The sequence below is a fragment of the Canis lupus genome, chromosome 24, assembly GCF_011100685.1.
Source record: "Canis lupus familiaris isolate Mischka breed German Shepherd chromosome 24, alternate assembly UU_Cfam_GSD_1.0, whole genome shotgun sequence".
NCBI classification, from domain to species: domain Eukaryota; kingdom Metazoa; phylum Chordata; class Mammalia; order Carnivora; family Canidae; genus Canis; species Canis lupus.
In genome coordinates this window covers 40,272,908-40,344,719 of record NC_049245.1, presented here as the reverse complement: position 1 = coordinate 40,344,719, position 71,812 = coordinate 40,272,908, and the positions used below count along the sequence as shown (strand labels likewise).

Genomic DNA, 71,812 nt, shown 5'->3' with positions numbered 1-71,812 from the left:
TTTATTTGTTTATTCATGAGAGACACAGAGAGAGAGAGAGAGAGACAGAGAGAGAGAGAGAGGCAGAGACACAGGCAGAGGGAGAAGCAGCGTCCATGCAGGGAGCCCGATGTGAGACTCGATCCCGGGTCTCCAGGATCAGGCCCTGGGCTGAAGGCAGCACTAAACCGCTGAGCCACCTGGGCTCCCCATGTCTTACCTGCTTTTTAAACCTTAAACAAATAGGAATTAGTTGGCTCATAGAACTTAAAGAGCTAGGATCGATAGCATCAGGCATGGCTTGATCCAGACTGTGGGTTCCAAGCCACATATCCACCGAGGTGGTCTCTTTTCCTGCTTTCTTCTCTGTTGGCTTCACTTTGGGTAGGTTCTCTTTCTGTAGCAGTCCTTGGTGACTTCACTTTTACATTCTCTCACTTTCAAGCCCCAGCAGAACTAAAACACTTCTTTGCCATTGATTCCAGTAAAAGTCTCAGCTCAAGTCTCATCAGACCAACTTAGACCTTTTGTGAATCCATCAGTTTGCCAAGCTTAGAAACCAGTGGCCATTTCCGAAGTCAAGCTTTGGGGTCAGCCCCCAAAACCACATGAGCTGTAAGTGGGGATGGTAGTTTAGCCAAAGGAAAGCCAGGGAGCTTGTCACCTATAGAAGAGAAAGTGGGTGAAATCTGTGAATGTCTGTGACATAGGGAGGTGCCCAACATACTTTAGCTATTTAAAGGAGCCCTTGACCAAAAGTTCAAGCCTGAAAAAAAAAAAAAAGTTCAAGTCTGGGGGTCCCTGAAGCTCTGGAATCATACGTTGAAGCTGGTAGTTTTTCACCTTGACAGGATGATAAAAATGCCTACAGATCTTTAAACATTCTTCTATCCCTTCCCCTGACCTTTGTAGATTCTGATTCAGTTGATCTAGGGCAGGGTCGGAGCAGCAGTGGGTTGCTAAAAGCACCCAGGAGAATTTAATGTACTGCCAGGGCTGGAAACCACTGCTCCAAACTAATGCATATGCTTGACTGGCACCCACAAACATCCTAACCATAGCACCAAATCCTCTAAGGCCCAGAGAATTAAGAAAGAATAATTATATGTGAAGCCTTAATTCAGAATTTAAAAAATGTGCTAACCCAGAACTTTGTTGGTCTGCTGAGAAAAATTGCAAAGTGGGAACTTAGTTGAGGTGTGTGTGTGTGTGCATGCATGTGTATGTGTGTTTGCATGTGTGTGCATGCGTGTGCTCACCCTTGTGATTATACAAAATCTTGCTCTGGGTGGTTCAACCAGCAACACCGATAACTCAGGATCCTAACTAATGCTGAGTCATAAGCCTCCTTTTTCAACTTTCTTCTTCCCTCCCACTCCATGTCGCTTACAAACATCAGATAAAAGACTGGGGGCTATTCAACATCACCGGTGACAGACAGAGAGACATCGTGTGCCTCTGGAGGTGATAAAGTAAGAAGCAGACGACATCCATTATGCCCCACATTGCAGCCAAGAATGCACAGCCTATACCTAATCACGAGGAACCATTAGACAAACACAAAATGAGGAACATTCTGTTATAATGGGGCAAGGGACAGAGGAGGGGCCCTATTCTTCAAAAATGCTAATATCACAAGAGACAAAGAAAAGCTGTGGAAATGTTCCCAGTTAAAGAAGGCTAAAAAAAAATAAAATAAAATAGAAAATAAAAGCAAATCCTGCCTCTGAATGTACCTATACTGGAGGGGACGAAACCATTAAAAATAGCATAAGGTTAATAGATGAAATTGGAATATGGATGATAAATGCAATCAAAGATCAATTATACATCAGAATAAATGTATGAAGTTAATTGTCCTGGGGTGGGGAAGAGCCTATCTCCTTTCTTAGCAAATAGGAACTGGAAGTACTTGGGAGTCAAGGACTACAATGCATATAACAACCACAGTGGTTCAGAAAGATAATTATTCATGTGTGCGTGCATGTGCGTGTGTGTGTGTGTGTGTGTGGAGACAGACAATCCAGCAAATGGGGTAAAAAATTAATAGACAAATCTGACGAAGGGTATGCAAATATTTGTTATATGGTTCTATATTGCAAATTTGGGGGCAAATTTGAAATTATTTTCAAATAAAAAATGCTTCAAAAGCTGGGGATGGAGAAAGACTGGAAACAGTAAACAGGAACCAAATGTGGAAATATGCTTCATGACTCATCAAGATTAATAATTCCAAGCACACACACACACATACACGCCACATAGCAAAATGCACTCCTCATTCTAACAAAATGAGGAGCTCCTGTAGGCACCCAAGACCATTCAGCAGTCGAAATGTGAAGTACATCTATTCTTGAATTTTCATCAACTCTCCCAGATGAGGGGGTTTCCAGGAAGCTGCCAGATGGCACAGCCACACCCCGGCGGGTTCCCAGGACTTGAAAAATGTACGAGACACAGGCCACCAAGTTTCACCGAAGCACACACAACCTTTTACAAGCAGAAATCAGTCTGGTCACTCCCCTCCTTAATGCTTCCCCATGGTGTCCAACCTTCTTTAGAACAGAATCCAAACTTTTACCCTGTAGGCACCGAGCTCTGTCTATCTGATGGCCTGCATCTGGAAGACTCACTCCTATGAGTGTGCTTTCTGGTTCCTGGACACGCCAAACCCTTTCTTAGTTTTAGGGCTTTGAACTTGCTCTTCTCTCTCCTGGAAAGCTCTTGTCCTGTGCTTTGAGTAACTGCTGGCACCTCCTCGTTTAAATCTCAACTCCACTGTCATCCAGCTCATTTCTATTTGTTCTGCTCACAGAAATGACCACAAAGTGGATTTTTTTTAAAAACTTAGATTGTTTCAGGGCACCTGGGAGGCTCAGTCGGTTAAGTGTCTGCCTTTGGCTCAGGTCATGATCTCAGGGTCCTGGGATAGAGACTCACATCAGGCTCCCTGGTCAGCGGGGGACCTGCTTCCCCCTCTCCCTCTCCCTGCTTTTGCTCTCTCTCTCTCTCTCTCTCTCTCATTCTCTCTCTCTCTCTCTCTCTCTCATTCTCTCTCTCTGCCAAATAAAGAAATAAAATCTTTAAAAAAATTAAAAACTTAGATTGTTCCTTCTATACAAATAGAGTGCAGAAACCTGTGTGACTATTTCCCACTCTGTCCGGGCTCTGGACACTTCTTTACTCTTCTGCCCTGAGGAGCATGTGTCGTGTGGTGCAAGATTCTGCTTCTGTGGAGTTATGTTCAGCTCTTGTCCTCAGAGAGCCTCTCCCTCGCTGTTCCCCTCGTTCCTTTGCTTTGCCAAGTGTTCATGGCACTTGTTATTGTCTAATCGCATGCACACACACACATACTATGTATCTGACTTATATATATATATATATATATATATGTATGAATATGTGAATTTGACAAATGAAATGTATATATATTTCTGATTATCATTCCAACTTCCCCACCTTCAACCCCAATGGACTGTAAACTCCTTGAGAGCAAGGAATTTATATATTTTTATCACCACTGTGCCCCAGCACCTAAAGCCAAGCTTGGCGCATAACAAATGCTCTAGAAATATTTGTGGAATGAATCAGTGAATAAATGAGCATGACTGGACACGTAGCTGGCACTCTATAAGTGAATGTTGGAAAAAAAAAAAAAAACAAAAGTGGAAGACTTCAGCTGCCAGAGTTCAAGACTACCTACAGAGCTATATTAACCAGGATAGTGTGTATTGCTGTCAGGATCAATATATAGATCAATGGAACATCCAGAAATATCCTCACACAAATATGATCAGTTGATTTTATAAACAGCCACCAAGTTAATTTAATGGGAAAATGGTAGTCTTTTTCCACAAATGATCTGGAACAACTGGATATCCATATGCAAAAATAATAAACCTTGGCCATTTCCTTACAACATACCTAAAATATTCATTTGAAATGGGCCATAGAGCTAACAGACCTAGAGGTAAGAGATAAACCTGTAAAACTCCCAGAGGAACATAGGCAAAAACTCTTGGCGACTTTGGGTTAGGCAAATATTTCTTAAGATACAAGATCATCCACATAAAAGAAAAAAAATGGATAAATGAGTTCTCATAAAATTAAAAACTTTTGATTTTTAAAAGACACTATTAAGAAATTGAAGAAAATGAACAAGCAAGTAAAAAATGGGGGAAATATTTGCAAAGCATGTATCTGATAAAAAAAAAAAAAAAAACTTGTGTCCAGAATATATAAAGAGCTCCTTACAACTCAATAAGAAGAAGACAAACATTTTTTTTAAGTGGGCAAAATATTTAAATAAACCAGTTCACAAAGAAGATATAAGAATATTACATAAGATGGGCAGCCTGGGTGGCTCAGCAGTTTAGCGCCGCCTTCAGCCCAGGGCATGATACTGGAGACCCGGAATCGAGTCCCACATCGGGCTCCCTGCATGGAGCCTGCTTCTCCCTCTGCCTGTGTCTTGGCCTCTCTCTGTCTCTCTCTGTGTCTCTCATGAATAAATAATTAAAATCTTTGAAAAAAAAAAAAGAATATCACATAGGTGCTCAGTATCGTCAGCCACTGGGGAAATGCCCATTAAAACCACGATAAAAAAAAAAAAAAAAAAAAAAAAAGATGAGATATTACCATACACCCACTAGGATGGCATTGATAAGACCAGCTGTTGGCAAGGATCTGGAGCAATTGGAACTTTCTTACGATGCTGGTGGAAACACAAAATGGTGCAGCCACTTTGTCAAACAATTCCATGTCTCTTACCAAGTGACACACGTAGCGTACAACCTAGCAATCGCACTCAGAGGGGTTACCCAGGAGAATTAAAACACAAGTCTACACCAAAAACTTGTGCTCAATCATTCATGGCAGCTGTATTCATAAAAGCCCAAAACTAGAAGTAACTCGCGTGTTTATCAACTGGTAAATGAATAAACAAATTGCGGTGCATCCCAACGATGGCATATTACTCAGCGCTATTAGGAAAGGGATTACTAAGACGCTCAAGAACGTGGGTGAATCTCAAAACCATGGTCAGCAAAAGAAGTGTGCAATTCCGTTCATGCGAAATTCTGGGAAAAGTAGAACTAAAGGGAGAGAAAGCGAATCAGTAACGGTCATGGTTGTAGTAGCCAAGCTTGGTGCATAATAAATGCTCTAGAAATATTTCTTAAGTGAATCAGTGAATAAATGAGCAGGACTGGATACATAGTTGGCACTCCATAAGTGCGTGGCTGCGTGTATTTGTCGGAATTCAAAACAAGACACCATTGGCCAGTTGTGCGTAAATACGCTTCAATCAAATACACTGCATGTTGGGTGAACCAAATGTACTTTTGTCAGAGATGGTATTTCCTCTCTTTCCACCACCAAAAAAGTGCCAGGTTCAGTAACTGTTGCCTGTTGTGGCCGACATTCCTATTATGCTGCTGGGTCACCCTAACCTTCTCTGGTCTTGCCAAGGGACAAATAACGATGAATAACGTTCATGCCTTGGCTTGATGCCTTATCTCAGCCTCCTCCTCCATCAAATAGGATCACAAGAGCTCCTGCCTCCTAGGCTTGTCTGGAGGAGGTGAGAGGAAGGAACACAGAGTAAGCACGACTTGGTTGGTGCTCAGGAAATCTTAGCAAGTGCTGTGCTAATTAGCAGGTAGGCATTTAGTAATGTGGCCGGTTCTGTGCCGAGCTTTTCGGAGGCATGATTCCATTTCACTCCCCAGGGCAGAGCTTCTTACTCTCCCTGCCCTGCCCTTATGGAAGAGTAGGCTAAAGATCACCCTGGTGGGAGGACAGAAGGTCACCACCGGTAAATGGCTGGAGTCAGGATTCCAACCCAGACCTGCCTGACAGAGCGCTTGGAAGGGCTACACCAGTTCTGATCATCAATGCTCTCTCCTTCCTCTTCTCTCCCTTCTCTTCTTGACCGGCCAGGGAGTCATTTCCTGTTTCCACTGGGTCCTTTGATCGCCCTCCTGCCCACTGAGCCCTCCACCCACCTCTGTGCGTATCCCATAGTGGTGTCCGGAGGGGCCTTCCCTGACCTCTCTCTCTCTCTCTCTCCTTTCATTTCTCTCTTGTTCTTCAGAGCTTTCACCCTGGCATTGTGTAGTTGTCCTTTTTGCAGATCGTCAACACAAACACACACACATACACACACACACACACGCGCTTCCCACATCCCTATCCCCATCCACCATCCCAACCCCACATGTATGTAAACTCCCTTTAAGCAGGGACTTAGATGTGGGTGGAGTAGATTTTGCTTTTTTCCTGCCCCTACCACTATATATTGCTAGGACCTAGACCGTTCACTTGGAACTGGTATAATCATGAAGTTTCAGAAGGAACTTGCAAGGTCATCCTCCAACACTTGCATTTTTATAGATGGGGAAATCCAGAGAGGTTAAGTGACTTCCCCAAGGTCATACAGCTGGTTCAGGCAAAGCCACAGAGCAAGCATTGAATTCTTTTGGGTCCCCGTCAAGTAATGGTTCTGCTATCCCACAGGGCCCTTCACTCCCAGGTCTAAGGAGACAGGAGACACAAGACACTGAATCATTTTTAAATTAATTTTAATGTCATGTACTAGGGCTGGGCTAGGGCTGGGAGTGAGGAGTCCAGAGGGCAGTTGGCCTCGTGTTGGCATTCTGTTGCCATCTCTAAGAAGATTGTGGGCCTTTAGAGGAAGCAGTTCCCTACATAGATCATGCTGCCTGTAGCTCATTTTAAGGAAATATGCCTTATAAATCTCATAATCCTGTAAAAAAGCATGATCATTACAGTGACTAGCAGTTTATGTGTATGTTCATGGTCTTATTTCATTCAGTGTAAATGCTGAAAAAAATCCCATAATTTTTGGTAACCCTTGTTTTGGCAATTCTTTTTTTTATTTCTTTAAAGAAAAATTCTTTTAAAATCTATTTGAGAGAGAGAGAGAGAGCACAAGCAGCAGGAGCTACAGGCAGAGCTACTGAGCAGGGAGCCTGATGTGGGGCTCAATCCCAGGACCTGAGATCATGACCTGATCCAAATGCAGACACTCAAACGACTGAGCCACCCACGTGCCTTTCATTTTTATTTCTTGAGATGCCAGGAGCCTCATCGACTTGGCACGACCTGGGCCTCTCCCAGCTTCTGTGTGGCCCTGGACCTTGTCCCTGTTTTGTGTGCACATTCTTCGGGCTAGATCCCCATCATACTCACTCCCTGGGGGTGCACAGCTCTCTGGAAAACTGAGAGAGGGAGACAGTCTTGTCAGGCACAAGCTCTAGCAGGAGGAAAGGGTTATGCAACCAGCTTACAAAAGTTTCCTTTTGCATCTCTAGGCAGCTCAGCCCTGTCCCTGGTTGCATGCTGTTCTGTGGATGACTTGGCATGAAGCATTATCTCTACAAGAAAAACAAGTCAAAGGCTTACGGCCCTGATGGTGAAATCCCCACTCACTCAGTGGGCAGCCATGGGAAATGGGTACCTGGTGATACCCAAGCCCCGGGATTCCGGCGCGACAGCCCACATGCCAGAGCATTACAGAGGCCCATTAAGGACAGATATCTGGGAATAAGTGCTTGTCAAAAACTTAAAATGTAAGTGAGTAACCATCTCAGAGGGAGGGGGGAAGAGCTATTATCCAACCAGTGACTCAGAGGGTGAGTTTACACTTCTGTATAAAAACTAATTATTACAGAAATGCTGTGAACTCATCACAGATACCAACACTGGATAGCATTGCCTGATCCCGGGTTATGCCATAAATGCCTATTCAGTAGCAATTAGAGCCACTTTTTGTATCCCCATGGAAAAGTCGTCTGTAATGGAAGCAGATCAATTCCTCAATATCAAAGTCTGACCTTGAACATAGATGAGAGTGGTCACGTGATTCTTGGGTTAGTGGATTTTCTCTCTTGCAAAGTTTGGTCATGAACCAAGAGGAGTATTTACCTACCTATTTAGAGTTCACATCAGAAGAAGGATAATGACATGCCCAAGGTCACTTTAGTTGCAAGTGACCCAACCTAACTCAATCTGGTTTAACAATCAAAAGGAAATGATCATCTTATGTAACTGAAGCATCCAAATTTACTGTTGACTTCAGGCATAACTGGATCCAGGTTGTAAATGCAGTTAGCAGGAACATGTCATTCTCTATTTCTTAGCTTCTTTTTCCTTTATGTTGGCATCATTTTCAGGTACACTCTCTCCATGTGGCTGCGGCAAAGCGATCATGTGTAGCTTCAGGCTGAGACGATCCTCATGAATTTTGAGTCGAAAGGAAACACACACACAGAGTTTTCCCAATAGCCCTAACAAAAGTCCCAGGGAGGAACCCCACTGACTATATATACTAGGGGTATATACCCAACCCAGTTCTCTCTTAGCTGGCCATTTTGTGTGCACTCCATTGTTTCAGTAGGATACAACTCTTACATACCAGGCTGCCATGACAATTCTCCATGTTTCCCTAGGCATTCATGTCAGGTTACTCTGGAATGCAGAAAAGACTATTACTTTGAATATCAGGTGCAATAGTTGGTTCAAGGTAAAAAAAAAAAAAAAATGAATTTGTAAACCCTGTTTCCACACTAAGGAGCAAGAGGGTTCTCCCTCCATGAGGAAGGCATAGGCATGTCCTCCCAGCTCGAGCTCTTTGGAGAATTAGCAGGCACCAACCATTGCCAGCATCATGAACATCACTGTTTCTCTCTCTCTCTCCTGTTACTACCTCTGCCCAAGCTTCGGACTGCAGAGTTGGGGGGTCATGTGAATTCAATGTGCACAATGATGCACTGGTGAGAAAAATGTGAGAGGAGAAGCAAAAAAGAGAAAAGACTTGAGTGAGCTCCAAAGTCCCCCTGTCACTGGGCTTCATTTGGCGGAAGGAAGGAATCCACATTCTGAGGCCCCACCCGCACCCCACCCCACCCCGCCCAGCCCATGGAAGGGAGACCTTCCCTGAGTTGCATGGAGCGTGTCAACTGATAGAGACCTCAGCCAGGAACAGAGAGTCAAAATGACCTTTACTCTCTGCCTCGTTCTTCCTTTAGTAGGAAATCTTCCCTGACATGGGTGCTCCATCTTCATAAATCATAGGCCAGGAGTTCAGGCCTTGAAAAAAATCTTAACACTGGCTAACATGACCAGCAATAACAAAATTTCTTGGAACCTAAAAAAAAAGTTTATTTATGGCTTCTCATTTTTATTCCTGTCCCCCTTCCCTATTAGCCTTAAATGAATTTTTGTTAAGTGATAACAAATCAAACTTAAAAAAAAAAACAAAAAACAAAAAACAAAAAAAACAGGGAATGAAGCATTTCTCGAGATCCTGCCCAGTCTTTTTTGTTTTTGTTTTTGTTTTTTTGTTTTTTTGTTTAAGTCTATAAGAGTCAGACTAGTATTTCAGAGTTAGGATATTCATCCAAACCGAATCCCACATCTTTTCATCCTGAGTCAGATGCAGGCTGGACACCTGCCCTCATTCTAGTTACGGGCTTTCTGACCCAACTCAAGACATGGGATTAAAAATTGCTGTGGAATTTGAACTCACAGACATTCGTCCTGACTCAGCCACTCTGGACTCTGCTCTGCCATAAGGACCTGGGCATTTCCTTCTCTCATTTCCCCAGAATCTGCCCGGGAGTGTCCAGGGGAAGGTTATCATGAACAGACTTGCAATAAAAGTAATTGAATAAATAGAGAGCATGTCTATTTCTGGAATTAGATTTTTGTGATCGTAAAGAAATCAAATGGGATAAAGGGCAAGGAGAAGGCGGGTGAATCCAATATTACCATGTCCACCTACTTAAATTTCACTCCTCCGGGACCCATCGTTGCTAACAATGGCCCTTTTAGCTATGGAACACCGAATGACTAACCTTTTTCTAGCCTGTCAGTGAGAACTACCACCATAGATTGGTAAGTATTTCCGTACCAAATCCACTTGGAAAGGATATTGTTTCAAGCCTGGACAAAGCTCATATTGTCGTGTTCCAGTTCCAGTTATTTTAGGCAAGGAAGGGGGATTTCCACGGCTCCCTGTAATCAATCGTGAGCACTCGGCTCTGAGTAACCACTTCCTTGTAATCTGTCAGAGCCCAAGATATTTAAAAGGAAAAAAAAAATCCCCTGATATTATGCATAAAATTCCTAGCCGAACACACCACTATAAGAACACATCAATGAGCTCATGCGGGAGCAAAGATGTGACCTCATTCAGTGGAGGGAATGCCAAAGAGTTGATTCTAAAAGGAAGGAATGAAATGGGTCAATGCAAGTTCTCAGCTAGAACACAGAACTAGCAGCCATCCAGCATCAGTGGCAAAGTGATAATAGGTCTCATTTACAGCAAACTTGCCATATGCCGGGCACTAGTTCACCTGAACCATTATTGCACTGCTCTTATTTGCAAGTCTATAGCATTTAAAGGGGTTTTCATAGAGTCAATTAATGTATATGAAATACATAATAGTCCAGGAGGTAGCAGATATGGCAAAAATCCCCACTGAGAGGCACCACACCAGACCATACTGCTTCTCAAAAAAACCAAAAACAAACAAAACCCAATAAACCAGAAATGAAAACAAAACAAACAAAACACACCACCACAGTAAAGTGAAAAAGGAAAAAAAATTACCACGAGTTAAACATTAATTAGAAGCCCGACACTGCGCTAAGTATTTTATAAACATTAACTCTAAACCTCACACAAACCCTACGAATTAGGAGGAAATATTGTCATTTTATAGATGGGGAAACTAAAGGTTAGTGATGCTAAGTAATTGGCTCAGGGTCGCATGGCTCAAGGGGCAGAGCTAGAACTTGACCCCACTCTCACTAGATGCCAAAACCGCCGGCAGGTGTCAACTGTGACGTCAGCGCCACCGTGCCAAGCACAGTGTTGGATCATCTGCATGATGCCACTCACTCCTCCAGGCAAAGGAAATGCCACGGGTCCCTGGGAAGGAAGCCATTTCCTGTTCCTGCAGAACGAGAACATCACCATGAAGGTCCTCACCACTCCTGGGTTCAGCCTCTAAGCTAAACAATTTATCTCTGGAGTGACAGATGATGACTTAGTCACCCTGGCTCTGCCCTCCTCTCTTTTTTCTAGAAGCCAGTGATGTTTCATGGGTGGCTTAGAGCATGACCTCAGAACACATAGGTTTTTACGTAACCTGCGACAATAGTGCACAGCATGGAAGGCTGTCAGCATCCCTCCCAGATCCCCCTTCTGGGCAAAACACTTTTTGGGGCTGTTTTGTCTCTGCAGCTAACAGCTCCCAGCCAAGTTCACTCTCAGAGTTGCCCTCAGCACCCCAGGAGCCATTCCTCTGGGAGATTGTTCCTCACCCTTAAGGTGGGCAGGCCACAGCCAGGGACCAGCCGTCCCAGAGTGCCAGAGGCCAGGCCCATTGTCTCCAGGTGAGGCTAATGCTGTGGTGCAGTACACCTCCCAGGCTCCCTGTGGGGTCAGGCTGAAGCTGGACTCTACTGGAGAAAAAAAATCTCTGCTTAGCTTCTCCCCTGCCCTATCCTGCTTCCCTCACTCTCCATCTCCTGGCTGCCTTCCCTTGGCTAAACCATGGGCACCCGATCCTCATCCCCACTCCTGCTCTTAGAGAACCTCCGAGACAGTCACCTACTAGGTGCTAAGGCACAGGCCCTGGGATCCTACAAGACAAGTCACCCGCCACGTGCATAGGACACGTAATAAATAAGATGAACCTCAGGAGATCGCGCTTGGGGAGGAAACATTTACACAATCTTAAACACCAATGGGATAAAGACTTTAACAAAACCTGCATTCTTTTTTCTTCCCCTGCTCTCATCCCAACACTTCTGTGTGCTGAGCCCTATGCTAAACATTATCTAGACGTTGTTCTGTTTGATTCTGAGACCAAATTCATAAGGTAGATACTCCAATGAACCGTTTTTTAGGGTCAGGAAAAGTAATGTTCAAAAAAATCAGTTAACTTGCCTGGGATTCCACTGCCTGTAGGGGGTAGAAACAGCATTTGAATCTCCATCTCCCGATTTTTTTTCACTGCCTCTTGCCAGTTTCTCTAGCTCAGGGGTCCGCAAGCCACACTCCCTGAGCACTGTCTGTGTCTGTGAATAAAGTTTTATTGAAACACAGTCGTGCGTTTTGTGTACAGCTGCTTTGAGCCAACTGAGGCGGAGGTCAGCAGCTGACACAGAGCCTGGAGGGCCACACTGCCAAAAACATTTATGATCCATCTCTTTACAGAAAAAATTATGAGCTTTTTGTTGGTCCTGGTGCTTGTATTCAGCCTCAGATAAAATGTGAATTCTCTCCCCTTCAAATCAAAGTTTTCCCACAACTTGGATTTATAGCAGATGCTGTGTACATTGGTTCACCTCCTGAGGAAAGGAGAATCTTACCCCTTCTACTAAGTTCTCATGCAACACCCTCTGGAGAACAAAAATCCCGTTATCTGATTGGCCTGCATAGCTGGTTTACCTACTAACTCTTTTGAAGGAACTCTATCATTTCCTTGCCGGATTATTCTTATAGAGAATCACAGGGAAGTTTCCTCTTGAGATTTCTCTCTGGAATTCTCATTGTTCAAGTAGATCCCATTACCTTGTGAACCCCTGCCCCTCACCAGAAAGAAGTTCCTCTCCTCCTTTTTTAGTTCCTGAATTTCCATGCTTGGAAATGGTGATCACCTCCTTCCAGGGGTTTCTACAGCCTGGCTTTTGGACTTTGAGTTCTTTTCACCTTTTCCCATAAGCCAGGCACTTCTTAATTGTTTTGCAGCCCAGTCTTTGAACTGTATCCAATGTGTTTGCATTCTGGGATGTTTAAAATACAATGAGATCTGTGGGACCGATTGAGAGGAAATACATTCAATCCATTCAGGTTCAAATGGCAAGTAGAATTTGAACCCAACATGCTATATTCCCCTCTTTTGAAAGGCCTCTTCCAGTTACCAGAATTTTCTAGATGTGTTATTGCTAGCTTGAACTAGCTCTGTTTGTTATTTAAAATCATAAGACTCCTGATTTTTAAATGTAAGCTCTTACACCAAGTAAAATTGGAACAGGGCAGCCCAAGTGGCTCAGCAGTTTAGCGCTGCCTTCAGCCCAGGGCCTGATCCTGGAGTCCCGGGATCCAGTCCCACGTCAGGCTCCCTGCATGGAGCCTGCTTCTCCCTCTGCCTGTGTCTCTGCCTCTCTCTCTCTCTCTCTCTCTGTGTGTGTGTGTCTCTCATGAATAAATAAATAAAATTTTTTTAAAAAGTACAAAACAATTCCATCATGTACACTGAGGATGATTTTTAAGTGTATACCCTGTGGCTCAATCTCCTTGCCTCTAGAATGAACCTCAGGCCTTAGAATTTAATGGAATAATCAGAGATGCAGTTGTAAGGATATCCATCATGGCATTTTTTTTTAAATAACAGGGAAAAAATGGAGGAAAATCCATTTTAATATAAAGGAATGACTAAAAAATTTTTACGTCTTTCTGAAGAAATGTATTATGGGCATAAAAATCATGAGTTTGAAGAATTTTTGATAATATTGTAAAATGTTTATGAAGCCATGTTAAGTAAAAAACTATATGTTAAATAATAACAATATTTTAAAACACATATATCTGTGTGTATATATATATTACATGTATTTTATAAATGCAAAGCAAACATTGATTTTTTTATTGTTTTGTTTATTGCTATATGCCCAGAATCTAGACCAAGGTTTCTCAATTGTGGCCCTATTGACATTTGGGGCTGGATCATTCTCTGTTGCAGGGTTGTCCTGTGCATTGGAGGATGCACAACAGCATCCCTGACCTCTCCTCATTAGATGCCAGTGGTACCTCCCCACTGTGATAACAAAAATGTCTCCAAATATTGCCAAATGTCCTGTGGGTGACAAAATCACCTTTGATTGAGAACTATTAGCCTGGAGCATCTAACAGGTGTTTGATAATATTGTTGAATAATTCAATGAATTAGAGAAGATACGTGGAGAAGATACATGAAGATAGTGTGGACATGGGCCCTGGCTGTCTCAGTAGGTTGAGCATCACACTCTTGATTTCAGTTCAAGTCATGATCTTAGGGTTTTGAGATCCAGGCATGGTCAGGCTCTGTGCTCAGCAGGGAGTCTGCTTCTCTTCCCTCTGCCTTTTCTTCCACCCCTACCCCCACACTCACTTGCACTCTCTCTCTCTTTCTAAAATAAATCAGTAAATTAAAAAAAAAAAAAAGAAAGATACATGGAAATTTCAGTAGTTATATCTTACAAATATAAATATGATCATTTTCTGTTTAGTACTTCATGTGTTTTTCTAAATTTTCTGTTCTAACATGTGCAGGTCCCGTTCATAATCCCTCACTCATGATTCCAAAATGCACAAAGCTTATTTGATGGCAAATCTGGACTCTTCTGAGTGTGAGGACTTTTGATGATCTCAGGTGGTGTGAATATTCCATTTCTCTGAAGAAGTATTAAGCTGTTAATTTGATATTCAATATCAATAAAACACTTCTAAAATCTGAAAAAAATCTGGCTCACAAAATGCATCTGGCCCTTACTTCTTGAGACGTGGGATCATGGGCCTATGTTAGTTTGACAATCAGCTAACAAACAAACAGAAACACAAACACAATCATGATAGTCTTCTATTCCACTGAATGAAACGGATTAAGATATTATTAAGTAAACCCTTACACACAAAAAAAATTCTCTCCAAAAAGTAAATTACGGGAGGAAAAAGTTATAGGTAGTTGTACTCATCTTATTTTACAGATGAGGAAACAGGTGAGCGGAAGATTTTAAACTGAAAGTCCCACGGCTGGAGCACACTGGTGCTGGACCTAGGTCTCCGACCTGTGACAGCAGTTCTCTGATCTGAGCATCACACACGACTGCCTTCTTCTTTCTGGACTCATGGCCCAGCTCCTGGCAGAGAGTGGGCATCTACGATGCATCTATAATGCCGGCTGGTTAGAGGACCGAATGAATGAGCACCTTCCTAGCATGAGGTTCATTTCATAGAAGGCCACGGTCATCTGAATTCCATCTTAAACAGGAAGTAAAGCAAGGTGTGGCTTGGCAGGGGCTAGATAAGACCTGGGGCCAACTGATAAATATTCAGTTGCAGCGTGGAAACTGTCACAGGTGGTGACATAAACCACCAGGCGATCTGCACGATGCCTTTATTGGTTGTGTGGACATGGGCCCTGGAGCCAGACCTGTTGAGTTCCATTTTTCTTTTTATTTTATTTATTTATTCATGAGAGACACAGGGAGAGAGGCAGAGACACAGGCAGAGAGAGAAGCAGGCTCCATGCAGGAAGCCCAATGTGGGACTCAATCCCCAGACCCCAGATCACAACCTGAGTCAAAGGCAGACACTCAACCGCTGAGCCATCCAGGCGCCCTGACCTGTTGGGTTGCAGTTCAGGTTGACCATGTACGAGTTGCAAGTTCATTAAAGGTTCTGGGCCTCAACATTCTTATTTGTAAAATGGGAATCATAAGATCTCCACTGAAGGTCAGCTATGAAGACGAGATGAATTGATACAGCAAAATAGGACACCTGGGTGGTTCAGTGGTTGAACATCAACCACTGGGATCCTGGGATCAAGTCTCACATTGGGGTCCCCACAGGGAGCCTGCTTCTCCCTCTGCCTGTCTCTGCCTCTCTCTCTCTCTGTGTCTCTCATGAATAAATAAATAAAATCCTAAAAAGAAATACAGCAAGATATTTAGAAGGGTGTCTGGTCCATGCTAAGTGCCCATTAGATATCCTCCCCTCCTTTCCCCCAGTGCATTTTCTTAAGAATTTGCTACTTTGATTGTTCTCGGCCCATGTGAGGCAGTGCTGAGCCCCAGGCAAGGGTCTGTATTCCGATGGGCTCAGGCTCACATTCCTGCTCTTCCAGGCAGGAGCCGTGAGACTGGGCAAAGTCACTCCCCCTCTCACAGTTACAACCTCAATAACAACCCGTCATTATGGGGACTTTGTGGGAAAGGGATGAGCAGCTGGGTGTACCCTGCTCATCTCAGGCATTGCTCAATAATGGTGACTATTTGTATGAACATCCCATTTCAGTGGCAGGAACCTGAGAAGCAGAAAGTTTAGGCATGAGGTATCTAAAGGTGCAGAATCATCCATTCCTTCCATGAGAATGGTGTCTCCCAAGGTCTATAATGCCAACCACAGGAGGGATACAGAAAAACATGAAGAGCTGGATGGACAAAGTATGTATGACTTTTTATAGCCAAGGTATTCATTTTCAGTTTCTTTCTATCCCTGGCAAGCAAATCAGGCTCCCATTCATACAGTGACATAAAGTTTCCTTTTTTACATAAATGTAGTCAAGTATGAGTAGTGGATTGATTTAAAGAGAAGTATTAACTGAATACTAGACAAGCCGGGGCCAGATACGGTGCAAATCATAAAGTTCATGTGTCCACAGCTGTGTGGGAGACGTGCTCTGCTCGACCACATCTGGTGACTAAAATAGCCCAGCAAGACGGTCAAGGGCCCCTTCAAGGACTCCAGGCAGCGATGGGCTGTGTGATTCATCCTGCGTTCTCTATTAGTGAGCCCTTCCTCTCTCTGAGTACACGCTGACCTCGTCCTTCACAGATTTCCCAAAGATGAATTAGACCATGTTATCCTGGAGTCTCAGACTCCAGTTTGTGGTCCTGCCTAATTTCCTATTTTACATCATTAACTGGGGTGTATGTACGTATGTGTGAGAGAGAGAGAGAGAAAGAGAGAGAGAGAGATCCTTGTGAACAAGGGTCATACTTTCCCCACTCACACTACCAGCTTCAGTAATGGACACATGGGAGGGGCTCCTTCGTGATAGTTTAACATGTCTCGTGTGCATGCAGGATTGTTGAACGCTCCCAACAGCTTGGTACAGTAGGTAAAATTCCATGCCAATTTTTATCAATAGAAAGGAATTTGAGGCTTATAGAGGTGACATGGGACACGTGTAAGCAGCTAAAATTACAGGTTGAACCCAGGTAGCCTGAATGTCAAGTCTAGATCTTAACTATTACACCATGTTGTATCCTCTTTAAAAGATACCTTGGATGGGTGGGTGGGTGGGTGGATGGATGGATGGATAGATGGATAGGTGGGTGGATGGATGGATGGATGGATGGATGGATGGATGGATGGATAGGTGGATGGATGGATGGATGGATGGATGGATGGATGGATGGATGGCAGAAGGAAGGAAGGAAAGAACAGGAGAGCCATAAAGAGACAATAAGACTATCTTTGAGCTACCTATGAAGTTCCATAGTCAGAGTTCTATTATGGGCTCTGCCTTGGACAGATGTTATCTTTAATCCTTACATAAAATTTCTGCTCAGAAAAAAAAAATGATCTGCAGACATAATAGAGATTTGCTCTGAAGGCATTTGCTGTTTAGACCAAAGACTGTAAAGGCAGACCAACTGGGGTTCCAACCTTGGATCTGCCATTAAAAGCTGAGCAATCTTGGGCTGCTAATTTATACAGTCTAGGCCTCAGTTTCCCCATCTATAATGGGGATGATGATATCTACTCCCTGGGGTCCTAGAAGGATCGAATGAGACCCTGTGTCTCCTGTGCCACATTCTCCATGTGTGGTCAGCGTCCTTATCGCTTTGCTGTGTAGGTGCTCTCACCACCGTACAACTTGTACATCTCAGAACCAAACTACCAACCCAAGTCCATTTTAAGAGAATGAGGAGGCTGTGAGTTAACATTGGGCTAGAACATCAAGGAGAGTAGATGGCAGAAAAATGACTCCCCGGGAAAGTCCATCTCCTAACCCGAGAGCCTGGGAATCAGGGACCTTGAATAGCCACCAGTTCGAGCTTGAGGATGGAACTAAGCTTGTTTGCCCCTCGATTTTAAAGCAGGGAGATGATCCTGGATTATCCAGGTGGCCTCAAGGTCATCATGAGGGTCTTAGAATTGGGAGGGAGGGCAGGAGAGCAGGCAGGGGAGCCGGCCTTAGAAGACAGGCCCAGAAAGCTCCGAGGCCACCTGCTTGGAAGATGGGGAAGGGGCCACGAGCCAATGAACGGAAGCAGCCTCCACAACCAGAGATGGATTCTCCCCTAGAACTTCCAGAAAGAAGACAACCCTCGACACCTTGATTTTGGCCCCGACATGGCCTGTGCCGGACGCCCGACCTCCAGAACTGCAAGATCAGCTTTTGTTGTTCCAGGCACTCATTTTGAGATAATGTGTTGCAGCAGCACAAGGAAACTCCAGCAGCGAGGAAAGGTTCTGACTCTGGTCTTGGATTCAGCAGGAAGTCAAGGGTCTTCACAGTCTGCCTCAGGGAGGCAGCTGGGCCTCACTTGCCCTCTACAGAGAATAAAACCAGAGACACCTCTGCCTCTGCTTCTCCACATGTCCCTGGTGTGGGAAGCTGTGTGCTCACTCGGGGGGGTCTACAGGTTGGTCACAAAGGCTGGGTGGTGGGCCCTTGAGTGCAGGGCGCCATCATTTTGCGCAGCCAGGAAACGGCTTTCTAGACTCCAAGTTTCAGGGCTCAGAGGAGGAGTGATTGCTGTTATTTCCTTCAGGGGAGAGCTCTGGTTAAAACAGGAAATGAGTCGTCGGGCCATTTGCAGCCCACAGACATCGGGGCACCAGGTTTCTCCTTTTCCCTTGCAAGTGGGCCTGGGCTCCTGGAGGCCAGGGGAGGCCGACACTCAGAGGCCATCCATCTGTGAAGGGGCCTTTTCCCACCTTGCAAAGTCCACTCTTCCATTCTCACTGTTTATTTTTTATTTTTAAAGATTTTTATTTATTCGTAATAGACAGACAGAGAGGCAGAGACACAGGCAGAGGGAGAAGCAGGCTCCATGCAGAGACCCCGACGCGGGACTCGATCCTGGGTCTCCAGGATCACACCCTGGGCTGAAGGCGGCGCTAAACCACTGAGCCACCCGGGCTGCCCCCAGTCTCACTGTTTAAATGGGCAGCATAACCCACATTCAGTACAACGATCTTAAGTGTTGAGTTCCGAGTTCTGGCAATTAGATGCACCCCGGCAATTACCATCCACCCAAAACAAATCACGGAATATTTCCATTATCCCAGAAAGCTCCCCCTGCCCTGATCCTAGGCAATCCCAGGCACCACCACCAGCCCCTGAGGCAACTACTGATCCTGTCGTTATAGATTCGATTCATTTTTTTCCTAGAACTTCATCTCCACGGCCCCATACAGCGTGTACTCCTTTGGGCCTGCTGTCTTCCACTCTGCATAATTCTGAGATTCACCCACGTTGGGTCCATCAGTAGTTCATTTCGTTTTATTCCTGAATGGTATTCCATCGTATGGATTTACCTCATTACCAAAAAAAAAAAAAAAAAAAATCTGGTTTTGTTGTTAATGGCATTTGGGTTGTTTCCAGTGCGTGGCTGTTATGAATAAAGGTGCTGTATACGTTCATGTGTAAGTCTTTGTATGGACATTTGTTTTCATTTCTCCCAGGGAATACCTGGGGTAAAATTCTCCCCTTTGGGACTTAACATAACAGAACCAAGGTAAAGGCTTGAGTTGTCCTCCCCTACCCCTCGCCCACAACAACATTGGCAGCCTTTTTTCTTTTTCTTTTTGTCTATTCCAATGTGTGTGAAATTGTTTTTTGTGGTTTTACATTGCGTTTCCCTGTTGACTAGTGATGTCAAACACCTTTTCATGTCCTCATGGGCCATCCCTACATCTTGTGTGAACTGAATCTTTTGCCTATGTTTTTCTTAAATCTGTGTGTTTGTGTTTTTTTTTTTATTATTTGAGGGGTTCTTCGTATATTCTACATACAACCCCTTCATCACATCAATGGATGGCAAAAGTTTTTCCCAATCTGTGGTTTGTCCATTTTCTTAATAGTATCTCCAGATGAGCAGAACTTTAAAATGTTAGTGCGACCCAATTTACTTATCTTATGATCGGTACTTTTTGTGCCCTGAGAAATCTTTGTCTAACCTGAGTTTACGAAGACAGTCCTCCATGTTTTCTAGAAGATTTCTTGTTCTGGCTTTTCCAGTCAGTTCTCTGAGCCATCTCAAATTTGGTTTTGTGTCTGGAGTTAATGTGGGAGAATGGACCAACACATCCCAGGGCCAGTGTTGTAGAGACAACAGGATGAGTGTTCCTAAGCTCAGGATCTGGTGTGGGATTTGGCAAATCTTTTCTTCACATAGGAACGGGCCAGATAGTGAATATTTTCAGCTTTACCAGCTATATAGTCCCTGATGTAACTTCTTAACTTTGCCTTTATGGTGCAAAAGCAGCCACAGACAATATGTAAACACAAGGGCATGGCTGTGCGCCAACGGAAGTATTCATGCACGGTGCAACTTGAATTTCAGAGAGTTTTTACATGTCGCGGAATAGTATTCTTTTTTTAAATTTTTTAAACCGGTTAAAAACGTAAGACTCATTTTTAGCTTGTGGGCTATACAAAAACAGCCAGCTGCCAGATTTGACCTACAGCCTCGAGCCACAGTTTGCCAAATCCTGGGCCACTCAGCAAGGCAAACATTCAACAAACAGAAGGACACGCTGTGATAACAGCATGAAAATAAAGATCGGTGTTCTGTGGGAGAGAGAATGATAGGCAGTGGATAATCTACTTTGGATGAGATCAAAAGGAATTATAGCTAAACCACAATGGAATACCACTTCACACCCATTAGGATGGCTATTATTAAAAAAAAAAAAAAAAGGAAGAAGAAGAAGAAGAAAAGAAAGAAAGAAAAGGAAATAACAAGTGTTGGTGAAGATGTTGAGAAATTGAAAGGTCTGTGCATTGCTGGTACAAATGTAAGATGGTGCAGCCAGCGTGGGAAAGAGTAAAAAATTGGACATAAAATTAACATATGATTCGGCAATTCCTCCCTAGGTATAGACTCAAGGAATTGAAAAGAGGGACTTAAACAGATGCTGGTACACAAATGCCCGTAGCAGCACTATTCTCAAAAGCCCAAAGGTAGAAGCAAACCAAATGTCCATCAACAGATGAATATTCGTACATGGAATATTATTCAGGCATAAAAGGGGGGGGAATGAAATCTGATTTCATTCGTACAATGGAATATTATTCAGGCATAAAAGGGGGGGAAATGAAATCTGATTCATACGACGTGGATGAACCTTGAAAACATTATGCTAAGTGAAATAGGCCAGATATGAAAGGACAAATACTGTATGATTCCACTTATAGGAAGTACCTAGAATGGGCAAATTCACAGAGACAGTATAAGAGAGGTTACCAGAGGCTCAGAGGATGAAAGAATGGGGAGTTTTCTAAAGGATACAGGTATTTGGGATGATAAAGTTTTGGAAACAATTGATAGTCCCAATGGACACCATTGGAAATGTACTGAATGCCACTGAATGGTACACTTCATACTGGTTTAAACAGTAACTTTTATATTATTTTACCAAAATAAAAATATCTTTTTTATTTTTTTTAAGATTTTATTTATTTATTCATGAGAGGCAGAGAGAGAGAGAGAGAGAGGCAGAGACATAGGCAGAGGGAGAAGCAGGCTCCGTGCAGGAAGCCTGACGTAGGACTCGATCCCAGGACCCCAGGATCAGGCACTGGGCTGAAGGCGGTGCTAAACCACTGAGCCACCCGGGCTGCCCCAAAATATCTTTTTTAAAAGCTTAGAAAGGAATTTTAACTAAAGGTCTCACTACGAGTCTGTGGGGCACTGGACTCAGGGTATCACATACTAATTCATTTAATCTTTATAACACTGCGAGGTAGGTTTTGTTATTATCATCATACCCATATTATAGATGAGAAAACCGAGGCCCTAAGTTTTGACAACTTGCCCAAAGTCACCAGGATCCAAACCCCAGCAGCCTGGCTGTAGGGTCTGTACGTGGAGCCACCGAGCTACACCACCTCAAAAAAGCAGTGATTCTCAACGTTGGCTGAACACTGGCGTTTCCTGGGGAGGGTTTTTGAATCCCCACGACCAGAACCCCTGAGGACAAGACATCAGTAGCTGTAAGAGCTGCCCAACTGCTCCCACCATGCAGCCAAGGGGGAGAAGAACTGTTTTATTAAAGAGCAGGCTTCTCTCAGGAGATATTCCAGCCAGAATGAGCAGGAGTAGCCATGGAGGGGGGTGGGCAGAAGGAACGTTTCAGGCCATATATTTTACTAGTCACGTATTTTTATCGAACCATGTTGGTCTTTTTCCTCTGTAAGGACGATGACAATACACCCTAAGAGGAATCACAGCTAATATTTATTGAGCAATTATGCCTCCAAGCATGACACTAAACGCTTCTCGTACATCATCTCCATCAACGTTCATGACAATCATAGGAAATAAGCCCCATCATCCCCATTTCACAGATGAGGCAAAATGAAGACCTGACAAGAATTAGTTGCTTGCCCAAGTTCTCACTAACCAAGTGGCAGTAGGTGGCACTAAGTGGCAGTTTGGCAGTGTCCAGACACACATTGTTCACGCTCGGTGCCGCAGGCTCCTTCACCATGAAGCTTTCCAAGGGTGTTCCAGACAGAGACAGTGAGAGAGGACACAGCCTAGTCACTTGTGGCTGGTCTTGTTTCATTTTCTGCACAAATCTACCCGTGGCAAGTCCCCTCTGTCATTACCGCCCCATAGTAGGTGCAGACCCGTGACGCTCCTCTGACACCACCATCGTCTGGACAGAGCTCCGAGAAAGGGACTTGCGAATGCCTCTGCATAATCTCACACTAGGGTGAAGAGGAAGCCTGAGGCCAGGAGGATTGTGTTGGAGAAATTCAATGTATTATCAGCTAGAATCCAACAGGTAGATTTACAAGGCCCACAGTCTAGGGAGAAAGTGTGTGTGTGTGTGTGTGTGTGTGTGTGCGCGCGCGCCTAGGTGTGGATTGTGTGGATTATTCTACAACCAAGAGCAGACCCGAATGGGAAGAGCAGGTGTCCTGGGCAAACACAATACAGAGAAGAGAGTCCCATGACTTTTCCCCCATTCCTGAAAGCCCGAGACCATGTTTTGCTGACTCATCACTCTAACTCTAGAGATGTGTCTGGCAGACAGGGACGTTGCCCATTAAAATTTGTGAAGCAAATAGATACGTGCAGTGGGGTCGGGGGTGCCTCCCTGCAAGGGCAGCAGATGAACCGAGATCCCTGGCTGGACTTGTTAATAGACGAAGGGAAGAAGGAAGGAATGTTTCAAGAAGAAGGAAAAGAAAAATTCACATTCCAAGTTCAAATTAAGCTTTTTTTTTCTTTTTTTTTTTTAGATTTTACTTATTTATTCATGAGAGACACAGAGAGGTAGAGACTCAGGCAGAGGGAGAAGCAGACTCCATGCAGGGAGCCCGATGCAGGACTCGATCCCAGGACCCTGGGATCACGCCCTGGGCCAAAGGCAGATGCTCAACCTCTGAGCCACCCAGGTGTCCCTCAAATTAAGCTTTTCTATCATTCTTTATCACCCATAACTGAGAGGGAAACTGAGGTTCAAAGGTTAGTGATTTTTATCAATTATGCAGCTAGAAAGTACCTGAACCTGGATTTGAACTTGGGTCTCCAGTCTTCTCTCCCAGGGCTCTTTCTCCCACCCGTGAGCAAACAGACAACCGGGGCAAGAGATAGATCTCTGCTTCACTGCAGCACAAGGACCCTAACCATCACCACCAACGACAAAAAAATCATAATAAGGACGTTAAGGAACATTTATTAAGAGCCTGCTATGTGCCAGGTACTGATCTGTACATTTGAAATGCATTATCTGAAGAGCTCTTCACCAAGAAACCTATGGAATGGAATCTGTTATCATACTTATTCTATAGTTGCAGAAACAAGGTCCAGAAGCATGAACAAGCCTCAGTTTCCACAGCCACTAAGGTGCAGAGCAGAGAAGTTCAACCTCAGCAGTATTGGACTCCATGGTGGAGCCACTGTTCCTCTGGCCTGGTGGTCAGTTTGGTCCCAGCATCAGGCAACTGGCTTTTGACTATCACCAGGTCGATGATAATAGTAATTATGACCCTTTGAGGACTTTTAACATTTCTATTTTAAGATAACTTTCAGAGTCTTTATTTTTTTTTAAGATTTAATTCATTTATTCTGACAGAGACAGAGAACACAGCAGGGGCAGCAGCCAGCAAAGGGAGAGAGAGAGAAGCAGACTCCCCGCTGAGCAGAAAGCCTGATGTGGGGCTCGATCCCGGGACCCTGAGATCATGACCTGAGCCGAAGGCAGCCGCTTAATCGACGGACCCACCCAGGTACCCCGAACTTTCATAGTCTTTTGACAAAATTTTCTCTTTTTCAAAACCAGGTGTCCTGATGTTAGGTCTCTGCGTGGGGAGAGCTCAGCTCCTGAAACTCCTCGCCATTCTCTGCCCTTTATCCTTTCCACGCCAGGGGAAGAGGAGGATTTGGGAAGAACAGAGCTGTCCTCTGCTCCTTATGGAGGACAGAGTTGTCCTTGAAGCTCACGTTCTCCGGCGCTGGGACTATAGGGTCCATTAATCCTGGGATCAGTGTTGGGAAGCCCCTGGCCTCTGTATGGCTGGACCTGGTAACAATAAAAGTGACATCTGAGTTCCCATCTGAGCTATTGACTATATCCTCCCCCACCCCAAATTCATATGTTGAAGCCTAGCCCCATTCTGATGTATTAGGAGGTGGGGCCTTTGGGAAGTAATGAAGTCACAAAGATGGAATTAAGGTCCTTATGAAAGGGACCCAAAGAGCTCCCCTGCCACCCCCCATGCACCCACCAGGTGAGTGAGGACACTCTGAGAAGTCAGCAGCCCTCTCCTAACAGTACTGGCACCCGATCTCCCACTACCAGTCTCCAGAACCTAGTGAAGGAAATTTCTGTGGTTATAAGCCACTTAGTCTACAGGGTTTTTGTTAGAGCAGCCCCAACGAACTAAGACAACTTGCTTATCCTTTTGCCTTATTTCTCAATTGGTTGAGAACTCTGGCAGGGAAGGGGCCATCTTTTGGACCTTCCCAAAAAGCCCAACACAGGGAGGCTTCTTTGAACAAGGTATAATGTCCGGTTAATAAGCGAGAGCAATAATTCAGCACTGGGGACGTGTTTTCTCTCTTCCATTCACTTATTCATCCCACATTGACGTGTTAAGCACCCACTACATGCCTGGCACTTCGCTAGGTACCCATCAAGTAAGGATGAGCCATTGACAGTGGGAGCAAAGGGCCTGATCAAAACTGAACGGAGTTCTCACGTCCGACCTTCCTCCAGGAGACTGAACAAGAAGGAGGCAGAGTAAGTGTCAACTGTTTTTGGAGAGCTTGACAGCCATCTCCCATTGCTTGGGTGGCAGCACCCTGGTTTTCCTCTAGGGGATGAGCTGCTTCATTGTAAGCCACTCTGGTGGGACCGTCGGTCAAGGCACCTGCCCTCCCCTGGCTGAGGGACAAGTCCATGGTCAAGGTTATCATCAAACTCTAGATGCGGGGATGGGGAATCTTCCCCAGAGCGGTGTGGGGCAAAAAACACGCCACAGCTCCCCCATTCCAGAAGAAAGTCCTTGAAGAAGTCTTGCTCCCTAGACACATGGGACTGCTCGAGTTCTTCCTCCTTCTCTCCCTCTCTGCTTCTCTCTTCCACACAGAGTTCCCGATCCCCCAGCCGTGCTCAACATCAGCCCGTTGCATGTTTTTCAACAAAAATCAGCCAGAGTTGGTTGCCTTTGCGAGAGAAAATACCATCACGACTGGCAACACATGGACTGTAAGAATCAGAACTTTGTGTTCAGGGTCGTGGGGAAATTGAGGTTAGGAGGAGACTTTCAAATTTTGGGTCAGGGAGGCTTGGAGGCCTGCTGATGAAGAGCACGGGTTCTTGAGTCAACCTGTCCTGGATATAAAACCTGGCTCTGGGTTTGTTAGTTATGGACTGATGTGGGACACCTAACCTAACATCCCGAGCCTCAGGTCCTCAGGTCCTCAGGTCCTCAGTTGGGAACAGAGGATAACACCAGCACCTAGCTCCCAGGGCTGGTAGCACGGTGAAGTGCACAATAACCTTTGGCTGTTATTTTAGTGATCGTTTTCCAAGATTTCTTCTCAGAAGTCGTACAAAGCAGGAATGTACATTGCAAAAAAGATGCTGAGCAGGAAGGCCCTAAAGAAAGCCTTTCTCCAAAGAGGATGTTTATTTCAGAGACACACAGGGGGACACTCAACCAGCTGTCTTCCAGGAAATCGTCCACAACCCAGGGCGAGTTCTAAATTTTAAGTGACCAGCCAATGTCAAAGGGTTGGAAAGAGAAGAAAACAAACAAGGATGATGTAAAAATCCAACCACAAACTACATAAACTCTTAAGGTCTCCAAGATTTCATGAGAATCCTGACTTTGGAGGTGTTTCCCATCTCCATTAGAAGAAGAATCAAAATTATCATCCAGCTTCTATCGGCAGCAGACTGTGAACTTAATAGGAAATATCAGAAACCAAATCCTGAGGCTCTCTGGGATCTTGGAAACCGTAAGATATAAATGATTAATTCACACTCAGGGTCTCAAGGCCTTTGCACTGAAAGTTTTTTCTGTTGCAAATGTTCCCCCCACCCACCCCGCAGCACCCCTGTCTCCCCTTGCTCCCTGTTCACCTCCACCTTATTTCAGGTCAAATGTCACCTCCTCCGGGAAGCCTTCCCCATTCTCTCTAATGGAGCTGGACACTCTGAGTGTTCTCTGTGTTTCCTTCCCACCACGTTTGTGATGAGATGTCTCTGTGATCGTTGGATGGGTGGCTTTTCCCAAGCAGACCCCAGGTTCCAGGTGGGCAGAGGTCTTGTCTGTTCACGTCTGAAGGTCAGGGTAGAGTGGTTCCAGACCCCCAACAGAAACTCTATCTTTTTCCATTTAATGACTTTAGTAAATTTCTGTTAATTATTATTCACTCAACAAGGACTTAAATCCTTAGCACGTGCTATTGAATGATGACCATCATCACTGGTTCATTCAATCAGTTATTGATTAATTAATAATCTATAAATGGTTACAATTATTTTCAAAATATCCCGCTCTGGAGACTAAATGGAAGAGGGCACGGGGCCATGTGGGGGGCTCAGGCTGGGCCATGGCAGAGAAAGGATGAGTCACTTCAATCTACAGGCACGGCCACCAGAAGATGCTGGTGGCTTTAATGTGGAACGTGAGGGAGAAAGAGGGCGCCAGGGGTGACTGCAGCAGTTTTGGCCTGAGCTACCGAAGGTACGGGGTCACCCTGAGCAGAGGAGGGAAGACTATGACAAAGCAGGTTGTCCCCAGCACCCCTTCCCCCCTTTCCCCATAAGCCTCAACCTTCTTACTTCAACTCGAATGTCACCTCCTCCGTGAAGCCTTCCAGGTTCCCTGCAATTAGCCTTCAAATCTCCTTCCCATGCTCATCCCCTCTCAAGTCCTCTCACCCATGTAGCAATCCCTGCATAGCTGCCAGTCACGTACCTCTTCCCCCAGCCCCCCTGGGTGGGGTGCCGGGCAGGGGGAAGTTCGGGAACCGAGCTTTGGACATGGGCCCTCTGAAGTGTTTCTATACATCTAAGGAGAGATGTTGACAAGACAGACACAGTTCTTGACGCCTGTGTCCCGGGTAGGGAGAAACCAGCGAGCTAACAACGCAGAGGGATGACGTGACGTATCAAAGAGTCGCAGGTGCCAGGAAGGTAAAGGGATGGTGAGCGGCACCTGGTCATAGGTGGGATCCCGGGGGGCCTTTGTGAGAAGATGATATGAGACCCACGGGGGCAGCAAAGCCAAGTCCCCGAGGAAGGAATGGGCTTAGACAGTTTGGGGAACAGAAAGAAGACCAGGGTGGCTGGGGCTTTACCTGTGGGGCTCCAGTGGGGCTCCAGAAGGCATCTGGAGGAGGAATCACCACCCGCGTCTCACTCTACCTGCATGTCGGCACCTGATTTCCATTTTTAAAAGAGTAACTTTGACGAGCAGATTGGCCAGAGAGAGAGAGAGACAGGTGTAGAAGCAGGAAAGCCAGTTGTCCAGACAAACTGTAGCTTTAGCTTGGAAAGTTCGGTGGAAGGGGAGCAAATCCGAGAGACCTGGGACGTGTCGTGGCTGTGGAGTCAACAAGGTGTGCAGACTGGGCGAGGGGCTCAGAGCAAGGAGAATCCAGGATGACGCCCCCGTGGGCGCCAGTAGCTGGCCTGAGGTCACGACGGCTCAGGATGGGAGGGAAGGAGGCCAGAGAAGAGTCCAAGGCCTCTTGGGTCCCTTGGAGTATGAAATTACTAAGCAAGTAGCAACAGGGACACACATACTGGCTTTAGGTTTAAATGCACGTAAAATATTACATACATGCAAAACAGCAGGCCCAGGGGAAGTATCCAGCCTGATGGATTTCCCCTAGTGATGGGTGATCGGCACCCCGAAGTCACCATTCCCTCCCACGGTAACCAGGGTCCTAGCCTCGTGCGATGGATGCGCTTTATTGATATTTTTAAAAACTTGTGATTAAGAGATAATCATCAGAGCCACGCGTGGGGCACTGGCTCATGGATTGCTCAGAAAAACTTCTCATCGGTTTTTTTCTTTTCGACTGAATAAGACTTTTTTTGTCTCGTTTTGCTTCCTCTAGTTGTTTGTGATTTTGAGGTTTGCTTGTTTGTCTTTCTCTCCCTCTTCCCAGGGTGAGGGGCTAATGTGGAGTGTGGGTGACGTCGCGGCGGCCTGCAGTCACCTCTCGCCCGGACCGTCCTTACCTCTGCGAGTCAGGCCCACAAACCACAGCACAGGGTCCGGATGCAAACCCCACTCCCTTCCACCCAGCCCCATCGCCATCCCCCGTGGGGTTCATTTTCCCCATCCAACCCGGCAGGTGGGTCTTCCCAAGGCATCGCTGTCACTGTATATTCTTTGCAGTGTTCATTTTCATGTTTTCAGGAAAATATAGCCAACTTCATTCAAATTTTCTCTCTCTCTGTCTCTCTCCATCTCACTATTCCAGTGATTATTTCTTTTGGAAATAATTCCCCTGCCGCTCTGCCTCCGCAGACCTCCAAATCCTGGCAGAAGGAACGAGGCTCCCGAGGAGTGCACAGCCTGGACAGACGAACCAGGGCTGCAGAGTCACCTCTGGCAAGACACGGTCACACCTGCAGAGCAAAAGCCTCGTCTTTCTCATCTATTTTTACTTCTCAGGAGACCCTGGTCCCTCGAGAACTGTTTTCACCTCCTCGGCTCTGCATACGTGTTTTGCACATGATATTAAATAGTAACCTTTTGAGTTTCCCACATCCTGATATGCTCTGGACCCACTGGCCACATTTTTACACACACACACACACACCCCACACCCCAGTCTATGCTAGCTGACTGGCTGGCAAAAGATAATAACGTTTAGTGGAGCTCTCTCTCCTTTTTTTTTTTTTTCCAAACAGCTTAATTAAGATATAATTTACACGCCCTAAAACTCACCGGTTTGAAGTATGCCACTCAATGGCTCTCAGTTTATTTACTGAGTTGGGCTTTAACTGTTTTTCCTTGAAAAATAGGACACGGCTGGGTGGCCTTTTGACTCCACATGCTCCCTCCCCACTTTGAAAGGTGACAACATCTAAGTAGCAGGGAGCAGATGCTGTCCACAACCCCCCCCCAACACACCCACCAAAGTTGTTTTATTCATGGTGCCATTTACAGCCTGCTTCCTGTGCTGAGTCTGAGCGGCTCAGGCCTGCTTCGTAGGAGCCCTGGTGGCGGGTTTCTGCCCTATGGAGGAGTTTCTTTCCTGTTGGAGGGTTTTTCTGTTTGTTTTTTGTTGTTGTTGTTATTATTCAGCGTCTTCTGCTCTTTATATATTTTTTTAAGATTTTATTTATTTATCCATGAGAGTCACAGAAAGAGAGAGAGAGGCAGAGACACAGGCAGAGGGAGAAGCAGGCTCCATGCTGGGAGCCTGATGTGGGTGGGACTCGATCCCGGGACTCCAGGATCACACCCTGGGCCAAAGGCTGACGCTAAACCGCTGAGCCACCCAGGGATCCCCTCTTCTGCTCCTTCCCTTATCTGCTGGGCTAAAGAGACCTGAACAAAGGGGATCCGCGCGGCCTGGCGAACTATGCAGAAAGATGTGGTATTTAGAGCCAAACGCAAATGTTCATAGCATCCTGACTTTGGGGATGGGTCCAAAGGAAGCCAGTTAGGAAGATGAATAGAGAACAGAGGCCTTAAATTTGCTCCTGGTATCAAAATGTTAATCTGTAGTTTGGCTCTGACCTCTCTGACTCTCTGTTTCCTCATTTGAAGAATGCGAATTCAAATAACCACTTCAGAGAGGAAAAAATAAAACAAGACGAAAGCAGAGAGGGAGAGAAACCATATGAGATGCTTTATTTTTTTTTTAAAGATTTTATTTATGAGAGAGAGAGAGAGAGAGAAGTAGACTCCTCGCCAAGTGGGGAGCCCCACCTGGGGCTCGATCCTGGGACTTGAAATCATGACCTGAGCTGAAGGCAAATGCTTAACCAACTGAGCCACCCAGGCACCCCAAGATACTCTTAATCATAGGAAACAAACTGAGGGTCCCTGGAGGGAAGGGAGTAGGGGGATGGGGTAAGTGGGGTATGGGCATTAAGGAGGGCATGTGATGTAATGAGCACCGGATATTATAGAAGACTGATGAGGGGTGCCTGGGTGGCTCAGTTGGTTAAGCATCTGCCTTCAATGAAGTCAGGATCAGGATCCTGGGATCGAGCCCCACATTGGGCTCCCTGCTCAGCGGGGAGTCTGCTTCTCCCTCTCCCTCCTCCCCTCCCCACCCACTTGTGCTGTCTCTCTCTTTCTCTCTCTCTGAAATACATAAATAAAATCTTTAAAAATAAAAAAGACTGATGAATCACTGAACTCTACCTCTGAAACTAATAATACATCATATGTTAATTAATTGATTTTAAATTAAAAAAATAAAGAGGTAAAACAAAATTAAATTAGAATTAAAAAATAAAATAACCACTTCAGGAGATTTGCCTGAGGGTCGCATGAGATCATTTATGTGGAACACAATCAATTCTTTTTTAAAAAAATCTATAAATATTCATTGAATATGCATCTTAAAGAGCTTTACTAATGGTATAAGAATTCTGCTTCTGTCAAAGTACATTAATAAAAATGCAGTGGCTGCTGTCAGAAAAGTGTGTCCCAGTTCAACCATTCAGGCAGCGAATAAGTACTGAGGCCTGCTGGGTGCCAGGCATTGGGGATTGTAATGGTGGACGGGCAGTGGAGTCAGATGGAAGAGAGACAGATGCTCAACATATAGCCAAACAAGTGAATATCTAAGTACAAACTGTACCAGGGCTGTCGGAGAAATTCCGCTAGTGTGTGTGTACTTGTATGTGTTCAAAAAAATTTTAAAGGAATGTATATTTTGCTAGCAAATTAATGCCTACAGGTATGGAAAAATTTTCTGGAACAACCCATGAGAAATAGGTTACAAGTGTTTCTTTTGAGGACGCCTGGGTTGCTCAGTGGTTGAGCGTCTGCCTTCAGCTCAGGGCATGATCTCAGGTTCAAGGATCAAGTCCTGCATCAGGCTCCCTGCAGGGAGCCTGCTTCTCCCTCTGCCTGTGTCTCTGTCTCTCTCTCTGTGTCTCTCCTGAATAAATAAATAAATAAAATCTTAAAAAAAAACAAAAAAATAAAAAAACAAGTATTTCTTTTTGTGGTAGGAACCAGAAAAGTAGATTGAGGAATATCATCTACTTTTTAATCTATACATGTCTATAAAAGTTGAAGTCTCTCACTATACGCATGTATTTTTATATTTATTTGCCTGTCTAACTGCCAGTGGGCCTTCTCTTATCAATAGACTGAGAGTCCATTTTTATTTTCTTCATTAGACTTTTCTCCATTCAAAAATGAAACCTGTTATTTAAAATGAACAAATGATTAACTGCTTAGAATATTTCACTGGCCGTGCCAAAGCAATTAAATATTAAATATAATATTACCATATTATATTATATTACCATACTTAAAAAGACAAAGGTCATTTACAAGAGTGCAAGAAATCGTCAACCCGCACAAGTTGTTACCAGCCCACTCACACCCACAAAGCTTGCCCAGACAATAGCACTTTTATTCAGCAGATATTTATTGAGCACCTACTGGGTACCCGGTATTGTTCTGGGCACTAGACAAAACAAAGCACTCCAAACAAGGGAGTCACAGGCCTGCCTTCCAGTTGGAGGAAACAGATAAGAAATAAGCAAATTAAGTATTTAATATAATATATATAGGAGTGTTCTAAAAAAAAAAAAAAAAAGTAAAGCAGGGCTGGGTGGCAAGGGACCAAGGGAGATGGACAGTGCTTTCTGATTTTTATGTAGAATACATTTTGTGGTTGTATCCACCACAGAGGAGGGCCAGGAGGCATGTTGGAGGGGATGCCCTGTCAGCAGTGACCTGAATGAGATGAAGGAGGGACGAGCCACACAGGCCAAGGAGGGAAGAATGTTCTCTGCCCGGGCGGGTCAGTAAAAGCCCTAAATAGGAGTCCTGGAGACCAGGGACATTTAGCAGCGAGCACACAACACGTATATTATCCTGTCCGCTTGTCTATATTGTCGCAAACATTTCATAATTTAAAACTTATTTTTGGGGTCGCCTGGGTGGCTCAGTCGGTTAAGCATCTGCCTTCGGCTCAGCTCATGATCCCCAGGTCCTGACATTGAGCCCCGTGTGTCCAGCTCCTTGCTCAGCGGGGAGTCTGCTTCTTCTCCCTCTGCTCTGTCCCCTGCTTGTGTGCTCTCTCTCGCTCTCTCTCGCTCTGTCAAAGAAATAAATAAAAATTTAAAAAATAATAAACTCTGATAGCTTCAAGTTATCTTTGTTTATATAGAACTCAATATGCCATTCTGGGCATTGCTTTTCTTTTTGAGATGTTTCATAAAAAGGATCAATATGAAGTGTAAATACCAGAGAAACAGAGATATATCTCTTTTTTAAATATATCTTTATATTTCAAGGAGATCCCTGGTGGGGTTAGTCAGAAGAACATGCAGGCTCTTGATCTCGGGGTCATGAATTCGAGCCCTGTGTCGGATGCAGTGATCACCTGAAAATATGATAGTAAAATCTTAAAATAAAATCTTAAGGGATCCCTGGGTGGCTCAGCAGTTTAGCACCTGCCTTCTGCCCAGGGTGTGATCCTGGAGACCCGGGATCAAGTCCCATGTTGGGCTCCCTGCGTGGAGCCTGCTTCTCCCTCTGCCTGTGTCCATGCCTCTCTCTCTGTGTCTCTCATGAATAAATAAATAAAATCTTATAAATAAATAAATAAATAAATAAATAAATAAATAAATAAATAAATAAAATCTTAATAAAATCTTAAAAATAAAATCTTTAAAACGTAATAAAAATAAATACAGATATATCTTTATATTTCAATACATTTTAAAACTTCCTATAGCCATATCCGTTCACAGTTATAATACATTTTTTTAATCTATTGTCTTAACAGTATCTCATGAAATTCACATGTGTTTTATGGTACATGTCCATGTTTATCCACTGAAATTAAATGAATAACTGTTACTCCCGGGCCATAAAGACACGGATCCTGAGACAGGCTGTTGGCAGGTTGCTCTAAGATGTTTGCTCGTAGGAGGGGACCTGAAACCAGGTACTAAAAGTAAAATAACAAAACGTAATAATAGTGAGGCTGGCCGTGACAAGCCTCATCTGATGGAGCACCTTGGGATGCTCTTCCCACTTGGTCCTCACCTGTCAGATGAGGGGCTGGCTATTAAATTCTGAGTCATTTGATTTATTCTCTTTCCCCTTTCTTGCTCAGATTTCCAGTTCCAACTCTGTGAATTCTGATGAAAATAACCGCTCTGTAACCAGTCATTGTTACTATAACAGGCTGAGCATGAAGTTAATCTCTTTCTTCAAACAGGGTTTCTGCGGGTAGACTGTTCTAGAACACTGGTTCTCAACCACTGGTGAGAACCACCCACCCCCCTTCCAGGGGGCACTTGGTGGCATGGGGAGACACTTGTCACTTGTCGTGACGGTGCTGCTGGCATCTAGCAAGTGGAGCCCAGGGATGCTGGTAAACACCCTGCAGGGCCCAGGGCAGCTCCCTCGCGACAAAGAACAACGCAGCCCCCAAATGTCAATGGTGCTGAAGATGAGAACCTTGGATCTCCAGAAATTGGAAAAAACGAAGAAGCAGGACAGTGAACGAAGAGGGGGCGGGGTGGGGGGACCCTGCTGCCTTTCTATGCCTCTGTGGCATTTCCCATTTCCCACCTAAGAAAGGAAACAGCAACTTTTATCATAGCTGATGCAGAACCTCTACCATTGATGGATTATTCTCGAGAATCCCTGAAGACCTGGGTATGGGACTCAACCCCACGTGAGAGCCAAGCACAGGACGACAAAGTGAAAAGTGGAGGCAAATTCAAACATGTACCATAACTACTAGGGGACTCTTTCTGCTCTAAGCCTCTCGGAAAGTCTTCAGATCCTGGGTTTCATTCAATCGACAATGCGTTCATCTGCATATGGCATTCAGCAGCAAAGTAAACTTTTTTTTCTGAGTCTTTTGTTTCCAAATCAAAGGGCAACAAAGAATATCCCAGCTCCATTCAAGCACTTTCAATGACTCTCAAATAAACGTGGGAGCAATAGTGGAGCCATTTAAAATGTACAGTGATGAGAAAGCATACTTATTAACCTTGTAAACATTCTATAAAAGTACAAGGGAAACTTCCCAAAGAATATCCAAGTGTCCTTTGAATATAATAGCCCTTTGTGAGTTGAAATGTTCATGTGTCTACCAAGTGGGATGGAGCACAGCAGACTGGAAGAAGGCAATCTTCGAGTCTTCTAGAAAGGGTGCCATGAACACATTATCGTGCAGCATCTTAAAGCTCAGAAGATTAAGGTTTCTCGCCCCCAGATCAGCTCCACTTACAAAAAAGCACTTTGGACTCATATTTAACCAACCATCAGAGGAGCTCCCAAAGCAGGCTAATTGAACACGGGGTTTTTGACACTCTATAATGATAACCTGGGATTTTTTTCTTGAAAACACCAACAGTGGCAAGCTTGGCAGGAAGCAGGAATTAGACGAGAGAATTGGTTGAAACCTGCCCTCCAAATTGGAAAACAAAACAAAACAAAACAAAACCAAAAAATCAAAATTTTTTGGTTTTCCAAAAGTTTGAAATCACTGCATGCTCCATCCTCATTCACATCGCCTCCAGCCTCAGGGCAGGGCATCTTCGGGGGCTTCGGAGCCACCACCTTCTTCACCAAGGCCTGCGCTTTGCTGAGAAGGGTCCCCCTTTGGGAAAAAAGGGGACCCACCCTCTCTGTTCCTCCTGTCCCCCTAGTCTGTGTCAGGCCTGTGTCCTGGTTCCATCTGCATGTTTTGCAGTCGCCTTCACGGCTCCAGAGGCCAACGAAGTCCGTCTCCAGGACGGGTACCCAGCCAAAAGCGGTCACCACTGAACCGTCCTTTTTATCCCTTTCTTAGCCTTTTACCCGCTGGCTTCAAACTTCTCCATGACGGGCCAGCTGTGGCCGACCTCAACCGAATATAAAGTCCTGAAGGGGCAGGCTGGAGAGCCCCACTGGGGGGAGCCCATGGGGAGCCCCGGGGGATGGTCTCTGCCTAAATCACTGGGCCCCACTCCAGCCTCCCAAGGCAAGTGGCAGGAAATTAGCAGCCAGAATCAAATGAGCTCAGCCAGCCTTGAGCCTTTTTTTTTTTTTTTTTTTTTTTTTTTTTTGTGATTGAGGGCAATCCAGGCATTCCGCCCAGGATAACCTAGAGAGAGAGAGAGAGAGAGAGAGAGAAAGAGAGAGAACTCTTTCTTCAAATCTCTGCAGTTCGTTGCCAGTGAGTCAGTACATACCTGACCCCAAAAAAAAGAAAAAAGAAAAAGAAAAAAGTTGTCTAACTGGTTGGGCTGTTTCAGCCAGCTACTACTGGGAGAAGTAAACAGAACCTGACCGTTTCAGTTGCATCTGACTCGCACATTATTTTCCAGTAAATATTTGTCATTTCAGGCCTGGTCCTTTCGCGGGCCCTGCCTGGGGGAGGCGGCCGCGGGGTGTCCACCAGGAGGGGTTGGGGGAAGACCTGGGTGACACGGAGCCAGGACTTCGCAGTGCTCCCGTGGGGCTGCAGCGGAATTGAGAAACCCTTCTTCCTTGGCCCTCGGGGGCTCCTCCAGGCAGCCGGCCGGGATTTCTGCCGGTCGCAGCACAATGGAGTGAACGCGACACACGCGGGCGTGCCCTCTGTCTTCATTCAGGAAGTGGCCAGCCAAGCCCGAGACTCTTTCTGCTCCGATGATATAAACAAATTGCAGAGGAAGTCAAGTCAAACTTTCCCTTGCTGCTTTTGTTCTCGGGCTAGCAATTCAGAAAGCAGAGCCAACTTTTTCTTTTCTGGATGCCTTTGAGACATTGCTCTTAACTGGCAAGGCATAAACCCTCATGGGTTTTGTTTTGTTTTTGTTTTAAACAAAGATCCCCCTAAACTTATTTTGTCAAAAAAAAAAAAAAAAATCAGAGATTTCCTAGAAGTTTCTTTTAAGGCTGGGTTGTTTTTTGTTGTTTTTTTCTTCTCTCTTTTTTTTTTTTTTTTGTTTTTGAGCCTTTCCAACCCAGTTGCTCCCTTAACATGACACGGCTCCCTAATTATTCTTCCCTTCAAATTTCAACCAGGAGAGCAATAATGAGCTTTGCGTGGACAATGGCTAAACCTGAATGAGGCTTCTGGTGCCCTAATTCAGGGCCAAGGAGAGCTAACAGTCATGATTCAATAAAGGTGCCAGGCCAAGGCACTCAGCAGACAGAAAGGAGACATCTTATCTGTCAAATCTACAGATACTGCTTGAAAAATCACACATAATTAATCCCTTCTCTTAGTGGAGGCTATTTGAAGCTTTATCACCAGCTTGGAAGATTTCATCTCTGGGTTTCACTGATGGCTCCGAGAGGGAACATTTTCAAACCAGAGGCACCTGATAATCCAGACATGCTTACCACGCCCCTACTAGTTATCTAATAAAAGAAGCTTTGCACTAAGTAACTGAAGGAAAACCGAATAGAGATATATAACAACTATTGGCAGCCTGACCCTGAGGTGGCTTCCCAGATGGGATGTTCTGTTACGCTAATCCTGGCGCAAGAAATAAAGATGTGACAGGCCCACGGGTATCAGAATGCCTGCCTTGATTGTCCTCAGATGGCCCTCTCTGTGCAGAGGTGGGTAGTCAACTTTCAACACAACCCTATTTTCTGGTAAAGCATAGTAGAGCAAAAATGCAGGCTCAAGATATTTACTGAGTCTCTGTGTTCCCTTCTGTAAAATGAGGGTTCCTTTTACCATGGCGGTATTTTTTAGGGTAGAAAAAATATATACAGAGAGAGAGAGAGAGAGAGAGCGATAGACACATATCTCACCTAACTCAATGTGTGGTGCATGTTAGGGTCTCAATGAAAGGTAGTTATGTTGATTAAAATTCATAACCCTATGTGAATTCTCCCGGGGTTGGGAAAAACTAGCATTGGTGGAAGCTGAACTTTATAGGTATTTGCAAAGTTACTCTTATGTCAGAACATGTTTGCTCAATTATGATCGTGTCCTCCCTCGTTATCTAGAAATACATATACACTGTAGATATTTATAGAGTCATAGGTATATAAAATCATTTGTGCAAGTTGTAATTGACTGTGTAATTATTAAATCAACAGTGGATGAAAGGAAAATGTGAGGTTTTGAAAGCTGGCTTTAATTCACATTTTATCTTCTATTCATTACACTGTTTATTTACCTGTCTACATTCTCCTCTCCGTTGATTATTTTCGAAGCATGCATTTTCCCTTGAGTGACATCAGATGAGAACATCATTTTGTTTGCATTGCTGGGGAGACAGAGGCAAACAGAAAACCAGAGATAGCAACCGGCTTGGAGACCTCCAAGGTATGTGGGTCATTGTTAGAAGCTGAGTGCGTCTTCACACCCCGTAACTCTCTTTGAAGTTTTGATGCAGAAACATGTAATACTTACAATGTACCTGAAGCTGTGTAAAGCTAATAGAGCCATCATGTATCGATGCAATGACTATACATTTATAGAATTCAATAATTGCTTTCAACAGGTTTTATCAAATACCTCTGCATGCCAGGCGCTAGGATACAAGGAGGAATTATCATCAGACTAGACACACACTTTAAAGTCCAGAAAAGCAAGGACACCACCACCATCCCTCCTTGCCTGCCAGAGGAGACAACCAGATAATTCAGAAAAGCTATTTTCAATTTCAACAAACACAGACTTTTATCTCTTTGAAAAACGCAACTTTATTTTTTATTCCAGTTTGGCTTTTTCTGTTTCAATTTTCACTTGGGTGCAGATCCTGAGATGATATGGATTATTTTTCAGAACATACTCCTCCACCGCTCCTGCTTTGGGTGGAATATACTTCCCTGCACTACTGGACTTGTAGTCCAACTACAAGTTGGACTTGGCTCCTGTGACTTTGTTAACCAAAAGGCCCTTAGTAAGCACGATTCCCACCAAGCCTTGAAGTGATTTGCATGGTGGATCATGCTCTTTTGGGCTTCCAACACTGACATGAGGAGCAAAAGTCTGCTCATCCGAGGAGGATGAAAAATGCCTGGTTGTGACCCAAGACTGGAAGCCCAGCTCAGTGGGGTCTAGATCATCTGAACATCAACTAGCTTGCAGATGTTTTTGTGAGATTAAATAATTACTGTTTTAAGCCACTGAGTTTGGGAATGATTTGTTACGTGGCATAATTGTGGCAATAGTTGACTGATGTTGGCCCCATAATACTTACAGGTCTTCATCTGGCCATGGGCATACCAATACAGTTACTAAATTGCAGGGGGTGGGGGGGCGGGGCGCAAATTTAATTTTAAAAGATCCTTCAAACACTTGCCGTCCTGATTTGACTTTGTTATGTAAATTAAGGTCAATTATAGCCTTTGATGCACCAAATGAAATTTGAGGCCCATAATGTTTAAATGAAGCAGCATATGGTTGAGGAATAAAAGAGGTAGAAGGCACTCATTTATTTATTCAGCACTAGATAAAGCCTTCATTCCACAAATGCATCGTCCAAAAAAAAAAAAAAAATGGTTCACTCGTTAAAGAGATGCTCTTGGAGTTCTTTTGTACTAGACTTTGTAGATGCGGATTTGAGTCAAGGGCTTACCGTAAGCCAAGCACTATTCTTAGTGCTTTACCTACATCAGTTTATTTAAAACCCTCAAAAGTTAATGTCACAGTCACTGTGGTTCTTCTTTCCAACTGACAGGTAAGAAAAATGAGGAAGCAGGAGCATAAATGACTTACCCAAGCTTCCATGATTGGTAAGTGACAAATTCGGGATTCAAACCCGGGCTTTCTGATTTCAGAGCCCACACTCTTACCCCCCTACCCATGGTAAGACATCTAGTTTTTACTGACAGTTTGTTTTATGGAGTAAAAGGGGCAGCTGCTTCTAACAAGAAGGCAAATCAATCATACAAACCACAGGCTGGACCAGGATGGAAAAGAACAGGAAACTAGGTTAAGAACAGTAGGGAGGGGGTACCTGGGTGGCTCAGTGGTTGAGCATCTGCCTTTGGATCAGCGCACAATCCGGGGTCCTAGGATCAAGTCCTTCTCCCTCTGCCTGTGTCTCTGCCTCTCTCTCTCTCTCTCATGAATAAATAAATAAAATTAAAAAAAAAAAAAAGAACAGTAGTGAAGACCTGTTTTGGACAGGAGGCCAGAGAAGTCTCTAGTTAGGTGAAGCTGTCTGAAGGATGAAAATGATCACACAAAAAAATGGCTGGGAGAAAGAAGAATGTTCTGGGCAGAAAGAATAGCAGGGAGTTGTCTCCAGTCAGGACACAGCTTGGTGTGCGTTAGGGACTGAAAAATGGCCAATGCTTCAGTGACATTGAAAAGACAGTTGTCTCTTACTCTTTGTCATAGGACAGGGGTCAGTCAATAGAGTTTTTTGTAAGGTGCCTAATAGTAACCATTTTAGACTTTATAGGCCACAATTAGTCAACTGTGACATTATAGTGCAAAAAAACCCCCCAAAAATAGAAAAACCATACACAGTAAGTAAACAGATGAGAGTGGCTGTAGTCCAATAAAACTGTATATATGGACATTGACATTTGGATTTCATTGTGACAGTTGTACAAATAGTAAATAGGTGTGAAGACACACGGGACATTCATATCTGGTGCATTTCCAGCATTTCCAGCATATCAGGTGCATTTTCAGCATATTGGAATTATTATGAAATATTATGGGAATATTATGATACGTGATACACCTTGACTGTGGAACTCTGGTGAGTTCTCTGTCAAAATGGAATATAGGTCATACTGGTAAGAACACGAGGCAGTTTTGAATTAAAGAAATGACAAGCTATTGGGTTATTTAATCGTTGCGTTAGGATTCTTCCGCAAAACAGTAACAATTGAATATAAGTGTATAGGAAGAGATTTCTTATAAGGAACTGGCTCACACAATTAGGCTGAGAAGTCTCATGATTTGCCATCTGCGGGCTGGAGATCCAGGAGAGCTGGTCTGATCCAGCCTAAGCTGAAAGGCCCCAGTACCAGGATCACTGGGAGCAGGAATAGATGTCCCAGCCCACACAATCAGGCAGGAAGGGCCAACTTCTGCTTTCCTCTGCTTTTCTGTTCGATTCAGACCCTCCAGGGATTAGATGATGCCCAATCACCCTGGGCAGGGCAACGTGCTTTACTGAATCTACCCATCCAAATGCTAATTTCATCTGGAAGCACCCTCCCACACACAACCAGAAATAAAGTTTAACCAAATATCTGGGTACCCCGTGATCCAGTCGACATATAAAATTAACCTAAAAGAGTCAATGATCTATGATCACCCAGAAAAAAAAAAAAAATCACGTGCTTCCTAAAATACTGCCCTGACAAAAATAACATAAAATGCACGGTCCATCTTTACCCAGGAGAACAACAAACTGATTAATGGGTGTCACCATTTGAGGAGAATCTGAGATTCCTCACTGCCCAAGAAAACTTGAATTGCCCTGAAATCTTAAAGAGGTCATATGTGAGAAGAAAACTGAGAGATGTTTTCCCAAATTTGACCTAAGAACTCCAAAAATTTACATCACCTAAGTAGCAATGAGCCGAGAAGCCAAAAGAAACTTTCTAAACTGACTGTAATAAAAAATGTTATTTTTCAGGTTAACAAATTTTGTAGTTTGCAGTATTGTCTCCTTTTATTCAAATTAAATATTAACTTTTATGACTAACCTGTGCTCTTTTTATTAAGGAAAGCCCCCAAACTGTAAGATCTTCAAGGCCTACAGACTGGAACCAACTCTAATTAAGCACCTACTGCATGAGCCAAGCACATCTTGATGCTAGAAATAGAGCATTGAACAGAACAGACAGTGGTTAAAAAAAAAAAAAAAAAAAAGAACAGACAGTGGTGGTTTTAAAATATGCCCATGAATTCCATGAATCCATTGATACTCCCCTCCTTCAAAAGGCAGAGGCTGTTTGCTTTCCCTTTGAGTGTAGGCTGGACCTGGGACTTGTTTCTGGGGAGTAGAATATTCTGCAAGTGACATTGGGTGGCATTTAAGACTAGTCATAAAATACAATGCTGTTCGCCTCTTGTTCCTTGTGTCTGGAAGCCAGCTGCCTTGTTGTGAGAACGCTCCCGCAGAATTAGGGGAAGGCCCACACAGTGAGGAATGAAGGCCTCCGGCTCATAACCATGCAAGGACGCCGTCTTAGAAGAAGAGTCTCCAACTGCATGTACTCAAGCCTGGAGATTCAGCCAACATCTTGGCTGCTCGTAAGGCCCTGAGCCAGAACCATCCATTCAAACCCGCTATCCACGATTTCCCAACCTCAGTAACCAGATGAGGTAAGAAATATGTGTTAAGTCGTTACATTTTGGGGCAATTTGTTACACAGCGAGCAATCACTAACACACCGACAAAAGTCTTGGCTTTAGGACTCTGACGTTCTGATGTTTATTTAATAGGCATTGAATAAATGTTTTTTGAGAGAATGATGAATGATGGTAAGCTAGGGAAATGCATCCAATTATCATTAACTGTTCATTCACTTATCAAATATTTACTGAGCAGCCTCCTACGTTCATCCATGTTCTAGGCAGCAAGCTAGGATAATAAGAAAGATGTAACAACCCTCCCCTTGTGGAGCTTCCAGTCTGGTAGAAAAAGCAAGTTTTTGCCATGTGTCTGACACTCCCTGCAGGACCCTGAAATCAAGTTTCCCTGTCCCAGATGTGTGCATCACCTCATTCATTCCTCACGCTGGCCCCTCCCTCTCGCCCACATCCATGCTACAGCCTTCCCCAGGCTCCCTTGCCACTTGGCAATATGACACAATTCAAGCCAGTGCAGCACAGGCAGGAGATTGGTGGGCAGGGTTTGGTGTCTTAGGAAAGAAAAGATGTCCCTAGGTCCTGTGTCAGGAGGGTGCTGTGGGCGACACATCCTACAAGCATCAAGAAGAGTTGAGAGAAGGGCTCCTGGGTGGCTCAGTCAGTGCAGCACCTGCTTTTGGCTCAGGTCGTGCCCTTCGGATCCTGTGATCCAGGCCTGCCTCAGGCTCCCTGCTCAGGGGGAAGTCTGCTCCTTCCTCTCCCTCTGCCCCTCCTCCTACTTCGTGCTTTCTCTCTGGCGCCCTCTCTCTGTCTCAAATAAATAAAATCTTAAAAAAGAAAAAAGAGGAAGAAGGGCTGAGAGAGAGCTGCAAAGCTCTGACATTCTTAAGCCACCGAAACATTATAGTAACTGCCTGCCTCTGGATTTCCTTTTAAGCGAGAGAAAAAAATAATAACCTGTTCGTTGAAGTCTCTGTTGGGTTATTGTTGTTGCTACTTACAGCTAGGAGCATTCCCGAGTGACTTGATGGAATTGAAGTGGAGAACCAAGGTCACAAAGGCGATGAACGGAGCAATCAGAAATCAAAACCAGATCTTATGAAGCCCCGAATCTCTATCTAATCATGATGCTATATTGTCATTGTGGTTTCCACAAGCGAGAAGGAAAAAATAAAATAAAATAAAACCACTACAGCAGATGTATTTATCTCATTTCCCTGATTTTATCCGGAGTAACAAGGCTTTCTGATGTCATCTCAAACCATAGGACATTAAATCTGCATTCCAGGTTTAACAAATACTTAATTGCAAATTTAGGGGAGGTCATGGAAAGTACTAAGGACTTCCTTAATATTGATGATGTTGTTGGAAATGTGCTAACCATGGATCCAGCGTTGAGAAGAGTTGGTAAAGACAGATCCCGTTCCTTGAGGGTCCCTTCAGTAAAATATTCATGGGGCACTTACAATGTGCCCCGTGATTTAGTCCCATGATCTCACCGGGTGTCTCTGTCACCCAGCAAGTTGAGCCCATGCACCCCACTTTACAGTTCAGAGGGGGTCAGCAGCTTGTGCAGGGTGATCTGGTGTGTGAGCAGCTCAGGATTGAGCCCTGCCCCGGTCCGGAGCCTGGGCCGTCGACTGTCGGGACGGAGGGTAATACCATGTGTCTGTATGTGAGAGTAGAATAAGTGAGCCTGGGTTTGGCAGCAGTTGTGACAGTTTATACATGAAGGAATAAAGTTTGGGAAATGCTCTGGCAGAGGATATTGGAGTGAAAATAAACATGGGTCAGTTCCTGCTCCAGCCCCATCTGGCTGTGCTGTTAGGCAAGTCTCACGATCTCCGGGAGCCTCAGTTTCTTCTCTGTGAAATGGATATCCACTGACACCCACCTCACAGTTGTTCTGAGGACTCAGGGGGGCAGAGCCGCGGGACCGGAGGCAGGCTGTGCAGCCAGTCCTCAAAAAACATTAATGGCAACCATTTTAGTTATTGTTGCGCGCTTCCTGTACGCAAGGGAGACAGCTTCATTGTTTTGATCCGGGTATTTCTCAACCATTCTGTACATGCTTTGTGTTGAAAGGAGAAATATGTAGTCATCCAGAGAGCAAATAACCTCTGCAAAAGCCATGTCCCGAATTTTGCTAAAAAACAATCCATCAGTCTTCCCTGCCTGTGGCATGGCACAGATGCAAAGAGCACAGTGAGGGCCGCAGGGAGGGGCAATGGAGGGTCTTGCCTCCCTGGCTTGCAGCTTCCTCTTGCCCCCCAACACCCTACCCCTGCCACTTCTTTCCTTCTTATTCCCATTAACCCGGTTCTCCCTTCACAACTTTTTTTCCCCAGTTACACCAGCACTTATTTTTGTTTTGAGATAAAGCCCTGACCTCTCCCCTCAAAAGTAGTTTCCTGGCTTAGAGGAGAAAAGCAAGCACAATTGGGGAGTTCCCATTTTCCAAGAAGGATGTTGGAACATGAGACAAGCAGTGGCTCCCCAGTGGTCCCCACCTCCTGGTATCCATATCTCTGGGTGATGCCTTCCCTCAAGTGTGGGCTGGCCTACTGACTTTTTAACACATGGAATACTCACAGATGATGGGATGTCACTTCCATGGTTGGGTTACAAAGGACGGGACCTCCATCTTGCTTGCTGACTCTCTCTCTACTGCCTTCTCAGCTCTCACGCTCTGATGAAGCCAGTTGCCATGGGGGGAAGCCTAGTGGCAAGGAAATGCCCCTGGTCTTTGACCAACAGCAGAAGACCTGAAATCCTCAGCCCCCCACCTCTGGAGGAGTCGAAACTTACCGAGAGCCACATGAGCTTGGAAGCTCCAGTTGAGCTTTCAGATGAGACCCCAGCCTAGGCTCATACCTTGAATGCAGACTTGCAAAAGACCCAGCTAAGCAGGATCCTGATTCTGACCCACGGAAACTGAGCGCCTTGTTACGAGTTGCTGTATTTTGTGTGCGTGGATAATTTGTTACACAGTCATAGAGAACTAATCAGACCCACAGCCTCAATCAATAATGAACAGAAAGGAAGAAAAGGAAAGAGCTGGATGAAGATCTGGCATCTCTGGATGCTGGCCACCTTCTGCCATCCAATACGTACTCGCCCTGAGTGACGAAAGGCACCTCTCTTTCCTGCCTTGATTTCTTCTTCTGCCAAATGAGAGGATTGAATTGGGGATTGTAACTTTTCTGTAGTTTCTCTCTCTCTCTCTCTCTCTCTCCCTCTCTCTCTCAAAATCGAATGATGTTCACCCTGGGCTCACATTCCAACTTGGCCACAGTCAAAGCCAGATAGAAGCTGTCCTCATGAAACGGGGCCTGGGGTTTCTATTCACCTCAGTCCTCACCTGAACTGCTGTCCTCATTTATATCACCTGCCAGGCATGGCAGGTGAGGTGGTGGATTCCTGAAGCAAGTGATCCCCTGTATTGGATTGCTTCTTTTGATGAGCAGACTAGCAGACGCCAGGTTGGGAAAAGGCATGCAAGACGCCTGGTGGGGGGCGCGGGGGGCGGGAGGGCCTCATAGGACGGGATTATGGGGAAGAAGCCAGAGGAGGCTGGGAGACAGGCAGACCACGCACTGGTCCCATCTCTGCAGAGGAGAAAAAAGGAAGAAAGAACGGGTGGGTAAGAAAGATCTGAGACTGTAAGCCATCCTCAGAAAGTTTTGCCAAAGCCCCATGTCTCCCAGAAATGAGCCTGCTTTAATACCCCTGTGGCATGCAGTCGCAGGTAAGGAACAACCTGAGAGGAACCTGGAGTTAGGACAAATGCAGATCCCAGAGCGCAGCTCCCAGGGCCCTCGATCAATTATGGTCCCCGCTGTGGGACACCCAAGGGGCAGGTTTTCACAACTTTCACAGCCCGTGAGCTTCCTTCTAGTCTAAAAATCCTACCTGAATGTGGGCCTGAGGGATCAATGTGGCCCTCACATGCATTTTGGTTGGCTCATGGCATTTCAAAACGTCAGCTACAACACTAAAACCTCCATCTACAGAAGAAAAATGGAATAAATTGGACGTTAAAACCGATTTAAAACCTGCGCTGTGCGAAAGACACTGTGAACAGGACAGAAAGTCAAGCCACAGAGTAAAAGAAATTAGTTGCAAATCATCTATCTGACAAATCACATATTTGTATCCAGAATACAAGTTTTAAAACCTCCAAAATTCAGGAATAAGGAAACAAATCACCCAATATTTTTTAAGTATTCTCTACGCCCAGGGTGGGGCTGGAACTCACAACCCCAAGATTTGCATGCTCTGCCAACTGAGCCAGCCGGGCCCCGCACCCCAAACCACCCAATACTTTTAAATGGGCATAAGATTAGAACAGACACCAATAAAAGTATAGATACTTGTGACGAATAAACAAATGAGAAGATGTCCAACATCTTCAATCTCCACAAGATCCCCTGCACACCTGTTAAAATGGCTAAAACTTTTTTAAAAAACTGATGAATATCAATTGCAAGCCTTCACAGGGCTGCTGTCAGGATTAAATAAAATAACGTGCGTGCAATGCTGGGCACAGAAGGCATCCTCAGGACGTGTATTATCAGAAACTTCAGAAGAAAATTAAGAGCCAGAGTTTCGGAAGAAAAGCCTAGAAGGAAGAGAGAAGGACCAAAATTTGAACGAAATGTCTATGTATAGAAGTTCCTCTCGGGGGACCCCTGGGTAACTCAGCGGTTTAGCGCCACCTTCGGCCCGGGGCGTGATCCTGGAGACCCGGGATCGAGTCCCACATCAGGCTCCCTGCATGGAGCCTGCTTCTCCCTCTGCCTGGGTCCCTGCCTCTGTGTGTGTGTGTGTGTGTGTGTGTCTCATGAATAAATAAAATCTTAAAAAAAAAAAAAAAAGAAGAAGTTCCTCTCAAAGGAATTCATCTGTCTTGCAGAAAATTTCAGCCACTACTAGCTCACCTGCCCCCTGTTCAGCCAGGAGGACAATGTGAAAATGGCATTGCATTTACCGAACACCTGCTGTTCCCCAGTACCGGGCACAGCCTGTCACTTTGCTAGCCTGCGGTGCTGGACAAGGCTCAGAGAGGTCAGCAGCCGGCCCAAGGCCACACAGCGAGTGAAGGGCGGAGCCAGAATTCCCAACAAGTTGGTTCTCTTCTCCCTGTGCAATGCAGCCTCCCAACCCGGGCAGGGGAAGAAGCGGGCAGAGTGATGTTCCTTGTGCAGGGGAGGTTTCTACTTTATTTATCAGGCTTGCTGCACCCACAAAGTCTCCTCCCACCCCCGGCCACCTTCGGAGGTGCCAACAGTTTTAGCCTCCTATGGGGTATCCCTCTCCCACGTTCCTCCCACCCTGTTATGTCAGTGTCAGCCGGTGCCACCCAGCATGCTTTTCACTTGCACCCCCCTAAGGAAGCTTTGTAGACTTTTTTTGTTTCCCTAACTGCCCCCCAGGAGATGTTAACACCACCGATCTACTGCATATCTGTGTATGTACTGGGACACACGTGCGTGCTTAATAACCGGAGTGGGATCTTGCGCCCCCTTCCCCCGAGAGCCAGTGTGACCCCCCTGAGGGCAGCTCTGCACCCCTTGGGGTCGGGGTGATGACCGAGGCAGGGACAGCCACGCAGTGAGAGCCAGGGCTTGGTGGGTGCCTGCGGCTGCTGTAAGAGCCTCACCTGCCCCGACACAGCCTGGAAGCAGCAGAGCTCCACCGGCTTCTCCTGGAGGTTGGAACCCGTTTCCCCTTCGATTTGGCTCTTCCTCAATCTCTTTCCATCTTTGTCCGCTTAAAACCTAGATGCAGAAGTGATTCTAGGAACGCGAAAACCACAGGAGGGTGTTGGCTTCTCTTCCAGGTGACCAGATCACTCTTGATCATCCCAAATTCCCTATTTTCCCAGCTTTTTAGACGTGTTCTGGGCCGTCTCTTTAATTCCACCGCGGTCTTTCTCAGTCACTGTGTCCGGGGAAGCATGTAGGCTTTGGAAACGTACCCAACCCCCTCTTTTCTAGAACTTATGACAGCTAAACTCCCTCAGGTGCCGAGCAAGAGTCTCTTCGGGGATTATCAACATCCCATTTTTGCAACACCTGCCGTTTCACACACGAGGTGACGGAGGCCCAGGGATGTCAGCGAATTCAGCCCAGGTCACACGGGGATAAGTGGTGGCCAGGCCAGGCTGCACAGCCAGGACAGGCGGGCTCCAAGTGCATGGGACTAACCACGATGAGAAGCCACGGCTTAATTTTAGCGTATCACTTCCCTCAAAGGGGGGTGGGGGGACAGAAGATGGAAGTTTTCAAAGGGGGAGGGGGCCTCATTGTGCTCTGCATACGGTTACTCTCCCAGCCACCAAAGGATACCCTGGTGATGAGCAGTACATAGACTTTTTTAGTGGTGCACATGACAACGGGTTAAGATTTGCTACCCACCTCCAAAAAAAGAGGGCCCCACCTCCCTCAGCTGGGTCAGTCAGTAGAGCATGTGACTCTTTTTTTTTTTTTTTTGAGCATGTGACTCTTGATCTCAAGGTTGTGAGTTCAAGCCTCTTGTTGGGCATAGAGTTTACTTAAAAAAAAAAAAAAAAGTTTGCTACCCAACCATTTACTGCTTTTAGTAAGATGCTTCCTTCTTACTTCTCGATTACTATATTATAAAATGATTCTCTCAAGGGAGAAATCTCCCAGGGGCGACAAGGCTCCAAGGAGAAATGCTCACCCTCTTACACTTTGCCAGATGCGTCCAGAATCTTCGGACAGATTTGAGTAATGAATCATGTTTCCTATGTTGCCCAGGTTTTGCTTCCCACCTAATGTTCTGCAGCCCGGTTTACACTGTGTGACTTTGAATAGCTTCCTGTATTCTTCTAGAATTCAGCCAACATTCTTTCAGTTTCTCTTCCTAGTTTAAGGAAGGAAAACATGTACTTCTATAATGATCTAAAATGTTACTTCTCTATTATGTACACAATGTGCCTTCTGTACACACTTCATACAAATCACCACTTTCTCCCCCCCACCCACCCACCACAGCTTCCGGTAGGTGCCCAATAGCCAGTTTCTGGGTAAGAAAGGGAGTCTTACAGAAATGAAGTGACTGGTCCAGACACACAACCGGGTATTGTGCAAGCAGAATTTGGTTTGCCTTTTGCTGGCCCACGGGCTTTTCAGCAACACCATTCTCCCACATGTGGCCAGTACATCAGTCAAAACTTTCTCTTTCGGGCACCTTTGAAACTTCCAGCAAAAGCCTGAATTTTCCATTTCTAACCCCCCAAAATTCTTTTTTCTACTTGACATTTTCAGCCAATCACTTTTTTTTTTTTTTTTTTTTTTTTTTTTGGTTCTTAAAAACTGGCAGGCAGGGGCACCTGGGTGGCTCAGTGGGTGAGCATCTGCCTTCAGCTCAGGGCATAATCCTGGGGTCCTGAGATCAAGTCCCGCATCGGGTTCCCCGCAGGGAGCCTGCTTCTCCCTCTGCCTGGGTCTCTGCCTCTCTGTCTCTCATGAATACATAGATAAATAAATCTTTTTAAAAAAGAAAAAGAAAGAAACAAAAAAGATCAAGCATCAAAACCAAACTCAGACACAGTAGGGATGTTGGGATGATCAGAGCAGGAGTTTAAAACCATGATAATTAAGATGCTAAGAGCTCTAATGAATAAAGTAGACAGCAAATAAGAACAGACAGGCAACGTGAGCAGAGATGAGAATTCCAAAGAAGGAAAAAGAAATGCTAGAGATAAAACACTGTCACAGAAAGAAGAATGCCTTTGACGGGCTTACTGGGAGCCTGGATCCAGCAGAGGACAGAATCTGTGAACTTGACGGTATTTCCACAGAAACTATGAAAACTGAAAGGCATAGAGAACAGAGACAAGAAAAGAAAAGAAAAGAAAAGAAAAGAAAAGAAAAGAAAAGAAAAGAAAAGAAAAGAAAGAAAAGAAAAGAAAGAAGAAAAGAAAAGAAAAGAAAAGAAAAGAAAAGAAAAGAAAAGAAAAGAAAAGAAAAGAAAAGAAAAGAAAAGAAAAGAAAGAAAAGAATATCCAAGGACTGAGTGGCTCCATCAGCTAAGCATCTGCCTTCAGTTCAGGTCATGATCTCGGGGTCCTGGGATCAAGCCCCACATTGGGCTCCCTGCTCAGGGGGGAGTCTGCTTCTCCCTCTGCCTCTGCCCCTCTTCCCTACTCATGCTTTATCTGTTTCTCAAATAAATGATTTCTTTTAAAAAAGGGAATATTCAAGGACTGTGGGACAATTACAAAAGGTATAACACACAGAGTAGGAATATCAGAGAAGAAAGAAAGGCACAGAGGGGACATTTGAAGCAAAAATGACCCTGAATTTCATCTCAGCTAATTCCAGACACTAAACCACAGATCCCAGAAGCTCAGGGACACAAAGCAGAAATAAATGCCCCCCAAGAGCTACAGCTAGGCATATCCTATTTAAATTGTAGGAAATCAAATATGAAGAGAAAATCCTGAAAGAAGTCAGAGGGAAAACCCCTTACCTGGAGGGGAATAAAGATGCTAATCACATCTGAGTCCTCAGAAGCCAACCAAGCCCAGAGGAGAGGAGAGTGAAATAAATTTCCTTCCAAAGGGAAGGAGAAATGAAGACTTTCTCAGACAAACAAAAACTGAGAGGATTTGTTGCCAGTGGATTTGCCTTGCCAGAAATACTAACAGGTGTATTTCAGCTCTGGATGAAGGTAATCAAAAAGCACGAACTTATGATTATATGATGAATAAGTACGAAGGATGTAGTGTACAGGAGGATGTCTATAGTGAACTCCTGTATGGTATATTTGAACCTTGTTAAGAGAATAGGTACACAGAGTTCTCATCAGAAGAAAAAATAATTGGGGGTGCCTGGGTGGCTCAGTGGTTGAGCATCTGCCTTTAGCTCAGGTTATGATCCTGGGGTCCTGGGATGGAGCCCTGCATCAGGCTCCCTGCTCAGTGGGGAGTCTACTTCTCCCTCCCCCTCTGCTGCTTGCTCCCCTTGCTTGTTGCCCACTCTCTCTCTCTCTCTCTCTCCATCAAATAAATAAATAAGAGGGGCAGCCCTCTTATTTAGCTCAGGTGGCTAAATAAGCGGTTTAGCACCGCCTTTGGCCCAGGCCATGATCCTGGAGACCTGGGATCGAGTCCCACATTGGGCTCCCTGCATGGAGCCTGCTTCTCCCTCGGCCTGTGTCCCTGCCTCTCTCTGTTTCTCTCATGAATAAATAAATAAAATCTTTTAAAAAGTAAATAAAATCTTTAAAAAATTTTTTTCTTCTTCCCTTTGTGTTATATGAAATGATGGATATTAACAAAACTTATTGTAATCATTCCACAATATGTGAAAGTCAGACCATTAGTGTGTACGTCTTAAACTTACACATTGCTGTATGTCAATTATATCTCAATAAAGCTAAAAAAAATGTTCTTTAGAGAGAAGGAAAATAATATAGGTGAGAAGCTTGGATCTGCATCAAGAAAAGCAGAACATCAGAGAAGGGAAAAGTGAAGGTAAAATAAAAAATTATATTTTCCTTATTCTTAAGTGCTCTAACAGATAACAGGATATTCAGAATAATCACTGCAACAATGTATTCAATCACGTATTCTCCGGTGTGTGTATGTATGTGAGCTTATGTAGAAGGGAAAGGGCAGCGATGATACAAGGGATGAGGATCTGGCTAGCACAGTTGACCCCCGAACAATCTGAGGGTCAGGACCGCTGACACCCCATGAAGTGAAACTTCTGATCCCCCCAAAACTTAACCACTCACAGACTAAACGAGGCCTTACTAATGACATAAACAGACAATTAACACATATTTTGTAGGTTCTATGCATTACACACTGCTGTCTTCCAGTAAAGCGTCTAGAGCAAAGCAATGCTGTTAAGAAAATCATAAGGAGGGCACCTGGGTGGCTCAGTGGTTGAGCGTCTGCCTTTGGCTCAGATCGTGATCCCAGGGCCCAGGATCGAGTCCCACCACGAGGCTCCCTCTGCCTGTGTCTCTGACTCTCTCTCTGTCTCTCATGAATAAATAAATAAAATCTTTTAAAAAAATAAAATAAAATCATGAGGAAAATACATTTACAGTACTGTATTTATCAAAAAACACAATAAAATATATATGAGTGGACCCACACTCTTCAAACCTGTGTCGTCCAGAGGTCAACTTGCACTACCTGCGACGTGGCGTAGTGTTCTTTGAAAGTAGACTTGTATTCATTGTAAAGGTGTAGGTGTATGTACCTAAGCCTATATTGCAAATTCTAGGCCAATTGCTAAAAAAAAAAAGTAGCACAGCCCCACAGCCAAGCGGACACACAGTCGGAGAGTGTGTTCCCCTCCTGGGGATGAGCAAGAAACGGGGCTCCAGACACAGGCTGTGTGTGGGGCTGGGGGCAGCTGCACTCGCTGGGCCTCTCAGCCGGAAAGAACTGGTACTCTTACTTCCCCAAGCGGCTGCACCTGGCACCCCTGGGCTTCCCTTCAGCTGCAGAGAGGGGGGCATCCAGCAGGCCTGACCTCGGCAGCTCTCCCCACTCCGGGACCTTTTGCAGTATGATTGCAGCTTGCTGCCTACTTACCTGTTGACGTCAATGCCCATGGCATCTTCAAGCTAGATTTCGAAGACGAAGGCCCCAGGTGTGTGTCTTCTCACATCTACCTCCCCATGCCTGAAACCCCGGCCTGGCTCAGTTTAACAAGAGTGAGAAACAGGTGCGTGAGAGATGAGGGCAAGGAAAGAAGAGAGGGAGGATGGAAGAAAGCAAGGAAGGGTGGAAGGGAGGCAGGGAGGAGGGAGGGGGAGGGAAGAGACGAGGGGAGAGGGAGGGAAGAAAAGTTTGCCATAAAGTGCTAGAATAAGGATCAAAGTTCTGCCTTTTAACTGCTTCAGGGCCAATGAAAAGGGGCTGGGGGGGTGCAGGACAACATAGGGGTCCAAGGTAGAACCTCCTTAGTCTAACAGACCTCAATTCCAATCTCAGATCCCCCACTTACCAGCTCTGTGTTCTAGGCAAATTCCTTCTGCAGACCTCCGTTTCCCCATCCATAAAATGGGAGTAATAATAGCATCCGTGTTATAAAAGCTTCATGAGATCACGCATGTCAAGCTCATGTCAAGCTCTCACTGTAGATCTCTCCCACAGAGTAAGCTCTCAGGGAATGTTGCTGTTGTACCACGGTTAGTTATTCTTAGCAGTTGATGTGAGCCTCCAGATTTGGTAAGGCAGCCGGAGGAGGCCAGAGAATAGTTAAGGGGTGCATTTGAGGGATAAGACTTATAAAAAAAAAGAAAAAAGCATTTCTTGTTCCCCATCTTTGGGCCCTAGCAGGAAGTTGTTGACTTGAGAAAAAAACGCAAGCGTTGTGGCGCCTCAGACAGAACCCAGGGCAGCGTGTACCTGGAATGTTCTCTGCAGTCACCACGCCCTATCATGGAGCTGAGGAACAGCCAGGAGAGCACCACGGATCAGAGGAAGGGGAGCACAGAGAGGCTGAAGGGGAGGGAGTGGAGGCCACTGCTAAGAAATAAATTGGAAGCACTTGGGTCTGCAAAGATGAAGTCGGGGCAGGGAGGCCATAAAATCAAATTGTGCTCACTCACGAAAGCTCTAAGAGGTGCACTCATTTGGCCAAAACATTGAACACTGTACCTGCCGGCCAAAGGATGCGGAGAAAGGGGAGCCCTCGTGCACTGTTGGTGGGCATGCAAACTGGCGCAGCTGCTCTGTGCAATCTCTTGATGGAGGTTCCTCAGAAAGTTAAAAATAGAGCTACCCTACAACTCAGCAGTTGCACTACTGGGTATTTACCCCAAAGAATACAAAAATGCAGATTCAAAACACATGCACCCCAATGTTTATAGCAGCATTATTAACAATAGCCAAACTATGGAGAGAGCCCAAATGTCCATCAACTGATTTTATATATATATATATAAATTAATATAGGCAAATTAATTAATATAAATTAATTAAAATTTAAATTAAAAAAATTTAAAAATGAAAAGCCTGAAAGAAGAATCTGTAGGACAAATAGGATCGAGGAGCAAGCAGTGCCCTTCGTCAATGGGATAGGTAAAATCATTCATTCACTTGATAAATGTTGGCTGATGGCTCCGAGTCAGGCGCTAATGTGGCCCTGGGGTTCCAGCAGTAAATACACAGGATTTCCTCTTAAGAAGTTTGCATCCCAGGGCACTTGTCCTGATGAGCACCGGGTGATGGATGGAGGTGTTGAATCACTATATTGTACACCTGAAGGAAATATAGCACTGTATGTTCACTCTACTGGAACTAAACTAAAAATTAAAATAAAATAAAATAATAAAGTCCGCATCTCTTATATGGAGACAGTCCATAAGGAAGCAAAGAAATCAGTGGCATAGTGTCAGGTTATGACAAGGACCAAGGGAAAAACGAAGCTAGATTATAAATGGGAGTGACAGAGGGGAGAGTAGCTTGGGATGGGGTGCAAAGCGAAAACCTCCAAACAGAAAACCAATTAACAGGAGATCCCTGGGTGGCTCAGCGGTTTGGCACCTACCTTTGGCCCAGGGCGCGATCCTAGAGTCCTGGGATCGCGTCCCACGTCGGGCTCCTGGCATGGAGCCTGAATCTCCCTCTGCATATATCTCTGCCTCTCTCTCTCTCTCTGTCTATCGTGAATAAATAAATAAAATCTTGAAAGAAGAAAGAAAGAAAGAAGAAAGAAAGAAAGAAAGAAAGAAAGAAAGAAAGAAAGAAAGAAAGAAAGAAAGAAAGAAAACCAATGAACGTGGCCGCCCCATGTCCGAGGCCCCTTGGAAGGCCTGGGTGTCATCAGGTCCTAATTGCTGCCCGGAAACTTGGATTTCAGGAGGCCCCCCACCATTTCCTGATGAGAATCCCTCACTGTGTCTAAATATGCTAAATATGCTTCGTGCTGAATGCCTGTTTTTCTCTTGGGCCATCCGGAATGTGGGCACGTGTGGCAGAGGGTGCCTACATAACCAGCCCTCAGTAGAGACCCTGGACACTGGTTCCCTAGTTAAGCAAAGTCTGTGTAGCTCCCCTGGGAGAGGCCAGGGGAGAGCTTGCAGCAGTTCTCCCCTAGACAGCACCCCTGCAGCTTTCCCCTTTGCTGACTTGTCCTGTTCCCTTCCACCGCAATAAATCCCAGCCACAAGTGCAACTATATGCCGAGTGAGCCCTGGGAGCCCTCACAAGTCCTCAAATCGGGGAGTGGTTCTGGAGACCTCCAGCACAGCCTCCCTGAGATGACATGGGAGGTCTGAATGAGGAGCCAGCCTTGTGATGACCCAAGAGGCAAGTATTTATTTCAAGCAGGCAAGACTAGCTGGTGCAAAGGCCCTGAGGCAAAAAAAAAGGAGCTTGGTGGGGAGGGGCGTCTGGCTGACTCAGTCAGTGGAGAATATGACTCAGTCTCAGGGATGTGAGTTCGAGCCCCACCGCTGCCAGCTGCGGGTATAGAGATTACCATAAATAAATAAATAAATAAATAAATAAATAAATAAATAAATAAACAAACAAATAGCTTGATGAGTGTAGTTGCAGTGGGAGGGGGGCAGAGTGGGAGGGGAAGGTGGGGAAGGAAGGTGGACGAAGCGGGAGGGAGGGGAAGGCAGGGAGGTGAGGAGCCGAGGAGGTTCAGCAGTGCCCAGGGCAGATCAGATGCAATCTTATTAACTGCCCTGATGACTTTGAATGTGACTGGGGGGCTTTGGAAAGGAACAACTTTGTTTTTTTAGAGATTTTATGTTTAAGGAGTCTCTACACCCAATGTGAGGCTCAAACTCTCTCACCTGGGAGGATCCAGAATCACGTGCTCTACCAGAGCCAGACGCCCGCGAAGGGGGCAACTTTGAATGATGGTGGCCAACAGGTGGAGAAAGAAAAAGTGAGAAAAACATTCAATAAAGAGCTCCTGAAAAAAAAGTCCTTGGACTCAGAAGTCCAGCCTCATTCCCACCCACCCCTGATGTGTAAACTCACTTTCACTCAACAATTGCTGTGCTCCTTGCTATGCCTCCCTTCTCCAAAACTGAGCTAATTTTAAAATCAAAAGACAACCTGCAAGAGTACACTGTTTGGGCTTTTCTTTAAAAAAGGTATCACTTGGGGATCCCTGGGTGGCTCAGCGGTTTAGCACCTTCCTTTGGCTCAGGGCGTGATCCTGGAGTCCCGGGATCGAGTCCAACATCAGGGTCCCTGCATGGAGCCTGCTTCTCCCTCTGCCTGTGTCTCTGCCTCTCTCTCTCTCTCTGTCTCTCTCTCTGTGTCTCTCATGAATAAATAAATAAAATCTTAAAAAATAAAATAATAAAAAATAAAAAAGGCATCACACTGGGACACCTGGGTGTCCCAGGTCATGATCTCAGGGCCCTGGGATCGAGCCCCACACTGAGCTCCCTGCTCAACACTGAGTCTGTTTCTTCCTCTCTGTCCGCCTCTCGGCCTGCTTGCTCTGTCTCTCTCTCAAATAAATAAATAATTATTTTAAAACAACAACAACAACAAAGGGGGGCCTGGGTGGCTCAGTTGGTTAAAGCACCTGACTCTTGGTTTCAGGTTGGGTCATGATCTCGGGGTCATGAGGTCAGACCTCATGTCGGGCTCTATGTTCAGCACAGTCTGCTTCAGATTCTCCCTCTGCCCCCTCACTCCTTCTCTCTCTCTCTCTCTCTCCCTAAAATAAATAAATAAATAAATCTTAAAAAAAAAAAAAAGAAAAAGAACAATGGCATCACTGAATATTTGGAACCCAAGGGGCACCTGCACCAGCAGTGCACAGAGCCCAACCCTCTGCCTGGGTGCTCTCTCCTCCCCAAGTGCTGCCAGCTGCGGGGGGGGGGCGGGGAGGAGGGGAACAGGCATCCCAGTGGGAGCCAGTCTTCCTGCCAAACCATTTCATTAAGGAGCTTACTGTTGTTCGGGTTTATGTTTTTCTTTTTACACACAGCACACATCAGCCGTAATAGTAGGCTAACCCACAGACAGTTGCCATTTCTTATAGTTTGAAAATAGCTGAATACCAACAATTTCATGTGGTTCACTCTAATATGGTCTCCTGGGTCCCCTGAAGCCTCTGGGCTCGTGCTTTAGCCAGCCTCAACTTACCTCAGTTCCTCAAACTGCCACAAGAGCTCTGGCTTCCAGGTCATTACACATGCTGTTCCCCCACTTGAACTCTCCATCTGGCCAACTGGGACTTATCATCAGGTTTCACCAGAGATGGTGCTTCCTCTGGGAAATGTCACTTGAGCTTTCAATGTCCGGGCTGGCATGCCCTCTGAATTCTCCTAAAGGTCTATCTTCTCCCAATAACAATAATAATAATAATAATAATAATAATAATAATAGCTAATACTATGAATTTACTATATGTCAACGTGAGATGCTCTTCTCCTATGTCCAATATATTAGAAATAGATGTTTCTTAACTACAGCTGGCAATGATCCAAGGCTGCCCCTTTACATAGGGTGTGGTGGTATAATGGGCATATCCCTCTTCCCCCTCACAGCAACACTGTGCTATACACACTATGGTTCCCTCCATTTTACAGATGAGAAAACTGAGGCATACAGATGTTTTGTGACCAGCGCAAGCCCATACAGTCACTTAGTAGCAGTGATGGGATTTGAACCCCCTCCGTCTCCGGAGCCTATGACTTTGCCACCACACGCTCCTGTGTCATCACTGTAATTATTGTTCATTCCTCTTCCTCCCCTATTGGGCCAAAGGTTCTTCAAAGTCAAGGCCAGTGTCTGTGCTGACCTGAGGTGTATCTGCAGTACCTAATCAATGGTATCTGGTGCCAGATGCTTTTTTTTTGTTTACTGGACTTGATAGAAGGAAGAGAAAGTAAGAACACATTGCCAAGATACCAAGGGATGTGTGATCTTTTTTATTTATTTAATTCATTATTATTTTATTTGGGGGAAGGGGCAGAAGGAAGGAGAGAGAAAGAATCTTAAGCAGGCTCCATGCCTAAAGCAGAGCCAACCTGGGGCTTGATCTCACAACACTGAGATCACAACTTGAACCCAAATCCAGAGTCAGACACTTAACCGACTGAACCCCCCCGGGTGACCCAAGGAATATGTGATCTTTTAAAAAATGTTATGAACCATTGCTTATTAGGCAGCTCAAGAACTGATGTGAAAAGAGAGGACATAGAGCTGAGAGGGATAACACCAAATAGAGATGGGATTTCAGTGAGGCCACGCCTTCGATGAGGGGCCTGTGGTCAGAGTCACCATGGTATATGGTATCGACTTGTTCCAGCAACATTAGTTCAGTGGTGGATGAAATGTTCAAAGTTACCTTTATTGCCTTTTGATATTCTCAGAATAGTAGGCAAAAGGGAATTATTTATTCCTATGTTAGGAAAAAGAGAAAACCAAAGACATTGTAGTGTGCTAGAAAACATCTGATTTACAGACCTGTGGGTAAGTCATGCCAGTCCTTATAATTTTAATATTCATTTGAATTCATTGAACTTTAACTCATGGGACTAATCACTGCACACTAAGTATGTGCTTAGAAAATAAAATAAAATTAGTGACTTTGTTAAGTCACTAATCACCTGGAGATTATATCCTAAAGCTACCCCTTCCAATACGGCGGCCACAAGATGCGTGTGGCCCCTGAGCCCTTGCAATGTGGCTCATCAGATTGGCGTGTGCTGTGAGTGTAAAAGGGACACTCAATTTTGAAGACTCGATTCAAAAAATAAATAAAAATATCTCATTGACAATCATTTCATGGTGAGTTGACGTTGAAATGATGAGACGTTGAGTTTAATAAAGCATGCTGTTAGAATTAACTTCATTTGTTTCTATTTACCTTTAAAAAAAGTTTTAATTTCATATGTAGCTAGCATTGTATTTCTGTTGGGTAGTGCTGTTCTAGAGGTTTATAAGCTAGTAGATAAATACTTCTGTATTAATATAATACCTTATCTTGATGAATGCTTTGAAGGAAAACAAGCAGGGCAAGAAAATGGGGAGAGATGGGAGGTGGGGCCCCAGCAGCGTTTCATGGAGGTTGTTCATGGGAGGTCTTCCTGAGGAAGTAGAATTTAATTATCCTAAGAAGTAGATGAATCCCGATTTCTAGAAAAACTGCTTAGAGCCTGTTCCTTCATTGCATTGTCAGGCAACATATTGCCTGAACACTCATAAAAATGGTTGAAATATGTTGTACTTTCCTGTGTGATCATCCTCTGGACTTAAGAGCCAGGAATAATGGTTTTCTCCTATAACCGGTCAGCAAATGATCAGGGAACAATCTTATTTAGGCACATGTAATAAAGATCTTGCAAATAGATTTTCTCTTCCCTGTAGCTATTTGCAACCATATCATCCATTTTTATTTAATTCTGATAAAACCCATGTCCCATGATGTGGAGGCGGGGAGGAACTAAACAGAGTTTCATATCCCTCCGGGTCTAGTTCAATTCCAAACAATAATTGTGTTTCCTGTTTCTCCAGAATAAATGTACAGTAGTGTTAACACTGTTTAAAGTGAGCAGAGACACTCTACAAATCTCTCATAGTCAGAGCATTGCTATTGCTGGTTCAGGGTAACTTAGAGCATCTCTCAAAAGTATAGTATAAAAATTTAAGCCCAGATTAGAGAGTTCTGCCCAGGGGAAATGAAAGTAAACAAAAATTGAAGCAGTGGAGCTGTTGAAACGATAAAATGTGGTTGAACTTTGATCATCAGGAAGCCCTTAAAATGTCAGGTGTGCACAATCAGAAAGCTGTTTATTAGGTGGCGGATTCCATCATAGACAGTGGCCACCGGGTGACTGCATTTTAATTACGCATGACAATGGACACTATGTTTGATATTAGAACAATGCGATTTTGTACGATTCTAGGGCTGTATTTAGTGGATTCAAATCCAATAAAATAAATCATTTCGGTCCTTTTGCTTTCATATTTAGGGAACCCTAGGAACACCACAGATCATACTGTATTGTTGACACAAAGCCCACACACTAAAACCTTGATAGAGACCAGATCCCTCAGTTGTGGGAAATAGGGCTGTGTCTACCACTTAGGAAAGAATTCTACTGTATTTGTTTTATTCCTAGATCTTGGCTGTGCTTGAATCGAAGACTCTGTCTCTTCTCATCCCCCGAAAGAGAAGAAAAGAAAAGCAAGGACAAAGAGCATTTCCTTTATTTTCTAAAACTATTTCCAGTTATTCCCAGTGATTCTTTAAAAAGACGAGTGTGGCCAGTGGCTTAATGGTCAGCTCCTGAGACTGACTCATGCACATGAGACATTATTTAGGGAGGCATTACCTAAGGGAGCCCTGGGAAAGAATTTTGTTCTAGTTACTAACATGTTTTGCTTTTAAAAATAAGGTTGTGGCCAGAGTTCTCAGATATCCTTGAATAAGGGGAATGGATTTGGGTTATTATTTCTGTCTGTTATCATCTCAAAACCGAAAGGCCGTTGGAATAACCAATTCTACACCCCGTGTGTGGACAATGGACAGCTAGTGATGCGTGTTCGAGGACCTGGTTGGAAAAGCAGAAATGACTCCTTCCTTCCTCCCAGTGCCTACACTGACTCCCAATTCTTGCTTCTGCAGAAGTCCAGAGACAGAGGATTAGCAATCCGGTCAAAATGACAATACCAGTAAAGGAAACCTCCAGAGGACCCAGAAACAAACATTCAAGCAAAAAGGTTGTACCCAAATTTATTAGGAAGGAAATAGGTCCTTAGGACAAAACAAAACAGAAACTGTTGGAAGAGGTAGAGAGGACACCACAAATGTGCTTAGCTCTAAAGCGATTAATCAGCTTCCTTGCTTCCTTAATTTCCAGCTGTAGAAATATGCCGAGAGGAAAAAAAAAAAAAAAAAACTAGTAAGTGTAGGAAGAGTGTTATTTTGACTCCAAGGCTGTAGTTGGGGGTGGGGGGTGGGACGGGAATGTGGGCCCTCCTTAACAACAGCAGAAAGACTTTTGCTGTATCCGTTCCCAGACTATAAACATTCAGAGACTCCTCGCCAAGCACATAATAAAATTTTCCTCTCTCTCTCCCCCACCCCTCAATCTCTCTCTCTCTCAACCTCTCTCTCTGATTTCCTGTAGTTTGTACTATTCACATGTAAATCATGATGAGTATCAGTGTGGTCTCCAACTCAAAAAATGCTGAATTTTTCCAAAAGTATCCAAAGCTGCCTGCTGAGAAGAAAGCACCTTTGAGGAGCTATTTCACTGGCCCAGAAATGTATGTGCTCATTTCAGCGACTGAAAAGATTCGAAACAAGAATATGTAAAAAAAAAAAAAAAAAAACGATCCGTTGATAGCGATCACAAGAGATGTCACCCAGGAAAAGCCTGTTTCTACAACAGACGAGGAACAAACACAGCATTCTTAACCGAAAACTCTAAGGAGGGTCTTGCATAATAAATCACGAATCCGATCCAAAAGTCAAACAATGTTGGCTCCGAAAGGTGACACTCTGAAATTTTTCTACAACTGGTTTAGATCAAGAAGCAAATTTTCTCTCTTTCACTTGAGAAGTAAACACTGACTATAAGTGTCCTTTAAGAGATGAATCATTGAGCCCCTGCCTCTGACATGGGATTAGGTCATTTGTTTGTTTCTGGGATATAGTCTACCCTTGACTACAACTGGGCTCCACGATTTGTTCAAACGTTTTCTGGCAATTTCTGATTTGTTCAGACAAAGACCAGAAGCTTAAATCCCACGGAATTAACCGGTTGGGTTATTACCAAGGTGGAACAGAGCCAGAAAGCTGAGAACATACACACCATGCAGCGTTGGGACATAATGTCTGCCTTCATAAGGATAGTATCATTTCTAGGACTCTCACCCACAGTTAGCTCAATGGACTGGAAATGTTTTTCTTTTCTTTTCTTGTTTTTTTTTTTTTTTTCTTTTAACAGCAGGAACAGAAAAGATTAGTCATTACTCAGGTGAGCAAGTTGTTTGCCTCTTGGAAAATACTAGAAAATAAAAATATCCTCTCTCTTATAACATCGACATCTCTACGTTAACCAACAAACCGAAAAGGGAGAGACAGAAAGAAAACAAGGGTGAGAAAGAGGGGGAGAGATGGAAGAAAGGGAGGAAAGAAGGAAATGAAATAACATTATGATGCTTGACAGCTGTTGGAGTCCTACCTGCCGTTCGTGTGACACTGGCAGTGTACCCAGGGCTCTCAATTACGTTATCGATCGGTTTTTCTGAAATCATTAATCATCTTTTATATTGGAGGAAGCCAAAGGTGAAAAAGATTGAGTAATTTAAGGAAGACCCCACACCAAGCTCAAGAACGAGCCAAAATAAACCTTGCTCTTTAAGTCTTAGTTTACAGTGCTTATCATGGCACTGGAGGGTTTCCATCGCTTCTGGCTCTGCCCCGACATCAGTGTACATCTCGTAGTGTCACAGGTGTCCCCCCCCCCCCCCCCCCCGTCTTTATGAGCCCCTTCCCAAAATTGCTCTGTGAAAGTTAAGGCACTGTGATGCATTGTAACCACGGCGGGGGTCCACGGAAGAGTCAGGTCCCCACTGTAGGACCTCCTCCTGCTGCTCGCAGAAAACACACTGGGATGGGTGGTAGGCCAGTCTGCATGGCCACCATCTCTTCTATAGAAAACCACGCTCTTGCCATAGCAGTGGTTTTTTGGCAGGGCTGATTTTGCCCTCTGGAGGACATTTGGTAACCTCTGGAGACATTTTGGGTCATCACAATGGGTGGAGGGGGGAGGTAGTACCCTCACCTAGTGGATGGAGGCTAGAGATACTGCTAAACCTCTACCGTGCACAGGACGGCCCCCACAACAGACACTTGCAAAGCCCGGAATATCAGCGCTGCCAAGGATGAGAAGCTTTGCTCCATGGGAGTCTTGCTCGAGTCACACGCCCTACGGGCCTGACCTCTTGACCCAGCACCAAGGGTGGGCAAAGATATCAGAAAAAGTGTTCTCTATTCCTTTACAAAATTCAAACCTTAAGGCCAACAAAAACTTGGTCTTGCCAGGCTGATAATAAAGACAGGGAGACATAGCAGAATTAAGATGGGGGTGGGGAAGAGGAATCTGAAGACTTTACTTGAAATAAGTCCTACCTCCCTACCTCTGAAACTTTTGAGCTAAGTCCATCAATTATTTCCATTTTTGGAGGGGGATTTGTTTAAAGAGTTTTGCTTAAGCTAGTGTGAATTGGACTTCCAGTTTCCAAGCAAGGGTCTTGGCTAATACAGAAACGGGTGAGCAAGAGAGCTATCATTGCAAGAATACCTGAAACACATTCTAATATTCCTAAAAGCATATCATTCGCCCAATCCACTACTTCAGCTCCTAATAGTAATGAACAGCACTGCGGCCCCTTAGCCAAAAGTAAAATCTCTTCCATGTATTTTTAAAATAAGAGATTACCAGGATCACCAATCTACTGTTTTCCATTAGCCGGACAAGGAAGAGACAAAGCTCATCGACAAAATCGAAGACCTAGTACTCGAAATCAGGAGTTCCAGATGCCCGTTTAATCCCAATGTCAGATCCCAAGTGTCCAGGGAATCGCGCAGCAGACAACATCACATTCCCCAGAGACCTCTCTGAGGCTTTGACTCATCTGGAACATTAGAGGTGTGAGTTATAAGGAGCCTCTTCCGGACAGCATCTCTTGGAACCTCCCCTGGGATGGTAAAGAGACGTGTGTCCCACGCAGCCTGCGTGGACTGGGGAAACCCAGCCAGAGCAGGACCAACTCTCTTGAGTTGAAGAGATGAGACTGAGAGGCCTGGAGCCTGGAGCCGCTAGAGTCCAGCCACCAGGGTAGGGGAGAGAATGCCCGGAGAGGACTCCAGGGATCCCCAGACGGCCCACCTGAGGTCTTCAGCGGAGTGTTCATCTCGTGCCCACACCAGAAGAAACTTCCTGAGGCTGCAGAAAGAACCACCGCTGGGCTACAGCCCACAGCATCAGAGCTCACACAGCCAGACTGGATAACCTCAAGCCCGCCCAGCCCTGTGAAGGGCCCACCGAGGGGGCTTGCCTCAGTGGTGGGGGGTAATGACTCCCAGGTGCTAAGTGCAGCTCTGGTCCCGTCTAACAAACCTTCAAAGCAAGACCTGAGAAGATCAAACTGTTTCTGCGTAACTGAACTCACGGCCCCCGTGGGGCCATGTGACTTTAGCAGGATGCCAGTGGAGAAGGGCTTCTCATCCTTAGCAGCACTGAACAAAGCTTGCGAATATTAAGAACAAAGCTCAAGAATATTCACAGAAACATAAAAACATCCTGCAGTGGAGTAAAATGCACGTCTGGCAAACAATAAAAAAAAATTACTAAGCATGCAAAAACAGAGGAAAATATGAGCCAGCCGATGCTTGTGAAGCAGGAGAACTGCCCAGGAGGCCCCCAGAACCACGAGAAATAAGAAACTATTGATGTTTGAAGCCACAAGTTTGGGAATGGTGTTTTAAACAATAAGGAACTGAAAAAAAGCATCTTCTCTCACCTGGATGGTTATTCTGGCCTCCAGACTGGTTTTCCTGATTCTGTGCTTCCCTCCCATAAATACCTCAATAGCACTCAGAGTGGTTCTGTGATCCACAGCAGGTCGTGTAAATCTTGGGCTCCCAGCCCTCCCCTGGCTCACCATTTCCCTCAGAGTAGATGCAAAATTCCTGCAACAACCTAGAAGGCCCTCCAGGGCCTGCCTCTCCACCTGCCCCCTCTGCCCCCCTCCACACACACACATCTGCCACCCGTTAAACCCCATCCCTAGACTCCCCTTCTGGCTTCTCTGGACCCTCTGGCTCCAACCACCGAGTCTTATTCCCATTTTTCAAATATGCCCCTGGGATGCTCTTCACAGGTGGTTACACGCTAAAGGTCTCCCTCTATGGAAACTTCTCTGACAGCCTGTAGGAAATCGGGGCCTCTCACCCATGCCCGCTGGCAGCCCCTGTCCCCTTCAACACTTCAGGTAACACCACCCACCTAACATGCAGTATGTTTTTCTTATTCATTTGTTTGTCCCTGAGGGCAGGGGCTTTACCAATTTTGATATATATGTTACATATAACATATAATCAGGAATATATATATATATTTATAATATATATAATATATAATCAGGGGATATATTAGCATATATTATATATAATATATTCCCAGCACTCATAATAGTCTCTGAAATGTAGTAAGAAATCAATCAAAATAAAATATTGGTAGATGGAAGGAATGAAGAAGGAAGATGAAATGAATGTTCGATTGATGACTACACACAGGGCAAGATAAGGCCAGGTGGAAATTTTCTCGTGGAAGTCCCTACTAAGAGATTAGACGGATGACCTTCTTGGGGATGTCCCGAGCCTCCAACTGCATCTCATCAGCTGCTCTAAATGGCCTAATTTTTGTTAGATCTTTGTCTTCTTCCATTTGCCTCAGCAGCCCTCCTTATCGGCTCACAGCAACTTTTTTTTTAAGATCTTATTTATTTATTGATGACAGACATAGAGAGAGAGAGACAGAGACACAGGGAGAGGGAGAAGCAGGCTCCATGCAGGGAGCCCGATGTGGGACTTGATCCCGGACCCCGATTGGCAGGTGCTCAACCACTGAGCCCCCCAGGTGCCCGCAACTTTTACCAGTAACTGACAAGTAGGAGAGCTTGTTCTCCCAAAGCTGAAGGCAAGATTCCATTTGCAAAGGCAGAATTTGAAAAAGAAAGGAAGGAAAAGGAAATGCACCTACAATGTCCACAAAACAAAACCAAATAGGGGGATCCCTGGGTGGCTCAGTGGTTTAGTACCTGCCTTTGGCCCAGGGTGATCCTGGAGTCCCAGGATCGAGTCCCACTCTCCCTGTGTCTCTGCCTCTCTCTCCCTTTGTGTCTCTCATGAATAAATAAGTAAAATCTAAGAAAAAAACAAAATGAAACAGAAAACACCTGACTTTCTGGGTTGCTTGACTTTTTAGGTCTATATCTGGTAGTTGGTAACTCAGGCTTGTTCAGTGCATGAAAATCCATGGAGCTGTACACTTATATATACACATTTCCAAATGTATTTATGCATAATAAAAAAATTAAATGAGGTGCACATAGTTGTCTTAATAATCTACTTTTTTTAATGACTTTATCTTTTTTTCTGTTTTCTTTATTTTATTTTTAAGATTTTATTTATTTATCCATGAGAGACACAGAGAGAGAGAGAGGCAGAGACACAGGCAGAGGGAGAAGCAGGCTCCATGTAGGGTCTCCAGGATCAGGCCCCGGGCTGAAGGCGGTGCTAAACCGCTGAGCCACCCGGGCTGCCCTGTTTTCTTTATCTATTTTAAATACTCTACACCCAAAGTGAGGCTCAAACTCACAACCCAGAGATCAAGAGTCACATGCTCCACCGACTGAGCCAGCCAGGCACCCCAGCAAGAAGGTGTTTTTAAAAGCCACACTGGTGACAAATGGAAAACAACCTAAATATTTCACGTTGGAGGGATAATGCATTATAGTCCCACCATAAAATAGAACACGAGCGAGCCCTAAGAATGGGGATAGCAGAAGTATATTTTACAACACAAGAAGATGTTCAGAATGTATTTGGCTAGAATATGGGGCAAATCGTGTGTACAACATGATGCCACACACACACACACACACACACACACACAGAATAATTCTAAACACAATGCATTGCCACGTTGTCCACAATTATTGCTGGGTGGTGAGCACAGTATGGATTTTCTTTCTAGAGCTGAGTTCTCACATCTGCTGCTTCTTTACCCCACTCCGGTCCCTCTGGAGTAGGATTTACTCCCCAGCACATTTGCTCATTCACACATACGAAGATGGAAACACCATTGACACCCACGGAAGATGCTGAGGATCCTCCGAAGCCAGGAAAGTCCTTGGATCTCCGTCCCCTCTTTCGTGGATGAGCACACATCCGTTCAGATGCCTTTGCTCATTCTCGCCCCCACACTTTCACACACACTGCGTGAGCCCTCCTCCACTTCCCCAAGGCTTTCTTGATGTCTGCCTGTGAGACCCATGGCACCAGTTTGAATGTCCCACAGCACATCAAATATCTGACAGCAAGATACCTGTTGGCACACCTTACAAAATGAAGCGCTGGTGAGAACATCAGAAAAAAATCTGGATGCAGAACAACATAATTGAAACTTTGGTTTCTGTGTGCCAGCAACTGGGGTAAAGCCTTCTAGGATCTGGGCACCATATGGTGGAGGCAGGCGCAATATTAATCAGTAATGTTATTCCTGTTGCCCTAGATCTTTTTTGGCAAGAACTCCAGGGGTAGGGCCAGCACTCATGGTGCTGAGTGTAATAATAATGTTGGACATTTGCACAACTCCTGGGGGAAAGTCTACAAAGCATGTGGTCTAAGACACTCCAGGAAAGGAACATAAGCCCAGTTCAGTCCCTTACTCGCCCACCCCAACCTTCTCATGGAAGGCGGAGGCTGCACATATGCTACCTTTGGGTGCTGCCTTCAGGGAAAGCCACACGGGTCTGCCCCTGACTTCAGCAAGTGCAAGTGGAGCTTATCTGTGTCAAGCACCTACCTTTAGCTGTGAAGGATATACTTTGATTCACAAAACGTGGCTGGCTGCTTTTGTGAGGTTCACAGATCGAGGTGGGGATAGATGACCAGGCAGGACGTGGGGACCTAGTCTTGGGATAGATGACCAGGCAGGACGTGGGGACCTAGTCTTTCGGGGAAGGAGCAGAGGGAAGGGGGGCAACGAGAGGCACCAAGAGGCTTTAACCCAAGGCACAGTGTGAAGAACGGACTAGGGGCAGGCGGTACCAGTTAGCCGGTGTGTGCATTGTCATAGAATATTCGGGGTCTTTCTCAAGTATATAGATATAAATGTCTGTCAACATGAGTGCCAAATGTTAACTGTAGGCTGCATTCCATCAATGTTTATTTTTGTCTTTTTAAAATGTAATCACATTTTCCTTTTTTAAACAAGAATTTTTTTATAGAATTGGCAAAAAATGTTTGGAGGCTTTTTAGCATGATTGGGATCTGGAATAGGGCATTGTTGGGAGGAATGATAGGCCCTTGTAGGACAGTCTGCCTACACGCTTATGGTTTTATGACATCATGTTCTCGGAAGTGTAAAGGGGCTCTTGGAATTGCACGCAGACCTAAGAACACCCGCGAGTCGGTCTGCTGGGCCACAGGCATTTCCTATGTGCCACCTTCACTCTGTTCAATAGTTCTGCTGGGTTGAATTATTGTTCCCATATACTGGCTGAGAACCTGAGGCTCAGGAAGGCTCAAGTCCACATCACCAGTTGTTAGAAGTGTCCTTCATTATTGCACAAATTCCGTTGAAAGTGACTGACATTTTATCTCATTTTTTTGTCTTTTTGCCGTCCTGGGCTCATCCCACCTTCTCACCTCCATCTACCGCAGAGTGCGTGCATGCACGGGGGAACTGTGAACTCGCTTTCATCCTTTCACGCCCCATTGGGATTTAGAAAGTCTATAGGGTAGCAGCTGCTGGGCACAGTGGGAACAGTTTTGGATCCCAGCCCCACCTTGGAGTCTCAGTTTCCCCTAAAAGTACTTGCCCTGTAGCATGTTGGGGAGGATTGCACATTGTGTGAGATTTAGAAAGCACCTAGCTGACACTTAGCTCTCATAAATGTCATTTATTATTATTATTATCATTATTATTCCCCGCCAAAGAAAAGGCTCCAAGGAAAAATTTGATAATAGACCAGTGGAAATGAAAAGAGTTTATACCATTTGACCCAGGAAATCCAGGATTAGAGATCTGTGGATATAAAAAAATAAATAAAATTAATTTAAAAAGAAATAAATAAATCAGAAATCCATGGATATAAAAAATAAATTAAAATAAATTTTTAAAAATTAAAAAAAAAGAAATCTGTATACATACTCAAATAGGACCAACATTCTACAGGGATGACCAGAAAGATCATAATGGTGGTTAAGATGTAGGAAGATTTCCGCACCAGTTGGCCAACAGCTGCTTCCCCAAACTGGACACTCCTTAACCACCACCCAGGTTGCCTTGGCCTCTTCCCAGAACCTTCTGGAGTGTCCCAGGATCCAGCTCCTAAAGGGTTAACTTGGACTTCATTAGGGACCTCTAGGACATTGCTCCCACTCCCCAGGTGACTGCCAGCTGCCATCTGATTGGTGAAAGCCAGAATGGGCCCCTACCTAGAAGCTGCCTCCTCACAAATCCAAGCCAAGTTTTCATGTTCCTTTTGCTTCTTTGCATATTGTTTGCTCTATGGCACAAATCTGGAAGTAACCTAAATGCTTCATTAAATAAATTATGACATGTACCTCCTAACCCAATATGACGCAACCTTATAAAAAGGAATGAGTCGGCTCTAATATGTAGAAAGTGCGGACAGCCAGGAGGTGTGTTCAGCAACCACGGCAGGTCACCTGTGTGTATACACTGTGTAATTCCATTTGAGCAAAATAAATTGAACAGACATTTATGGATGAATATATCTACATAAAACATGCAACGTGCTTAAAATAACTGCATCTCACATTCAACTCCCATCATTCATTATTATTCAGAAAACCTAAGTATCAACAAAATGAAGACTGTATCTTCCAGTTGGGTGCTATACATTCAAAAATGTAAATATGTCCCCAATATGCACGCATGCTTACAGACTTTCTATTTATATCAATTGTTTGTAGAACACTTCTGTGTTTAGGAGAAACTGTGAACAATTGTGACTTCTAGGGAGGGAAGCTGGGATGCAGGTGGTAAGTGTTCAGACAATTGTTAGGTCTCGCTTTACACTTTGTCCTATTTAACACTTTGGGTCCTGAGTACCTATTGCCATTATTATTATTACATTATTGTAGTTGTTGTTGTCGTTGTTTTGTGAAGGGCAGACTCCGAACAAACTAGTTTGTTTTGGCCACTGCAAGGGAACAATGCGGCAGACCACATGGGGCCCTGGGAGCCTGGGATGTGCCGGGAAGGACAGGGTTAATACCCCTTCCCCGGGTAGCCTGCTGCCACTGCTTGCAATCCTGCAATTAGGCTAATTAAGCAGTAGTTTCACAAGTAGGATGGAAACGTAATTGGCAGCCGACACCTGAGCTCTCAAAGGTAGATGCTAGAAGGCTTCTGGATGGGTGGAGGCTCCGGCTGGGGAGAGGCACTCATTGCAGGGGCTTATCTAAAAGTATTCTCTTTCCAGACTTCAGAGAAGATTTGGAGCAAACTGGCCCCCCTTGTGCATTCAAAGGCTTGCAGTCATGGGTGAATCAGTACAGAAAAGGAGTAAAAAAGAAAGTGGGAGCTCTCCATTCATTTAATTTTCTAAAGGGGGGGTTTCTCTACACATTGAATAAAAAGGGGGGGGTCTCTATTCAATGAATAAATATTATTGGGTTCTTTCAGGAAGAGAAGATCCGCAGCAAGGCTTGGGGAGAGCCTGCTTCGCCCTCTGCCTGGGTCTCTGCCTCTCTCTCTGTGTCTCTCATGAATAAATAAATAAAATCTTTAAAAAAAAAAAAAAGGATGTCTCAGTTTTTTTTTTTTTTTTACCTGGCCACTCTACTTATACCATTTCTAAAGCCCATATAACTCTTAGAATCAATGGGCTATTTATGATTGGTCAGAACTTTTTCTTCCTTACTTAGTGGTTCCTAAAATCATGCGGCATTTCAGGGGCTTCTTGGATTGGTTAAAGTGTGATATTATCCCCATTTGTCAGAGGGGCAGACTGAGGCTCACAGAAATTAATTAACTCCTCCAATGGCACAAACTCCCCAAAGCCAATGGCACAGTCAGGATTGGAACTCAGGCTCTAGGAGCGGCACCCCACTGCTGTGCTTCTAATGAAGGAGCCACAGGAGCCGAATGTTAAGTCAACACTGGACCATTAGGTGCCAATTGGCTACGTTTCTGATTTCCCCCTTTTTGCTCAAAATTCTGTAAAGCAGTTTTTGGTCTATAGCTTCTTGGCCATGAAGAGTTGAGATTCAAGCTCAAGTCAGAGGTTACAGTCTTGACTTCAGGAGCTTCTCTGTCATTAGAACGTGAACTCGTGAGGAGTGCTCACAGCCTTCTAGGGGATTCAGGTGGGGCTAGAACCTGCACGTCTGTCTGGAGCTTGTAAGCCACGCGGGCCACGCTGCCCCTACTACAGTCAGCAAGGGAGGTTGGTTCTGGAAACAGATTTTTAAATCTTCAATCAACACCTAACAAGTGCTCAAACCCCAGCGTGCACTCATCCAACAAACATTTCCTGAGGCATCCTCCAAGGAGGCCCGGTTCTAGTGCTAGAGACATGCAAAGGGGGAAAGAGATGAAAAAAATCTTTGCCCCCATAGTGTTTAATCTTACAGGGATAAGGGCAGAAAATGAAAAATCAAATTATGTAGCATCTTAGAAGATGATAAAAAAAAAAAACTGTGGAGAGAAGTAAAACAAGCAGGAGAGAGAAATAGGAAATGATGGGAAGTTGCAGTTTGAAGGGGGCTGGAGGGCCAGGAGCTATCTCAGGGTGAAGCCGTATGAAGCTCTTAGAGGAGAGCGTTCCATTCAGAGTTGATGCAAAGGCCCTGAGGCCTGTACATGTGTGTGATATCTGATGATGCCAGTGACACTGCCCTAGGGTGAGTGAGAGGAGCTTTGGTGAGAAGGGCAAGAGGGAAGGGAAGGGGCACCTGTAGGGTCCTCACACAGACCTTGGCTTCTGCCCTGAGAGAGAAGGGACGCTTGCCAACCATATGTAGGGCATTAGACAGGTGACTTGATTTCTTGAAGCTTCACAGATGTTTCTTCCTTTAAAAAATGGAGCCACTAATAGGAACCTATGTCTTGGCGCACTTGCATGACC

The 71,812-nt window shown here is 44.8% G+C and overlaps 1 protein-coding gene and 1 long non-coding RNA gene across 4 annotated transcripts; one reads left to right on the top strand and one right to left on the bottom strand.

Annotated features, from left to right (window-relative positions):
• Nucleotides 1-24,726: 24,726 nt before the first annotated feature.
• Nucleotides 24,727-29,339, top strand: LOC102154843. The gene is made up of 4 exons (XM_038573001.1): nucleotides 24,727-25,267; nucleotides 25,617-25,735; nucleotides 28,654-28,842; nucleotides 29,019-29,339. The coding sequence occupies exons 2-4, from the start codon at nucleotides 25,658-25,660 to the stop codon at nucleotides 29,337-29,339; spliced, it is 588 nt and encodes a 195-aa protein (XP_038428929.1). The 5' UTR covers nucleotides 24,727-25,267; nucleotides 25,617-25,657.
• Nucleotides 29,340-43,134: 13,795 nt separating this feature from the next.
• On the bottom strand, nucleotides 43,135-53,297 carry LOC111092205. Of its 3 annotated transcripts, none has more exons than XR_005377997.1 (5): nucleotides 52,929-53,297; nucleotides 45,844-45,938; nucleotides 44,740-45,539; nucleotides 44,524-44,650; nucleotides 43,135-44,002 (listed from the first exon to the last, which is right to left on the bottom strand). It is a non-coding gene; the product is annotated as an uncharacterized LOC111092205 (long non-coding RNA). The 3 variants fall into 3 exon arrangements; XR_005377996.1 differs by having other exon boundaries at nucleotides 44,524-45,095; nucleotides 45,293-45,539; XR_005377995.1 differs by having other exon boundaries at nucleotides 44,524-45,539.
• Nucleotides 53,298-71,812: the final 18,515 nt, after the last annotated feature.

Bases quoted from the DNA above. Each gene is read 5' to 3' on its own strand.
- LOC102154843 (XM_038573001.1), top strand. From the start codon at position 25,658: ATGTTTTTCAACAAAAATCAGCCAGAGTTGGTTGCCTTTGCGAGAGAA. The intron at 25,736-28,653 runs GTAAGAATCAGA...CCCTCTTCCCAG, and splicing joins CGACTGGCAACACATGGACT to GGTGAGGGGCTAATGTGGAG. The intron at 28,843-29,018 runs GTGGGTCTTCCC...CTGCCTCCGCAG, and splicing joins TTCCCCATCCAACCCGGCAG to ACCTCCAAATCCTGGCAGAA.